Source organism: Chlorocebus sabaeus, chromosome 23 (assembly GCF_047675955.1).
Source record: "Chlorocebus sabaeus isolate Y175 chromosome 23, mChlSab1.0.hap1, whole genome shotgun sequence".
Lineage (NCBI taxonomy): Eukaryota > Metazoa > Chordata > Mammalia > Primates > Cercopithecidae > Chlorocebus > Chlorocebus sabaeus.
The window spans coordinates 4,223,224-4,294,912 of NC_132926.1; the positions used below are offsets into that span (position 1 = coordinate 4,223,224).

The 71,689-nt window shown below is 44.6% G+C and overlaps 1 protein-coding gene and 1 non-coding gene across 5 annotated transcripts; one reads left to right on the top strand and one right to left on the bottom strand.

Annotated features, from left to right (window-relative positions):
• Positions 1–3,709: 3,709 nt before the first annotated feature.
• LOC119623020 (metal transporter CNNM1) lies at positions 3,710–56,343 on the top strand. 4 transcript variants are annotated; one of them, XR_012090760.1, is made up of 8 exons: positions 3,710–5,387; positions 34,781–34,924; positions 37,899–38,039; positions 39,284–39,453; positions 41,466–41,565; positions 42,002–42,049; positions 52,835–52,957; positions 56,061–56,343. XR_012090760.1 is itself a non-coding variant. In XM_073010457.1 (7 exons), the coding sequence occupies exons 1-7, from the start codon at positions 3,815–3,817 to the stop codon at positions 52,885–52,887; spliced, it is 2,229 nt and encodes a 742-aa protein (XP_072866558.1). In that variant the 5' UTR covers positions 3,710–3,814; the 3' UTR covers positions 52,888–53,843. The 4 variants fall into 4 exon arrangements, 3 of the variants coding, with proteins under 3 accessions (XP_072866558.1, XP_072866557.1, XP_072866559.1); XM_073010457.1 differs by lacking the exon at positions 56,061–56,343 and having other exon boundaries at positions 52,835–53,843; XM_073010456.1 differs by lacking the exons at positions 52,835–52,957; positions 56,061–56,343 and having other exon boundaries at positions 42,002–52,825.
• On the bottom strand, positions 35,229–35,335 carry LOC119623021 (small nucleolar RNA SNORD67). Its single transcript, XR_005239511.1, has one exon. It is a non-coding gene; the product is annotated as a small nucleolar RNA SNORD67 (small nucleolar RNA).
• Positions 56,344–71,689: the final 15,346 nt, after the last annotated feature.

The following is a 71,689-nucleotide window of genomic DNA, read 5'->3' on the forward strand; positions in this document are numbered from 1 at the left end:
ATATGTGTATGTGTGAATGTATTTCTCAATTACTTATCTATGTAGAAAATGTAAAAAGGAGTATAAAAAGTGTTAACAGTGTTTACCTCTGGTTGGTGTATTTTTATTTATGTTTTTCTGCATTAAAACTTTTGTTAATAAGCATGTAATACTTTATAACCAGAAATTTCAGTTTTTTAATTCCTGCTCTAATAGTTTTTAAACATTTTATTTCAGTCAGCTCTACCAGGTAAAGGGAGCATCAACCGAGGGTCCAAAGAAGTTCTACCAGTCATTTAACTTGATCTGTAAAATGGGTATAATTATAGCTACTTCCCAGAGCTCTTGTGTATTGGAATAATAAATAAGAAATTCCTTCATAAGTCTAAAGCTTGTTAAAGATGTTAAGTGGTATTGTAATGATGATAATGTTCTGTGGCCTAAAAGAGGTGGGAAAACCCTTAGGATAGCAGGCATCTTTGTGCTAAGAAGTTTAGGTTGGGAAGGGAAAGAAGTCTAAGTGTCAGGAGAGAAGTAAGAGCTTTTTTGCTCTTAAGAAAATCAGCTGGGCAGGTGGCTCACGCCTGTAATCCCAGCACTTTGGGAGGCCAAGGCGGGTGGATCATCTGAGGTCAGGAGTTTAAGACCAGCCTGGCCAACATGGTAAAACCCTATCTCTACTAAAAACACAAAAATTTGCCAGGCATGTTGGCACACACCTGTAATCCCAGCTACTTGGGAGGCTGAGACAGGAGGATCGTTTGAACCCAGGAGGTGGAGGTTGCAGTGAGCCAAGATCGCACCACTGCACTCCAGCCTGGGTGACAGAGCATGACTCCGTCTCAAGGAAAAAAAAAAAAAGAAAGTAAAACAATCATATGGTTGACCCCAGTTCTCTCCTTCCCCTATACTTTCAAAAAATGCCTCAATGTTCTCTCTTAAGATTAAACCTCCCTTCTGTCTCTTAAGTAACCCATGCAAGAAGCAGCTTTTTTTTCTTTTTTTTTTTTTTTTTTTTTTTTGAGACGGAGTCTTGCTCAGTCTCCCAGGCTGGAGTGCGGTGGCGCGATTTCGGCTCACTGCAAGCTCCGCCTCCCGGGTTCTCGCCATTCTCCTGCCTCAGCCTCCCAAGTAGCTGGGACTACAGGCGCCCGCCACTACGCCCGGCTAGTTTTTCGTATTTTTAGTAGAGACGGGGTTTCACCGTGTTAGCCAGGATGGTCTCGATCTGCTGACCTCGTGATCCGCCCGTCTCGGCCTCCCAAAGTGCTGGGATTACAGGCGTGAGCCACCGCGCCCAGCAGAAGCAGCTTATAGTGAACAGGATCTAGTGTATTTTGAGACAATGGTACGTTACAAATGCCATGGAAAATGAGATTTCACACATAGGGATGATTTTTTACACTAAACAGAGGTGCCAAGGGTCGTATGTAAAATAACTCTTCCTTTTTAATTTATTAATGATTTTTAGAGACAAGTTGTCGCCCAGGCTGGAGTGCAGTGGTGCTATCATAGATCAATGCAGTTTCGAATTCCTGGGCTCAAGTGATCCTCTTGCTGCAGCCTCCCAAGTAGATGAAACTACAGGCATGTGTCACCATGCCTGGCTAAGTTTTTTAATTTTTAATATTTTAGAGACAGGGTCTCCCTTCATTGTTCCGGCTGGTCTCTAACTCCTGGCCTCAAGAGATCCTCCCACTTCAGCCTACCAAGTAGCTGGGATTACTATATTTTAAAATGTAATACAGACTTATGATAAATTTACCCAAGAGAAATAAAAATTTATGTTCTCACAAAAACCATCACACAAATGTTTATAGCCACTTTATTAATAATTGCTAAAAACTGGAAATAACTCAAATATTCCTTATTGAATGGATACACAAACTGTCATACATCCATATAATGGAATGCTACTCAGCCATACAAAAGGATGAACTACTGAAAATCACAACAACAGATGAATCATAAATGCATTATGCTAACTTAGTAAAGGAATGGAGACTCAAAAAGATTACAGACTGTATTCTCCATTTATATGATATTCCAGAAAAGAAAACTATAGGGGAGAACTGATCAGTAGTTCCCAGAAGATAAGACAGAGGGAGGGGTTGACTACAACAGGACAGTAAGAGAATTGGCAGGGTGGGGGAGTGGTGATGGGATTACTTTTCATTGTGATGGTTACATGTATATGCATTTGTCAAAATTCATAGAACAGTACACCAAAAAGTGAATTTTACTATATAAAGTTTAAAAATAAATGTATAAAAATAATATAGTCCCAGGGTAAATTCAAACAATACAAGGAATTTAATAACAAACTCTCCCTCCTAGGTCTTTGTGATAATAGATCTATATTTTGGTTGCAGTGATGGTCACATACATCCATACATGTGATAAAATGATAGTGAACTATACACATACACATTACACCAATATCAACTTCCTGCTTTTGATATTGTACTATCATTAAGATGTAACCAACCAGGCGCGGTGGCTCACACCTGTAATCCCAGCACTTTGGGAGGCCGAGGCAGGTAGATCACCTTAGGTCAGGAGTTCGAGACCCGCCTGGCCAATGTGGTGAAATCCCATCTCTACTAAAAAAAAAAAAAAATACAAAAATACAAAAATTAGCCAGGCATGGTGGCAAGCGCCTGTAATCCCAGCTACTGGAGGCTGAGGTAGGAGAATCGCTTGAACCTGGAAGGTGGAGGTTGCAGTGAGCCGAGATCCCGCCACTGCACTTCAGCCTGGGCAACAAAAGTGAAACTTCGTCTCAAAATAAATAAATAAATAAATAAATAAATAAATAAATAAATAAATAAATAAAATAAAATATGTAACCGGTGGGTCGTGGTGGCTCACGCCTGTAATCCCAACACTCTGGGAGGCCAAGGCAGATGGATCATCTGAAGTCAGGGGTTCGAGACCAGCTTGGCCAACACGGTGAGACCCCATCTCTACTAAAATTACAAAAATTAGCTGGGCATGGTGGCGCATGCCTGTAATCCCAGCTACTCAGGAGGCTGAGATAGGAGAATCGCTTGAATCTGGGAGGTGGAGGTTGCAGTGAGCCAAGATTGTGCCACTGCACTCCACCCTGGGTAACAAAGCAAGACTCCGTCTCAAAATAAATAAATAAATAAATCTCATATAAATGTGTGTGTACAAATTTATACATAAATAATTTTAACACAAATGGTAGCATATTATACTTGCTGTTCTGCACCTTACTTTGTTTCTACAATTACTTCAGAGATTTTTTTCCACATCACATATACAATGGATCCACCTCATTATTTTTTCTTGCCATATAGTATTCCATTGCACAGTGGTTTCATTTATTTCAACAGTTTCATATTGATGGACATTCGGATCTTAACTAAGAATTGAACTTAAATAATTCAGAAATTTTTACAATAATGAAAGGTCAGCAAGTGGCAGGAGAAGCAAAAAGCTGGGAAATTTCCCGGGCCAATGGGGAAGCAGTGGAGCCGGCAGGGAATTACTGCCGGGTAGGAGTTCGCAGAGGGGCACCTTACTTTTGGAGTAGGAGGCCGTGCTGCAAGCCGAGACTTTTCAGGCTGCAGCTCAGATATACTGAAGTTTGTACCGGCTACGCACAGTGTGGTGATGCCTGGCCACCTCCAGCCTCCCGCGGGGACCCCCTGCCCAGGCGGAGTCTGAATGCCCACCGCCACCAGCCCAAGCGCGCAGTGGGCGTACACGTGGTGACCTGCCTGCGGCTGGGTTCCCGGCTCCGGCTCCTCCTCCCTCCAGCTCTCGCTCGGCTTTCTGCAGTATCACGTGCAGCAGCGCTGGTTGCAGGATGGCGGCTGCCGCGGCGGCGGCAGCAGCGGTGGGTGTCAGGCTCCGGGACTGCTGCAGCCGAGGCGCTGTGCTTCTGCTCTTCTTTTCCCTGTCTCCTCGGCCCCCAGCCGCCGCCGCCTGGCTGCTGGGCCTGCGGCCAGAGGACACTGCTGGGGGCCGCGTGTCCCTGGAAGGGGGCACCCTGCGCGCCGCCGAAGGCACCAACTTCCTCCTGCGTGTCTATTTCCAGCCAGGACCGCCGGCGACCGCCGCACCGGTGCCCTCACCGACCCTCTCCTCGGGGGAGAATGGCACCGGCGACTGGGCTCCGCGGCTCGTGTTCATCGAGGAGCCCCCGGGCGGTAGCAGCGTGGCCCCTAGCGCGGTCCCCACGCGCCCCCCGGGACCGCAGCGCTGCCGGGAGCAGAGCGACTGGGCATCGGACGTGGAAGTTCTGGGGCCCTTGCGTCCCGGGGGCGTGGCAGGCTCGGCCCTGGTCCAGGTGCGAGTGCGGGAGCTGCGCAAGGGCAAGGCGGAGCGGGGCGGCGCGGGCGGTGGCGGGAAGCTCTTTTCGCTCTGCGCCTGGGATGGGCGCGCGTGGCACCACCACGGCGCCGCCGGCGGCTTCCTGCTGCGCGTCCGCCCGCGGTTGTACGGCCCAGGCGGGGACCTGCTGCCCCCTGCGTGGCTGCGGGCGCTCGGGGCGCTCCTGCTGCTAGCCTTGTCGGCCCTGTTCAGCGGCCTGCGCCTCAGCCTGCTGTCGCTGGACCCGGTGGAGTTACGGGTGCTGCGGAACAGCGGCTCGGCCGCCGAGCAGGAGCAGGCGCGCCGCGTGCAGGCCGTTCGCGGCAGGGGGACCCATCTGCTCTGCACCCTGCTCCTGGGCCAAGCCGGAGCCAACGCGGCCCTGGCTGGCTGGCTGTACGCCTCGCTGCCGCCGGGCGTCGGGGGCACCGGGGAAGACTACAGCGAAGAGGGGATCCACTTCCCTTGGCTGCCGGCGCTCGTGTGCACCGGCGCGGTATTCCTGGGCGCCGAAATCTGCCCATACTCAGTGTGTTCGCGGCATGGGCTGGCCATCGCCTCGCACAGCGTGTGCCTGACCCGGCTTCTGATGGCAGCCGCCTTTCCCGTGTGCTACCCGCTGGGCCGCCTGCTGGACTGGGCGCTGCGCCAGGAGATAAGCACCTTCTACACGCGGGAGAAGCTGCTGGAGACGTTGCGGGCCGCAGACCCCTACAGCGACCTGGTGAAGGAGGAGCTCAACATCATACAGGGTGCCCTGGAGCTGCGCACCAAAGTGCTGGAGGAGGTGCTGACCCCCCTGGGAGACTGCTTCATGCTGCGCTCAGACGCGGTGCTCGATTTCGCCACTGTCTCCGAGATCCTGAGCAGCGGCTACACTCGCATCCCAGTGTATGAGGGCGACCAGCGGCACAACATTGTGGACATTTTATTTGTCAAGGACTTGGCCTTCGTGGACCCCGACGACTGCACCCCGCTCCTCACTGTCACCCGCTTCTACAACCGGCCCCTGCATTGTGTTTTCAATGACACCCGACTGGACACGGTACTGGAGGAGTTTAAGAAGGGTGAGCAGGAGTCTATCTTCTCCCCCAACTCCTATCCCCTTCAAAGGTTTTATCCTTTCCTAACCACGTGAGGCTCTAGGTACCCAAAGCAATTTCTCTCCTATGGTACCAAAAACCCAAGGAAGACTCTACCTCTTGGCTCCCTGGCTATTTTCATCTCACTTCTACCTCACTTCTTGCTCCTGATTGAGCCCCAGGCCTCTTCCCCTCTACTTGACTCACAAGATGCAACATATTCCTTGTTTATTCCATTCCACCAGTGTTTTTCCAACGCCTACCAAGTGTCAGATACTGTGTAGGTCGGAGATAGCCCTTGAAGGTCATTGCATAGCTCCCCACCTATTACAGGAGGCACCTCTACAGGTTCCCATACAAGCAGCCTTTGCTTTAAACTCCCAGGGCTGAAAGCTCACTATTTACAGAGCAAACAAGTCCCATTGCTGGACAGCTCCAGTGGCTGACAATGTCTTCCCCATATAAAGCAGAAATTTGTGTCTCCAGATCCTCCTAACTATTCTGCCTTTTGAATCATGTAGACTAAACCCAAACACCTTAGACATTCTTCCCCATATTTAACTTCCTATCAGGTATTGGCTGCACACATATCAAGTACTCAGGTTCAGGGCCTGGTGCGGTGGCTCATGCTTGTAATCCCAGCACTTTGGGAAGCTCAGGCAGGAGGATTACTTGAGCCCAAGAGTTCAAAGCTGCAGTGAGCTGTAATCCCACCACTGTACAAAAGAACAAGACGCTGTCTTTGAGGGGGGAGGGAAGTACTCAGGTTGGGGGTTAAAAGTTGACTAAGGCAGTAGGATCCTTGTAATTCTGGGAACTGTGGTCCTGTGAAATAGGATAGATCTGAACCTGAAGAAATATTCTGGGTAGAGGAGATCCTAGAATGAGTGGGGTTTTCTTCAGTGCAGTCACCATCATCCAACCCTCCTCCCCAAACTCAGGCTTGATGTCATGCTTATAACTTGTTTACTTCATGTCTGAGTTTGTCTTCAGAAAGTGCCTTCTGGTGACTATAAATTCACTCAAGAAAAATCAGCCTGGGTACATTAGAGTCACTCTTCTTGGCCTTACACAGTTTGACTGCCCCCCTAGTTCACCAGATTTCGCCCAGAACCCTTGACTGTTTTTTAAAATCAAATCTACTTTCAAGAATCAACATTGAGAGCATTCAAAAGACTATCTCACAAACCCTGAAAGCAACTCCAGAAATCATAATTTGAAAACAGGGACACGGCCGGGCGCGGTGGCTCAAGCCTGTAATCCCAGCACTTTGGGAGGCCGAGACGGGTGGATCACGAGGTCAGAAGATCGAGACCATCCTGGCTAACACGGTGAAAACCCTGTCTCTACTAAAACTACAAAAAAACTAGCCGGGCGAGGTGGCGGGCGCCTGTAGTCCCAGCTACTCGGGAGGCTGAGGCAGGAGAATGGCATGAACTCGGGAGGCGGAGCTTGCAGTGAGCCGAGATCCGGCCACTGCACTCCAGCCTGGGCGACAGAGCCAGACTTCGTCTCAAAAAAAAAAAAAAAAAAAAAAAAGAAAACAGGGACACAATTAGAATAAGTGTAGAACTTTCCAGAATGACTCCTTTGAAGGAGGCACTCATCTGATATGAGTTGGAATGTTTATTAAAAACGAAAACCAAAAAATCAATCCCTTGACTTCAGATTCAGGCTTCAGATCTAGCTTCCTTGTGGCTAGCAGTACTCTCATTTGACTGCATTTTGTATAATTTTTTTTGTCAAAAATGTAATCCATGATAATTTGAGCCCAAGGCTGCAGTGAGCTATGATTATGCCACTGAACTGTAGCCTGGATTACAGAGCAAGACCCTGTCTCAAAAAAGAAAGAAACAAAGCAAGAAAGAGAGAGAGGATGGAAGAAAAGAAGGAAGGAAGGAAGGAGGGAAGGAAGGAAGGAAGGAAGGAAGGAAGGAAGGAAGGAAGGAAGGGAGGGAGGGAGGGAAGGCAGGGAGGGAGGGAAGGCAGGGAGGGAGGGAAGGCGGGGAAGGAAGGAAGGAAGGAAGGAAGGAAGGAAGGGAGGGAGGGAGGGAGGGAAAGGAAAAATTCAATCTCACTACTTTAACATCATAAATAGTCTTTAGAACTTTGAATACAAACAAATCTGGGGTCTTGTTCCTGCCACAATATTTTGAAATCATATTAAATCTTAAAATGTAGCCTGGGAGGGGGGAAAAGGTCTAAAAGCTACTTTCAGTCTCAGATTTGAGAGAACAGCCCTAGACTTTGTGCTGGTATGATGAAAAGGGAGAGAAATGTATATATGGCAGCTATTTTAGTCCATTTTCAGCTGCTGTCTCACCCTGTTCAGTCCATCTCACCTTAATCCTTGCATTCATAGCTCCCACTGCAACTTGAGGTTCATCTATCCACTCTTAGAATTGTGCTGATATTTTGTGTATCTTAGAGAAGTAGGGTCTTAGATCTGGGCATTGGGGGGCATAAACCACAGAAATTTATTTCGTCAAAGATCTGAAGGCTAGCAGTCTGAGATCAAGGTGTCTGGGCAGGTTTGGTTTCTTCTGAGGCATCTCTCCTTGGCTTGCAGTCACCACCTTCTAACTGTGTCCTGACATGGTATTTCCTCTGTATGCATGCATCCCTGATGTCTCCTTGTGTGACCAAATTTTCTCTTCTAGCAGGGACACCAGTCAGATTGGATTAGGCCCACCCTACTGGCCTCATTTTAACTCAGTCACCTCTTAAAAGTGATAGTTAAGATACAGAGCAGTGTGTCATTGTCATATGCTGGCAGAAGATGTTTTAAATGAAACTCCTATGAACTCATTCATTCACTTGTTTAGGTTTTTTTGTTTGTTTTTTTGTTCGTTTGTTTGAGACAGAGTTTCACTCCATCGCCCAGGCTGGAATGCAATGGCGCCATCTCGGCTCACTGCAACCTCTGTCTCCTGGGTTCAAGCAATTCTTCTGCCTCAGCCTCCCAAGTAGCTGTGAGTACAGGAGTACAGCACCAAGCCTGGCTAATTTTAGTATTTTTAGTAGAGAGCCACTGCACCCAGCCTCATTTAGTATTTTTTAAACATCTGTACAGTTTTAGGCAACAGGGGAGACAAGAAGACTGTCCTCAGGAGGTTAGCAATATACAGGGCATAATGAGCAGTGTTTTGAAGTAGGAATTGTCATATCAACTCTTCTATCCCCAGCACCTTACACAGTGCCTTGTACATAGTAAGCTGTTCCAAAAAGTTGATATTGATCTCAAATGAATCCCTGTTCAGAGTTTCTAAACGTGGTCTGAAAAAAGTTCCTTTAGTGTTCTATTAATAGCTACTTTGTTTTTAGGTAGATCACTAAAGAGAAGCAAGCCATTATAGAGAATACTATGCCAAGGAAGATATTTCCACTTCCTTTCATAGCCTTGCTACTTCCTCAAAGTAAGGTCCATGAAAGAGCAGCATGAGTCTCACCTGGGAACATATTAGAAATGCAGAATTTTATGCCTTACCCTAAATCCACTGAATGAAAATCTGCATTCTAGCAAGCCTCCAGGTGGCTCCTATGTGACATTAAAGTTTGAGAAGCATTGCCTTCAGAGACCCCTTATTAACAGTGTTTGGTAGATCTGCTTAGGATAGAATATGAGACATAATGAAGAAGGTGGATGTCCTCAGGCTGCAAGCCGTATAACATAGTGGTCATTTTCTTTAGGAGTTATACATTTGCACCATAGGTTAGGAGATGAAAGCTGGGTTGAACTGCTTTTCTTTGCCTTTAAAAACAACTTTTTTGGCTGGGCGCGGTGGCTCACGCCTGTAATCCCAGCACTTTGGGAGGCCGAGGTGGGTGGATCACCTGAGGTCAGGAGTTGGTGACCAGCCTGGCCAACATGGTGAAACCTCATCTCTACTAAAAATACAAAAATTAGCCAGGTGTGGTGGCACACACCTGTAATCGCAGTTAATTGGGAGGCTGAGACAGGAGAATTGCTGAGATAGGAGGCGGAGGTTGCAGTGAGCCGAGATTGCACCACTGTACTCCAGCCTGGGTGACAGAACAAGACTCTGTCTCAAAATAAATAAATAATTAATTAAAAAATAATTTTTAAAGCAGGTCTTTAATAGCTCTTCCATTTTTCTTACTTCCTTGCAACTCAAGTAACTTAACCACCAACAAATCCCTTAGAAGGTAGAAGAATGATATTAATAGAAGCCACAGTTACCATTAATTGAGCACTATCAGTTCTTCCAGGCACCATGCCAGGCCCTTTACATACTCAGAACAACCCTCCTGGGTAGATGTTATTAACCCCATTTTGCAGATGAAGAAACTAAAGCTCGGATCAATAACATGACTTGTACAACTTTCCATAACTAATAACTGACTGAATTGTGATGTGAACTACATCTGTAGGACCCCAAAGCCTGTTCTTTCCCTGCTTCACCCATCTTATTCCTTCCTCCATCCTGGAATGCCTGCCACCCACAGGGTTCAAAGGTAGCTTTTTCACCTCTGATTGCTGCCCATGGCTGATTCACCTCCAGTTTCTGGAGGTCAGTAATGCAGCTTTATAATTACAGTAATTGCTAACATGCATATTGCGCTTGACAGAACATTTCTATATACCTTCTCTTGTCCAATCTTAAACAACTCTGCAGTTACAGGTGATGATATGGGATTTTATCTTTTTACTTCTTACGAGTTGCAAGTCTTTAGCAGTGGGGAAGAGGAAAATGGTTTTTCACACTAGAGTGCTAGGTTTACAAAAGGGAACAATATTTCTCCCCACTGAACTGTAAGTTCATTGAGGGCAGAGAATGAATCTTATTTACTTTGTATTATCAGGGCAAGTACAGTGACCACCATGGCTAGGGGATGTGTAAACATTTATTGAATAAATGGTTTTAAATACCTAACTTCTATATTTCTATGTTTGAGTGAGGTGACCTCTAAGTACAGAATAGTTAATGTTGTTCCTTAATCCCAGCAAATCTCTCCTCTTCCTCTTCGTGGGCCTGTATCCCCAATAAGTGGCACCACTTGTGCCTTTAGTCACCCAGGCTAGAACGCTCTCCTTTGCATTCACCTCATCCTATTAATCATTGTCTTAGTCTGCATAGGCTGTCATCACAAAATAGCATAGACTGGTGACTTAAACAACAGAAATTTGTTTTCTCACAATTCGAGGCTTCAAAGCCAAGACCAAGGTTCTGGCCAACTCAGTTTCTGGTAAGGACGCTCTTCCTGGCTTGCAGATGGGTGCCTTCTCTCCGTGGCCTTTCCTCAGTGCATGCCCACAGAGAGCAAGAGGTTCTGGTCCTCCCTTCTTAGAAAGACAGCAGTCCTGTTGGATTAGGGCCCACCCTTATGCCCTCATTTAATCTTAACCACTGTACTTCCTTAGAGACCTCTCTGGGGGTTGTTAGGGCTTCAACATACGAATTTTGTGGGAAGACAAGCATTCAGTCCATAACAATCACCAAAGCTGGTCAAATAATTGGATGCCAATATTGCATCCAACTGCAGTCATATGTCATTTTGGTCAATGATGGGCTGCACGTACAATGGTGGTCCCATAAGATTACACTAGAGCTGAAAAATTCCTATCACCTAGTCATATCCTAGCAGTCATAACACCTAACATCGTCGTAAGGCAACACATTACCTTTACTGTGTTTAGATATGCAAATACTTACCATTGTGTTACAATTACCTACAGTATTCAGTACAGAAACATGCTCTACAGGTTTGTAGCCTAGGAGCAATAGGTTATAACAGATAGCCTATATGTGTAGTGCACTATATCCTCTAGGTTCTGTGTGAGTACATTTTATGATGTTCACACAATCATGAAATTGCCTAGCAATGAATTTCTCAGAGAGTGTCTCCATAGTTAAGCAGTACATGACGATTTCTTAAACGTGTACATAATGTAATCCACTATTTCTTCCACTTAGTTATTCACTGATTTTATTCAACAAATAGTTGTGTTGGCACAGTGGAGAACACCACAAACATAGTCCTTGTCTGCATAGAGCTTCATTCTAATACAGGAGACAGAAATTAAGCAAACAGGATAGTGATTAAGAACATAAGATTTGGCCGGGCGTAGTTGCTCACACCTGTGATTCTAGCACTTTGGGAGGCCAAGGCAGGTGGATCATTTGAGGTCAGGAGTTAGAGACCAGCCTGCCAACATGGTGAAACCCCGTCTCTACTAAAAATACAAAAATTAGCTGGGCAGCAGTGGTGCACACCTGTAATCCCAGCTACTCAGGAGGCTGAGGCAGGAGACTTGCTTGAGTCTGGGAGGTAGAGGTTGCAGTAAGTCAGGATCATGCCACTGAACTCCAGTGTGGGCAACAGAATGAGACCCTGTCTCAAGAAAGGAACATAAGACTTACTAGAATGCCTGAGTTGATACTGGCCCTGGGCAAATTACTTAACTGTTTATGTCTGTTTCATTATTTCAAATGAAAATAATACTAATATTTACTCATAAGATGGTGTGAAATATTAAGACTATTGCATTATGCTAACTTACTACCTGTCATGTAAGCACTAAGTAGATGTTAGCTATGATTATTAAATATAAACACAAGTCTATTACTCATTTATGCAAATGCCTCCTAAGAAGTTACACTTTTTCACATTTTTGTCTCCCTCAAATTCATTCTCTCCAGTGCCACTAAAATAATCTCCAGTAACGTCACTGCTTAAAACCCTTCTGCAGCTCCCCACTGCCTACGGGAGAGGAGCTAAGCTGGTAAGGCAGCCAGCAATGCACTCATGACCTGCTTCCTGCCCTCCCCTTCGGCCTCATCGCTCACCACTCCCTGCCACAGCTTTACCCTCCAGCAACGCTGAACTCTGTGGTGCACTGTGCTATTCTTGTCTTTGTCCCTTTATTCACACTGCACTTCTGTCAGGAATATGCTTTGCCTGACTAATTCATTGCCAGCTCTTTAATACTCAGCTCAGAGGCCACCTCCTCTGGGAAACTTCTCCTGTAAACCCCAAAATACAAAAATAGATGTTTTGGCCAGCTTCATTGTTTTATGTGCATATCTCAATCATTGAACTAACAAGCTGTACTATCAGTGTGTGTTTATAAGTGCCTCTCACCCATATAATGAGCATCTCCAGGGCAAGACTGTCTTATCTATCTTTGTAGCTCCAGCAGCTAACGATGGATATGACACATAGTACATTTTCAATAAATGTTTGTTTAAAGACTGAATGGATGACTAAAGGAGTTAAACTTTAATATAGTGGAAGAGATCTGCAGAGCACTAGTAAATGAATTAAATCATTTTGGACTATGCAGCAGAATAAATCAAACTTAGAAGTTTGTTAGTGTTAGAAGAAAAGTGTTGCATATATTGTTTCTCAGTTTCTTTAGGTACATCTATTAATATTTATTTCAACAATTTCTTTTCACATGTAAAGCACTGTGCTAAGAGTTAGGGGTATGAGATAAAAATCTCTGTTCCCAAGGAGCCTAGAGCATAGTGGATGAGTAGCAATTCCCTTTGCAAAGCTAGAAGGCAAGCTGGACACTCACCTTTCCCATGACTTCCAGTGACCTTGAACTTACAAGTTATGTCTCAATATATAAGTACAGGATATGGGTAAGATGGACCTTGGTACATAAAGCATTAAAATGAAAGTGCTATGCTAGAAATGCAAAAATGCAATGGGAACATGGAGGATACAATAACTATGACTAGGTGGCTTTTTTTTTTTTTTTTTTTTTGAGATGGAGTCTCACTTTGTCGCCCAGGCTGGAGTGCAGCGGCATGATCTCGCCTCCCAGGTTCAAGTGATTCTCCTGCCTCAACCTCCCGAGTAGCTGGGACTCCAGGCATGTGCCACCATGCTCGGCTAAATTTTTGTATTTTAGTAGAGACTGGTTTTCACCGTGTTGCCCAGGGTGGTCTTGAACTCCTGAGCTCGGGCAATCTACCAGCCTCGGCCTCCCAAAGTGCTAGGATTACAGGTGTGAGCTACTGCACCCAGTCGTATTTTGCTTTTATAAATTTTTTACTGAAGTTTATCTTTCTATAATTTATACAGAAAAAAATTTAAATATAGAATAGTAGAAAAAAGAAGTATGAAAATCATGTGAGGATAATCATCCCACTGTCCTGAAATAGGAACTCAATATTTTGTCATACTAAAAATATACTGCACATAGTCACAATCTTAATGAAATTCTTAAAAAGAAAGCAAAGGAAAAACCTATTGTCCTGCCATCAAGCACAAATCAAATGTCCCATTCTAATCCTAACAGTGATTTTCTTATAGGATGGTGTTTTTGCTATAGTTTCCTCAGGGTTGAGTTCTATAATTTGGGAAGACTAATTTTAAAAATGGAGCTGTAGAGATTTATCATACTTCTTAAATTTACTACTCTATTATTGGATTGCTTTTAGGAGACACCGAGTCCTGTATAGACAACAGGGGAAAGAAATAAAGCTTTGTTCTGAAGTCAAAGACTTCTGAGTAATACAGCACTGACTGACATTTAACTCAATTAAACATTTTAGCTTTGCTGGACTAGTAACACCATCTTTGCAAACAACAGAGCACAACTCATGTATGCTAGGTTGTTCCACCTATGCACTAGCATGGCTATAACACAGTCTACTGCACAATCCATACTCAGTCTTTGCTTATTCATTGATTCATTCAGTAAACATTTTTTGAACTCCTGCTTTGGGCCAGGCATTGTACTAGACTCTGGAAATACAGTGGTGAGGTAGGCAGACATTATGGAGCTAAAAATATCCTCTTCCATCTTTGGTCTTCCTGCAAGTGGTCTGTTGCCTAAAGTAGGGATCCCCAACCCCCAGACTGCAGACCAGTACCAGTTTGTGGCCTGGTAGGAACTGGGCCGCACAGTGGAAGGTGAGCAGTGGGCAAGCATTACTGTCTGAGCCCCACCTCCTGTCAGATCAACTGGGGCTTTAGGAGCGAGAACCCTATTGTGAATTGTACATGCAAGGAATCTAGGTTGCATGCTCCTTATGAGAATCTAATGCCTGATGATCTGAGGTGGAACAGTTCCATCCCCAAACCATCCCCCCTCCCACCCTAGTTCGTGGAAAAATCATCTTCCACAGAACCAGTCCCTGGTGCTGAAAAGGTTGGGGACCTCTGGCCTAAAGCGTGTCCAACCAGCCAGTAAGTGCTCCTGGCCCAGACACACAATGTGACCTTTTCACTGCAGAATAATCTAGTCCAAAAAGCCAGTGTTTTACTTTACACTCCAAATGCTGACCTTAGCTATTTTTTCAGGAAGAATAACCGTTCCATTGCTTAATTCTATGAAAACCTGCCAAAACATTAGTGCTATATTCTTTGTCTTACATAAAAGAAAATAAAATTTTTCATTCACAATTACATTTCACTGGTGTAAATAGACATATTACATTTTAAAATGTGTTAAATGTTGCTAAATAATAATTAGTAAAATGTATAATGAGATGCTTACTTTCTAAACAATGGAGCAAACAGTAAACAAAGTGTAGTCCATTGTACATATAGAGAAAGAATGAAAGGAAACGAAAAAGGGAAAATAATTAATATTCAAGATGATAAACTTGTGGGGTTTTTTCCTTTAAACATTTTCATTGTGATTGTTATAATGTTGTTATATTCTTTTTTTTCCAGCCTGGCAAAATAAATGCCAGGTAACAATAGAATCTGAACTGGAAGGGGCACTAATAAAACCTGTGAGAGAATCTCATTCACACTTTTTTCCAATTTAGTTATCTTTTCCAGGCCATACCAGCCTTCATTGTCAAACTTTATTTATCTATCTAAATCCCACAGGCTGCCGTTAAATTCCATTTTTTCTATTTATCATCCTTTGTGAGTATTCTTTTATTTGAAGAATATCATAGCTCATCTCAACTCCATTTTTTAGCTGCCAGATACATTTGATTGTGTTTCTCGCTGCCTTAAAGCATCTGGGTGTCTCCGAGGAAGGTCTGTGGGTTTTCCTAGTAGTACTCTCTTAAACTGAGTTCCTTCTAGGCCCATGTCTGGGGATTCTGAGACCTTCAATAACAACTCTAAATTCTCTTTTTATTTGCTGCTGTTATGCTGCTTTTCAAAATGAGATTCTCCTCAATTCTATTCTTTTCTTTTCTTTCTTTTTCTTTTTCTTTCTTTCTTTCCTTCCTTCCTTCTTTCCTTCCTTCTTTCTTTCTCTCCCTCCGTCCCTCCATCTCCCTCTCTCTCTCTCTTTCTTTCTTCCTTTCTCTCTCTGTCTTCCTTCCTTCCTTCCTTCCTTCCTTCCTTCCTTCCTTCCTTCCTTCCTTCCTTCCTTCCTTCCTTCCTTCCTTCCTGTATTGAATGGCCATTCTTCTCTGTCAGGCCTGTGTTAGGCACTGGGGATGCAGTGTGGACAAGACCGACACCATTCCTGCCCTCCTAGGGCTTGCAGTCGAGTAGGAGAGAGACACCAAGCCATAAATAATTACAAATTGTCCTAAGTGAGTTGAAGAAAAAGTATAGGGAGCTCTGAATATATAATAGATAGACTTGGTCTTATAGGTAAAGATAGACTGTCCCTCACCAAGTGGTATTTGAGCTGAATCCTAAAGGACGGTGAGAAGGCATTCATCAGAGGAGGAGCTTCCCAGGAGACAGGAACAGACATACAAAGGCCCTGAGGAAGAAGAGCCAGCATGGGTGCCATGCCAGGCTCTTGGGCTGTGTAACATCCAGGAGGGAAAGTACCACCTCTGCCAGCCACCCTCCCATTTTCCCCCATTGACTCTCAACATCATCTGGGCAGATCAGTTCAGTAGCATGTACTGAGTACCAGGCTCAGCAGATAGACATCGATATAAATGCAGTGCTGATCCTGCCCTCCAGGAACAAGAAAGAAGGAAGGGTCATGATGGAAATGATAATACAAAGCAGCCTGGGGTCCAGGCAATGGAATCGAGAAAACATCTGTGGGTGAAAAGGAAAGGGAGAAATAGTCCTTGGATGATCTGAGAAAACTTTTCTGAGAAAGTGGAATTTCAGCTCAGCCTTAAAAGAAGGAGAAGGACCCTGCTAAGCAATTATGAAGGGAAAGAACGTTCCAGCTGAGGCAGGAGTTTGAGGTGAAAAAGAAAGGCAGAGAGGAGCTGACACTGTGTCTGAACACTGGGAAAGCCATTATCATAATGCTGCTTTTATTCCAGCAAAATGGGGAGCTAGGCAGCAGGAGATATTTGTCAAACATAATTTTGTTTCCTTCAAATGCTAAAACTATGTTTTAACCATTTTTGATGGTGATATTTCTGAAATGTTTTATACCCATTCCTGCCTTCCTTAACAAAGGATTCTAAATATAACTTAATTTTTTCTTGATGACGCAGGATCATGATCATGAGAGTGTAGTTATTTTATGCTGTATTCCCTATTTTTTACATTTTTTTCTGTCCTCTGGCTAACAGCTCTTAGTTCTCTTTGAACCTGCCTCCAGCAAATCCCTGCTCCACCATTCTCCACAAACCCACTCTTCCTGTGTTCATCTCACTTATAGTTTCTGTTGCACTGATAAACTAAGTGAATACCATGTTGAGAATCATGTGCCTGATATACAGTATGCTTCAATCAGTACTTGTTGGTTAAATGATTAGTCAGGTTTTGACTATAAGCCTAGGGTATGGAGTCAACGGAGAGACCTGGGACAGTTCTTTCTGGGACCATATTCAAAACAGTGGGAAGTCAGACCTCCAGATAATGGGTTGTTACTCTGCTATTTTTACAGTGTTGCTTAGCAAGCCAAACCACCAACTGGCTTAGATTCTAGTGACGAACAACTATTTTTTCATGCCCTAGTGATGTTGGTTACCATGGTGCTTTGGATGACACGGTTGGCTTTTTTATAATTGCCTTTAGTGGCTCAAGAAGTTATTTTGTGATAAAGGTGTTGATTATTTCTGATAAAGTAGAGCAGGATAATTACTATAAAGCACAGCCTTTTTTTTAAGCTACAGAAAGGGACAGTTTTGTTTTTCCAAATCAAGGTGGTTGCTGCACGATTGGTAGAATAACATTTTTGTGTTTCTCTTCCTGATTTAGTAGAGAGTGATTTCACTTGATTGTATAGGTTTAAAAAAAAAAATCTAACATGTGTCAGGGTAGCTATTTCTCATCGCATTCCAAAGGAGGCTTTCAAATATTAAGATACAAAGATTAGGAGCTCGGAGCCCTTCAGAAACACAGGAGGCTCTAACTGTTAGCACTGTTAAAATTCTGGTATATATCATTGCAAAGAAGTACCCTGTGAAACCAAACTGTTTTGTAGCCCAGAGCTGTTTAGACTTATAAAAGCATAGAATTTTAGAACCAGAAATGGAACCTGGTCCCACCTTTTTTTTTTTCTTTTTTTTTTTTTCCTTTTTTTGAGATGGATTCTCACTTTTGTCACCCAGGCTGGAGTGCAGTGGCACAATTTTGGCTCACTGCAACCTCCACCTCCCAGTTTCAAGCAATTCTCCTGCCTCCGCCTCTTAAGTAGCTGGGATTATTGGCGCCCGCCACCACTCCTGGCTGATTTTTGTATTTTTAGTAGAGACAGGGTTTTACCATGTTGGTCAGGCTGGTCTCAAACTCCTGACCTCAGGTGATCTGCCCACCTCGGCCTCCCAAAGTGCTGGGATTACAGGCATGAGCCACCGTGACCGGCTGGTACATCTTTTATGACTGACAAGCTGAGGCACAGAAAGGACAAATACTAAAAAGAGCAATGATAATCCCTCATAGTTGCAAAGGCGTTACGTTTATTTATTGGCAAATGTTTTTAATGGCCATATAAACAAATATCACAGCCATATAAACAAAATGTCCAATTTAGTAATTCATTTTGTGCTCACCATAAATGTGAGGTCAGCATTTTTTACCCCTGTTTTGTATATGCAGCACCAGAGATCTAAAGACAGAAGTGTCCTGCTCAGTGTTAGTGACAGAGGTGGAACCAGAACTCGCATGTCTGACTTGCCACCTCAGACCTTGGAGTCATGGACACAGACAGAGGGGCCCAGAGGCCTGAACTCAGATCCCAGCACCTTCGTTGACTAGCTATGACTGGGGCAGTTCACTATATCACTCTGAGACTTGTCTTCCTTCTTTTTTGTTTTGTTTTGTTTTTTTGTTTTGAGATGGAGTCTCCCTCTGTTGCCCAGGCTGGAGTGCCGTGACATGGTCTCGGCTCACTGTAAACTCTGCCTCCTGGGTTCAAGCGATTCTCCTGCCTCAGCCTCTTGAGTAGCTGAAACAAAATGAAAATTAGCTGGGCACCCGCCACCACGCCCAGCTAATTTTTGTTTTGTTTTTTTTTTTTAGTAGAGATAGGGTTTCACTATATTGGCCAGGCTGGTCTCAAACTCCTTACCTCAGGTGATCAGCCCGCCTCGGCCTCCCAAAGTGCTGGGATTACAGGCATGAGTCACTGCGCCCAGCCTATTCCCCTTTTAAGAAGAAAGAAGATAGGCCAGGTGTAGTGGCTCACCCCTGTAATCCCAGCACTTTGGGAGGCTGAGGTGGGCGGATCACCTGAGGTCAGGAGTTCAAGACCAGCCTGGTCAACATGGTGAAACCCCATCTCTACAAAAATATAAAAATTAGCCAAGCATGATGGCGGGTGCCTGTAATCCCAGCTACTCAGGAGGCTGAGGCGGGAGAATCACTTGAACTGGGGAGGTGGAGGTTGCAGTGAGCTGAGATCATGCCATTGCACTCCAGCCTAGGCAACAGAGCAAGACTCCATCTCCAAAAAAACAAGGAAGAGTGGGGGGAATAGTGATACTACATTGTGAGTTTACTGTGAAGGCTGAAGACAATTCCTGTATAGCCCTAAAGAGACTCCACCATTTGCCTCTTACCTCCCTGATCTAGTTAAATGAATTGTATACAGTTAGTCATCTTGTATAACAAGTTCTTTCTCTCTCTGATCCAGCCCATGTAAAACTGTGTATAATAAGAAAACAAAATTGAAAGCTGTTTACTTGGGTAGGGCCCAGGGGATGAAAATTGGGCCGTGGGAGGTTCCTTCTATTTCTTTTATCCTGTCGTCAGTTAGAATTCAGTTTCCTCCCCCATCACTCTGCCCTTCCTCAGACATCTCAGGCAAATAAAAAAACCTGACCATATAAACAAATATCACAGCCATATAAACAAAACTCCTCAAAGCTCCAAACAGTCTACTAAAATAAAATATCAGGCTAAACATAGGAAGGCTTGGACTTGAAGGCAGAAGTGTAGCGAGGAGGTGGAATTGTGACTCCTTTCCCCTTCCCAGGTCAAAGCCTTTCTCCTCCCTTGCTAATCACTAGGGAGGTGCCAGGCATTAGCTCAGCATGCCTTCCTGCAGCCTCTAGGCATTTACAGAATATGTGCCCATTGCCATTAACACATCAGAGACAGTAAACCTGAGATTTGGCCTGGAATGTGGAGTCTGCATTGTGTTGGAAAGAGCACAAGATCAGGAGGCAGACAGACCTGGGGTTGTTCCTGGCTCCATCACATACTAATATTTGTCCTCGGATAAGTCACTTTATTTTTCCAAATCTCCGTTTACTCATCTATATTTTAGTAATAACAATCCCCCTTTTGCAGAGATATGATGAAGACCAGAGGTAACATATGCACCTAATGTACAGTAGGTATTGCAGAAACTGCTATGGCAAAAACTGGGAAATGGAGTCTCAGGATTCAGCTTGGTTTAGATCAAAAATGATGTGGAGAACACTGAAGAATCTGTAGGCTGTCTGCAGCTGCAATGAGAACCTTCAAAAGTGTGGATTTAAAGATCATCTCCGGTGTCTAGCTTACTTCGAATAGTGCCCCTGAGAGTCCACATGCCTCTCTTCTCCCAGGGACTAGCCTCGACTGACCACACTCCCTGGCTGGCCCAGAACTAAGTGATGACTGAAGTTGGCCCTATTTGCCTTTCAATGTATCATCCTCATCTCTGAGGTTGGTTTGTGTCCTGAGAATGACACCATCTGCCAAAGCTTAGCCAAATCACTCTGGGTCACCATGGGATTTTTAAGCAGGGGATCCTGGGTATGGTTAGTCTGAACCTGGAGAGAGAGAGTCAAACTGGCCCCCAGGCAGTCTCCAAGACCAGTTCTGTATCTGAGAGGCCTGAGCTTAATGTATCCAGCCTTTTCTAGTTGGGTCTTGAAGCTTTCCGCAAATCCTAGCCAGGGCCCAGTTTTGGCTTCACCATTTATTGGCTGAGTATTCTTGGACCAGTTATTTTATTTTTGTTTTCTTTTATATTTTTTAATTTAAAGAAAAAATTTTTAAGAGATGGTGGGGTCTTACCATCTTGCCCAGGGTGGTCTCAAACTCATGGCCTCAAGTGATCCTCCTGCTTCAGCTTCCCAAAGTGCTGGGATTATGAGCCACCACACTTGGCTCTGGATTGCCTCTGGACCAGCTATTTTATGAATGGGGAATAAGCATGATATGTTTTGACATAGTAGTGGGAAAGAAGGCAAAAAATATACCAAAAAATCATGGGAGCCTTTAATGCAAGGGAGAAGAGTTCAGAAATGATCCTGTTTAGTCTTATGTGATCCTCCTACATGTGATTGAGGTGGGGAGTAACCTCACAAATGCAGTATTTGGGGGATCGTTAATCTGGTTTTGGTGTACAAGATGTTTTAGAGCTAGAAAAACCAAAAGGATGAATGGTTAGGATATTGGTGCAATTGTCCAAGATGGGATGAGGGCATAGAAATTAAGGTCACTTTGAATTAGAAGAGGAAAAAAATCTCTTAGACTTCATTACATATGAACACTCCTCCTCAGTCTCCTTTACTGGTTCTGCCTACATCATATCCACTGATGTATCTTCAGCACCTGGCACAGTGCCTGCCCATAGCAGATGCTCAAATATTTGTTCCATGAATTGCATTTCTGTGACCTCTAAATGTTACAGTGCCTCAGGGCTCAGAAATTGAACTCTTCTCTGTCTACTCTTGTTCCCTCGGTTATTTCATTCATTCTCCCCAAACTTGTCAACATGAACTCCAGACTTACATTTCCAATTGCCAGTGAACATCTCCACTTAGAGGTCTAAAAGACGTCTCAAACTTAAACCTGCCCAAAACTGAGCTCCTACTCTTTTTGCCAAACACACCCCTTAAGTGATCCTCCCACCTCAGTCTCCTTAGTAGCTGGGATTACAGGTGTGAGCCACCATGCCCAGCTAATATTTTTAATTTTTTATAGAGATGGGCTTTCACTATGTTGTCCAGGCTGATCTTGGAACTCCTGGGCTCAAACAACCCTCCTGCCTCAGCCTCCGAAAGTGCTGGGATTCCAGGCGTGAACCACTGCACTCGGCCTTATGTCTATTCTTAACACAGCAGTTTAGCAAACTAATGCAGAAGCAGAAAACCAAATACCGCATGTTCTCACTTATCAGTGGGAGCTAAATAATGAGAACACGTGGACACAAAGAGGGGAACGGCAGACACTGGAGGAGGGAGAGGGTTAGAAAAAAAATACCTATGAGGTACTATGCTTAGTACCTGGGTGATGAAATAATCTGTATATCAAACCTCTGTGACACGAATTTACCTATATAACAAACCACATATACCCTTGGACCTAAAATAAAAGTTAAAAGGAAAAAAACACACACACAGCAGCTAGAGTTCCTTTTAAAACATAAGTCGGCCAGGCACGGTGGCTCAGGCCTGTAATACCAGCACTTCGGGAGGTGGAGGCGGGTGGATCACGAGGTCAGGAGCTCAAGACTAACCTGGCCAAGATGGTGAAACCCCATCTCTACTAAAAATACAAAAAAAATTAGCCTGGCATGGTGGCAGGCACCAGTAATCTCAGCTACTTGGGAGGCTGAGGGAGAGAATCACTTGAACCCGGGAGGCGGAGGTTGCAGTGAGCCAGGATCACGCCACTGCACTCCAGCCTGGGGGAAAGAGCGAGAGTCTGTATCAAAAAAACACACACACACACACACATAAGTCAGATCATATCACATTTTTGCAAAACACACACACACACAAAAAATGTTACAATGGTTTTTTTTATGTCACTAAAAGGAAGACCCAAAGTCCTTACAAAGGCCTTCCTGGCTCTGTCCCATCAGCACCTCCCTCACCCCTCAACTCCCTGACCTTGGCTCCCACTACTTTCCTCTCCCACATTCTACAGCCACCGCATTGGCCTCCTTGCCATTCCTTAAGCACATCAGTTACACTCCCAGTGCATGGCCTTTACACGTTGTTCTACTGCAGAGATCTCCACAGGGCTCCCTACCTCACCGCCTTCAGAGCTTTATTGAAACATCACCTCAGGGAGTTCATCCCGGGTCTCCACTCCCTAAAATTGTAACACCTGTTCTCTCACTCCCACACACTCCCTCATCACTCTTCCCTGCTTTGCTTTCCCCTTAGCACTGTGCTATATATATATTTTTATATATATGATGTGTGTGTGTGTGTGTGTGTGTGTATATATATATATATATTTTTTTTTTTTTTTTTTTTTTTTTTGAGGCAACATCTCACTGTCACCCAGGCTGGAGTGCAGTGATGCAATCATGGCTAGCTGCAGACTCAAATTCCTAGGCTCAAACAATCCTCCTGCCTCAGCCTCCCAAGCAGCTGGGACTACAGGCATGCGCCACCCCACCTGGCTAATTTTTTTTTTTTAACTTTTTGTAAAGATGTAGTTTTGATTCATTGCCCAAGCTGGTCACAAACCCCTGGGCCCAAGCAATCCTCCTGCCTCAGCCTCCCAAAGTGTCGGGATAACGGGCTTAAGCCACGGCACCCAGCCTTACACTATATATTTTACATATGTATTTGCTTTATTATTTCTTACCTCTGCTTACAAGAGTATAAGCCGCAGGAGGAAAATGATTTCGTGCATTGTGCTCATTGCTGCATTTCAAGTGCCTAGAAGAGTGCTCGGCACGTGGTAGTCATTCAGTAAGTACTTGTTGAAAGAATGAAGGAAGAAGAATTGAAAGAATGTGGGGATTTGTTTCTAAACCGACATAAAGGAAAGATAAAAGATGACTCTTGGGTTATGACTTAGGGTAACTAGAGTTAATGGTACCATTTACTGTAGTGAAGACGGAGGGAGAGCAGGGGGAGTGTGTCAAAGACGGAGGGAGAGCAGGGGCAGTGTGTCTTGAAGATTAGGAGTTCCTATTTGGTTAAGTGATTTTGACAAGAGGACCCCTCAGGCAAACTATCTAAAACAGGATGGGTGTTCAGAATAGACATCGAGGCCAAGTGCAGTGGCTCACACCTATAATCCCAGCAATTTGGGAGGCCAAAGTGGGCAGATCACTTGAGCTCAGGAGTTCAAGACCAGCCTGAGCAACATCGCAAAGCCCCATCTCTACAAAAAAAAAAAAAAAAAAACACACACAAAAAAAAAACAGCCAGGCCTGCTGGCTTGAGTCTGTTGTCCTAGCTACTCAGGAGGCTGAGGTGGGAGGATCCCTTGAGCCTGGGAGGCAGAGGTTGCAGTGAGCTGAGATTGCACCACTGTACTCCAACCTGGACAACAGAGTGAGGCCCTGTCTCAAAACAAAAAAAAATAGACACTTATGTTCAGATATAAATCCAGTTCTAAGGAAAGAGGTGATGGTGATACTGAAATTAATAGGCTTTGCTGGGATCTTTAATCAATAGGAGAGATGAGCAGAAGATCAAGAACCGGAGCAGAAGTTCTTAACTGCAAGTGCCCATTAGAATCACCCGAAGAAGTTTTAAACATTCCAGGGTCCCAGCCTCATCCAAGATCAATTAGATCAGAATTTCTGTGGGTAGGACACAGGCATCAGTAGGTGACTCCAATGTGTAGCCAGGGTTGAGAATCACTGAGTCGGAGTCTTTAAGATATATTTATCTATAGGTGAGGACTGTAAAAAGAAATCCACAATGGAAACAGAAAAGTTCCAGTCATAAGGGTGGGAAGAGAAGTAGAGTAGTCTTGACCAGGTTTTCTGATACCCAAGTGTGCCTAAAAATCACCTGGAGACCTTGAGGAAATGCAAATTCTGATTCAGAAAGCTAGGATGAGGGCCTGAATTTCTGCTTCCCTCACAAGCTCCCAAGTGATACCATGTTTCCAATCCAAGGACTACACTTTGAGTAGCACATGTCAAGAGTAGTGTTTTGGCTGGGCGCGGTGGCTCACGCCTGTAATCCCAGCACTTTGGGAGACCGAGGCAGGCGGATTACCCGAGGTCAGGAGTTCAAGACCATCCTGGTTAACACGGTGAAACCCTGTCTCTACTAAAAATACAAAAATTAACCGGGAGTGGTGGCATGCACTTGTAGTCCTAGCTACTCAGCAGGCTGAGGCAGGAGAATCGCCTGAACCCAGGAGGCAGAGGTTGCAGTGAGCCGCAACTGCGCCATTGCACTCCAGCCTGGGTGACAGAACGAGACTCAGTCTCAAAACAAAACAAAACAAAAAAACAGCTATCTGGACCCGCAAGATCCTGATTCTGTAGAGCAGGGATGGGACCTCAGATCTTGCATTTTGAACAAAGGCCCAGGTAGTGTTCATGCTGCTACTCCAAGGAATACATTTCCATTGGTACTGAGTCACCAAGACCAAGGTAAGAAAGAGGAGACACTCAATGCTATCTACCAAGTGAATAAAAGATGCTGCAAGCACACCAGGAAGAAGAACGTAGCAAAAGCCACTATATTTGATAAGGTGAAGGTCACAAGTGAGGCAGAAACCATAAAACCATAAAATGATTTTGCTTAGTTCTCTATTTCCAAGCAATATGCTTACCTCCTAGCTTTTATATTTTATCTTGGGAACAGTTACCAAAGTGCTGTAGCTATTTTTGAAGAAGAGAGGAAGCAAATCAATTATTTGCCTTTTTGTTCCCCCAGGGCATCGGAGGTATGCTAATGGGGTCCTTGAGAGCTCTTCTCTATGGATGTGCCTAAGCCATGTAGAAGAGATCAGGCTATATTTATTAAAGACTTTGGAAGCTATTTTAGCTTCTTCAAATATCAAAATATAGTTGTGATGTTGCTGTCACTGCCTTTCTGTATATTTTCACACTTTTATTTATTTCAGGCTCCGGGTTATATGTGCAGGATGTGTAGGTTTGTTACATAGGTAAACGTGTGCCATGGTAGTTTGCTGTACCTATCAACCCATCACCTAGGTATTAAGCCCAGCATGCATTAGCTATTTTTCCTAATGTTCTCCCTCCTCCCACCCCACCCCACCTCCAACAGGCCAGGGCTTTCAACCTCAATAGTATTGATGTTTGGGGCCAGGTAATTCTTTGTGGTGGGGGACTGTGCTGTGCATTGAAGGATGTTTAGCTTCATCCCTGGCCTCTACCCACCAAATGCCAGTAGCATTCCCTGCCCCAAGTTGTGACAACCCAAATTGTCTCCATACATGGCCAAATGCCCCTGGGGGGCAAAATCACCTCCATTTGAGAACCACTGCTTTAAAAGCAGTGCCTGAAAACCTCATCTTCTAAGAAATCTGACTTGTAGTTTGAGTATGTCGATATGAGGTAGTGATGATAAAACCTTAGGTAGAACACTGCCAGTAACCAGTACTACGACTGCCCTTTGGATTCTTGCAGTAATGGAAAACACTAATTTGACCTTCTGTAATGGGTAATTTTACTGACCTCAAATGTGCCAAGAGCCTAATAGGTAATGTGGTATCTCAAGCGTGTCTCAGAGGAGATTGGTACAGAAGCCACAAAGAGACCCTTTCCCAAACCCAGCATTGAAGAGTCAATGACTACTTTTTGCCCATGTCAACAAAATACTACAGCCACTCACAGGATATAAGATACAGCATTAATGACCTTGCCACTGCAGCTATCCTTTGTTTTGGGAGGTTCTTTTCATGAGTACTTAGCATCTTGTGACCTTTAAGCTAGGTACACCAAAGGGACCGGGATTTACTAGACGTCTCGGTACTGATTTCTCTTCCTCATAACCATTGGACAAATCTTACCCAAAAACCAGTGGTTTTCAAACTTTAGCCTGCATCAAAACCACCTGTAAAGCTTATTAAACCACAGATCACTGGACTATGCCCCCAGGGATTCTGATTCACTAGGTCTAGGGTTGGGCCTGAGAATTTGCATTTTTATTTTTTTATTTTTTGAGACAGGGTCTTGCTCTGTTGCCCATGCTGGAGTGCAGTGGTACAATCACAGTTTGCTGCAGCCTCAACTTCCCCAGGCTCAGGTAATCGTCTCACGTCAGCCTCTCTAGTAACTGGGACTACAGGCACATGCCACCATGCCCAGCTAATTTTTGTATTTTTTTTATAGAGACAGGGTTTCCCCATATTGCCCAGGCTGGCCTCAAACTCCTGGGCTCAAGCAGTCCCCCCGCATCAACCTCCCAAAGTGCTGGGATTACAGTCATGAACCACTACACCCAGCCAGAAATTGCATATTTAATTAGTTCGAGTGATGTTGATGCTGGTGGTCCAGGGATCACACTTTGAGGACCAATGTCATAAGCCAAGATAGTAGTTCTCAACTTTGGCTGAACGTTAGACTCACCTGGAGGTCACTTTAAACTATTGACACCACCCCCTCACCAATGAAATCAGAATTTCCAGGTGTGAGAGCCAGTTATATTAATAGACTATACTTAAAACTTCTCAGGTAATTCTAATTCACAGCCAGCATTGAAAACCATTGAACTAGGTTGATGCATTCCAAAGCATTGAGAGTGGAGGGTCTTACCAGGTGGCCCTGTTTCATAGAGAAAAGATAAATCACCAGTAAATATCAGTTAATCCTAGAGAAGTATGACTCCAACCCCTCAGGCTTCATTGAGGATTATTTCTCCTGTTCCACCCAAATGCATCTCAACACTGCAGTCCAAACAAGGTTCAAATCTCAGTTGCAGATCATCTTTGTTGTGTCTCATCAAGATGTGGGCAGGATTGGAGCCAGAGATTGTAAATCAGAGGCTGAGCTGGGAAGAAGTAGTTAAGGCTTGAGGGAAGCAAACCAAGGCTTGAGGAGCTCACAGCTGGTAGAAATCAGGAAAGGCCATCAGGACAGTGCTGGGCTTCTGTTGAGGCTGAGCACCAGGAACATGGCGGAAAATCAAGCCAGAGGCCAAAGAGTTTGTAGTCACCAGATCCGAAGTGAGACACCAGTGAGCCCAGAGTTAAATGTTCTTTAGACCTCAGAGACAGATGTAGCCTTCATTTTTAGAAAGTGCATTTTCATAAAACCCACTGTTCCTTTACTTTTCAACTCAGCCCAGAGATTTCTCATCTATTGATGTTCAGTGGCACAGTAGTATGCTCAAGAAACATATAAAAATGCCTCATAAACTAGTATCATTCAAGAATTTTCCACCCAAAGAAGTATCTTCTGCCTCTGCTGAATCTTTATGAGATACATTATGCCCTTGGACTTAGCAGGATTAAAGTTTGTCACTTTCACTATTTTTAGCAATTGGAAGGGTGACTTTGCCAGGGCCCCAATTGTTTTGGACCTGACTCAAGACTGAGAGTGTGTGGAGCAAACTTAGCTTAGTCTGCTCTTCAACATCTGTAGCTTAATATGACTTTACCATGTGGTCTTGTTTGCAGTAATGATCCTAAGGGAATACAGTCTCTGCTTCCACTCTGCCGCTACCAGCACCTCCTCGCCAAGGAAAATGCCCACCAAATGAGACAGAACCCTTTAATGGAAGTTGGAAACAAGATTAACTTGTTTAAAAATATGCACAAGACACATGTCTCAATAGATTCTGGAGAAAGCTGAGAGCCTGTCCAATCATTGATTCACACCATGAGGGGTACAGGAGGTCCTGAAGAACATCCAACTTCAGTGCTCTTCTGTGCTCTGTATAAAGCCTCCTCACAAACTATGAAGTTCTGCATAAATTATATTCTTCTTCATTATTAGCCTATATTATTTCACAGGCATCTCACTTTTCTAGAAAGTTGGAAGGAAACTGAGATTGGACTAATAGTTGTGAGAAGGCATTTGAGAAGTTTTGCTTCTAGTCTGTAGAGGGATGGCTCAACAGAAAAGGCCACAGTTCTCATTCACATAATCTCATAGGAAGGCAGAAGAGAAAAACCAAAACTTAAGCCACTCTACGACATATGCCATTAGGAAGTAAAGGTAGAAATGGTGAACAGGTAGAGAGGAGAAATAATATGTGTTAGATACGAGCATTTGCCCGGAGAAAGATGGAAACACTTGGGATATTTGAGCCCCCACTGCCCCAGTTGGACCCAGTTTAGGAGTTGTAAATATTCACAAGTCATCCCCGAGAGTTGATGAGGTTTCTGAAAGATGTGAACCCACTATGTCCCAGGCCAACAGCTCTTTGTTCTCATATTTTCCCTCTCCTGTCTGTGATTAAGCCCTCATCCCTTTTCACCATTTCCACCTGCACAGAACTCATAATATGGTGCCTTCTCCCCTATTTCTGGTCTCCCAGCGGCCTCACCTCTGGGAGACCATTTTTACTCTCCACACATCCTAGAGCACAAAATGATAATGTGTGCTGTAAATTATTACCCAAGTCCAAACCAGCATTCCTCTCATTTCAACTCATTCTCTTTATGAAGCAGTCCCTACTTTTACTCAACTTGTGTTGTAGGTTGTAACTTTCAGCCACACCAACTTCCTGCTCATTCAGGCATGGATTTTTAATTTTTCCAATTGGCTTTCTTTTTAAAAAAATAACAGCTTCATTGAGATAAGAGTCACATACCGTAAAACTCATCATTTTAAAGTGCACACTTAATGCATTTTAGTATATTCAGAGTTGTGCAAGCATCCCAACAAATCTAATTCCAGAACATTTCATCACCCCAAAAGAAACTCTGTACTCACTTAGCCATGCCCCACACTCTCCCCAGCTTCTGGCAACCATGATCTACTTTCTTCCTCTATAGATTAGTCTGTTCTGGAAATTTTACATAAATGGAATCATACAACATATGGCCTTTTGTGTCTGGCTCTTTCACTTTGCAGAATGCATTCAAGGGTCATCCATGTTGTAGAGTGTACTTCATTCCTTTTTATGGCAGGTTAATATCCAATTGTATTGATATAACACATTTTGTTTGGAATCATTTGGATTGTTTTCACTTTTAGGCTATTAGGTATAATACTGCTCTGAATATTTGTGTACAAGTTTTTGTGTGGACATATATTTTCATTTCTCTAAAAGTAGAATTGCCAGGACATTTGATAATTTTGTGTTTAACACCTTGAGGAACCACCAGACTATTTTTCAATCCCACCAGCGATGTCTGAGGGTTCAATTTTTTCTGCATCCTAACCAACATTTGTTATTATCTGTCTTTTTTATTATCGCCATCTTGTGGGTATAAAGTATCTCATTAGCATCTTGATTTGAATTTCCTTCGTGATGACAATGTTAAGCATCTTTTCATTTGCTTATTGACCAATTGTATATCTTCTTTGGAGAAATATCTGTTCAAATCCTTTGCTCACCTTTTAATTGAGTTGGTTTTTTATGTGTTGTAATATTTCATTATATATTCTGGATATAAGTCCTTTAATGATTTGCAAATATTTTCTCCCATTCTGTGAATTGTCTTTTACCTTTCTTGGTGGTGTACTTTGCAGAGATGTTTCTAATTTTGGTGAAGTCCATTTGATCTATTTTTTTTTTTATTTAATTATGTTTTGGGTGTCCTAAGAAATCACTGCCTATGGTAAGGTTTTCTCCTATTTTTTTGTCTAAGAGTTTTATAGCTTTTACTCTTATATGTAGGTGCTTGGATCCATTTTTAGTTCATTTTTATGTATAGTATGAGGTAGGCATCCAACTTCACTTTTTTGCATGTGGATATCCAGTTATCAGCTACTAGTTGTTGACTTCTCAATGTTAAGCATCTTTTCATGTGCATTGACCAATTGTTTATCTTCCTTGGAGAAATATCTACTTAAATCTTTTGCCCACTTTTGGAGTTGCGTTTTTAAGAGTTGTAAGATTTTGATTTGTATTTCCTTACTGATAATATGCCAGGTGCTATTCTAGATTCTGAGGAAATAGAAGTAAATGGGTCGTAGCATACCTGTTGCCTCTCAGGGAGCTTACCCTCACGGGTGGGAGTGGAGATCACATATAAATAGAAAACAACCAGGGTGAAATAATGTGTGTGCGATGCCTGACACTGTGCCTGGCCCCCGGAGTGTGCATAGCAAAAGGTAGCTTCAATAATAATAATAACAGCTATCATTGTTATTATAAATGCCAATACAGAGATGTGTGCAAAGTGCTGTGGCAGGCGGAGTGACTTGCGTTTGTCTCAAGATTGGCTTCACATAGGGCCACCCCCGGCACCTCTAGGGCCCAGGAAGGGAGTAGGGGAGGTGCAGGCATAGGGCTCTAAAAGACCAACCTTTCATGAGTGTGTGTGGTATGTGTGTCATGGAAACAGCTGGTTTTCTTGTCTCTGTGAGTGTCAACTCGGAATAAGGATTGTGATTGGCAATTCCCATCCTGGTCTGTACATAAGAAGAAATGGCTTCCTTCATTTGTTTGTAGAAGATCTTGACAGGCTTTGGAGGGAAGCTCAGAGGCCGAGAGTAAATAATAAAATGTTTCTAAATAGCTTACCTGGGCACATTATCTTAAATATGATATAATTAGAGCTGAAAGTCTCTGTTCCTTGGGGATAACATAGTGTGTCCTCAAACTGAACTTTCAGAGTATACAGCAATGGCGGTTTTTCATGTGGAAATTATAGTCCTCTGCAAAATATCGAAAACTGTTCATTTAATTTCATCATATGAACAAATTATCTTAGTGGTAGGGAGTATGGCTGTATTATATGTATTCCAGGGTTCACATTACAAAAAAAAAATCCAATTATAGGAAACAATTTTAAGAAATCACTTTTCCAAGGCTTTTCATTATACTAGTCATTTGTTTTGTCATCTGCTAGCACATGTTAGCAGAAAAGTGAGAATCAGTGCCATAAGTTAAGAAAAATGTGTTAGAAATGAAAAACTTTAAATTGAGCACATCCTAACAATTAATATAATCTATTTTAAGCTACAAAGTACTTTGACCCAACTGGGTAGGATGTAGTTGTTTCCAGGAAGGATAATTTTAGAACCAGTGATTCAGGATTTAAATTTTAATTTAAACATACTATTATATTTTATCAAAAAATAAAGGCTTTCTTTAGTATCCCGTTTTAATATCACCTATTGTATAAATTATGAGTTTTTATTCAGTCTTTGTTTCATCAGGCACTGATTGGCTGTCCGATATATGGAGGGAACCTTATTTAAGTATACGATCCTTTGTTCTAAAGTAGTTCATGATGTGAGGAGGAAATGCTGTCTAGTGTAGGACACATACATTGCTAGTTACAGGAAGTAGCAATTTGTGATAAATGCTGAAATAGAGAGGTTGGTTCAGATTCAGAGTGGGGTAGATCTGGGGGAGCTTTCTTGGAGAGCTGGTACCTGGGCTAGAGCTCAAAGTTGGTGGTAGGAGAGATGGCGGCAATGGGGAAGAGAAATCGAGGAAGTGGTAGTAACCTGGTACGCATGGAGTAGAATGATTAGGGGATGTAGCAGCGCACACAGTTAAGACAGGGAAGAGCCACATTGCGGAATCTTGATGATATTATACCAAACTAATGAGCCTGGACTTGATTCTGTAAGCAGTTGGGAGCTATAGACGGTTTTTGAGGAGAGCTGTAACATAATCAGATCAGTACAGAAGTAGGCTGAAGGTTAGGTTGAAGGCAGGGAAGAAATTAGAGACCATTCTTGGGTGATACGAATGCCATCTTTCCAATTTCGTTTTAGTTTAAAAACTCCAAGGGGTAGCTGTCTTATGATTTCAGATATTTGATACAGAAGTTTATTTACGTTTTAATGGTTAATTATGCCTCCTGCGAACTGATGACTCCTCTTGACTGATTTTTTTTTTTTTTTTTTTTTTTTTTTTTTTTTTTGAGACGGAGTCTGGCTCTGTCGCCCGGGCTGGAGTGCAGTGGCCGGATCTCAGCTCACTGCAAGCTCCGCCTCCCGGATTTACGCCTTTCTCCTGCCTCAGCCTCCCGAGTAGCTGGGACTACAGGCGACCGCCACCTCGCCCGGCTAGTTTTTTGTATTTTTTAGCAATGGCCAAGGAAGAGTTTATAAAGGGTACTAATAAAGCATGAACTTGCTTTTTATTGTTTTCCATAATAACATCTGAGTCAGTACCCCAGATTTTCTCCTTAAATGTCTCTGAGCCAAGGAAAAGAACCAACCAGATTTTCATTTTAGAAAAAGGACCAGGAGGCCGGGCACGGTTGCTCACGCCTGTAATCCCAGCACTTTGAGAGGCCAAGGTGGGCGGATAACGAGGTCAGGAGATCAAGACCATCCTAGCTAACACAGTGAAACCCCATCTCTACTAAAAATACAAAAAATTAGCCGGGCGTGGTGGCAGGCACCTGTAGTCCCAGCTACTCAGGAGGCTGAGGCAGGAGAATGGCATGAACCTGGGAGGTGGAGCTTGCAGTGAGCGGAGATCGCACCACTACACTCCAGCCTGGGCGACTGAGATTTCACCTCAAAAAAAAAAAAAAAAAAAAGAGAGAGAGAGAAAGGACCAGGAAATGTGTCTATACAGCAGAAGAAAACAAACTGATATGAAGCAGGACTGTTAGACAAAACTTCAGTCCCCAGGTTAGTACTGTACCTAGTTACCTGGGTTTGCAATCCAGCTCTGCTCTTACAGGCTGTGTAACTTCAGACATGCTACTTAACCAATATGTGCCTCTGTTCTGTTATCTGTAAAATGTGGAGAATAGCACTTACCTCAGTGGTTGTTATGAGAATTAAATAGATAAATTTAGAGTTCTCTGGCACATAGTAAGACCTCAGTAAATGGAAACTATTATTATTCAGTCATCGGTCAATAAAAATGAAGTCTGTGAAGTCTCTGCCAGTGACACCTTGTAGTTTATAGTCTTTTCACATATTCACTAGGTCATTGGAGCTCCACAATCACCTTACAGGTACTGATTGTTCAAGCTACCATTGCTACTGACAAACTACCCCAAAACTTAGAGCCATAAAACAACAACTATTTTATTATGCTCACAGATTCTGTGAGTCAGGAATTCCAAAGAAGTACAGCGGGAATGGCTTATCTCTGCTTCAGTGTCTGGGGCCACAGCTGGAAGCTGCTTAAAAGGCTGGGGAGAGGCTAGGCGAGGTGGCTCCCGCCTATAATCCCAGCACTTTGGGAGGCCAAGGTGGGAGGATCATGAGGTCAAGAGATCAAGACCATCCTGGCTAACACGGTGAAACCCCATCTCTACTAAAAATACAAAAATTAGCTTGGCGTGGTGGCAGGCACCTGTAGTCCCAGCTACTTGGGAGGCTGAGGAAGGAAGTGGGGAGAGAGAGAGAGAGAGAGAGAAGAAAGAAAGAGAGAGAGAAAGAAAGAAAAGAAAGAGAAAGAAAGAAAAGAAAGAGGAAGGAAGGAAGGAAGGAAGGAAGGAAGGAAGGAAGGAAGGAAGGAAGGAAGGCAGGCAGGCTGCTTGGCTGGGGAGTGAGTGAGACAAGGGGCTGGATCAGCTGAGACTGGCAGATCCACTTCCAAAACGGCTTCTTCGCCAAACTGCTGGCACTTAGGTGGGAAGGCTGGAAGGGTGGGCTCAGCTGGGACTGGCACCTAAGCACCTACATGTGGCCTCTCCACTATGGTGGCCTCAGGGTAATAGACTTCTTACAATGTTCTTGCAGCAAAAGCTACATGCCTTTATGACCTAGCCTCAGAAATCTTATAATGGACATTCATTTCCCATTCTCTTTTGGTTGAAGTAGTCACAAGCCCACCCAGATTCAAGGGAAGGGGCTGTAGACCACACCTCTCCGTGGGAGGCATACCATGAAGGCCATGTTTTAAAATCACCACACTGGCGTTATTTCCTGATTCTAGATGAGAGATGGTAATTCGGTGGAGATTAAATGATTTGCCAAGGGATAGTAACTGGGATAGTTAGTGGGGAAGGGGGCTTAGGGGAGGAGAATGACTTTTACCATAATTCTGACTCTAAATTCTTGCTCTTTCAATTCGTATATATTATATCAGCTAACACATACTTGCTAATATGTAAAAGTTCAAAGAAAAAATATCAACTGGTTTTGAGTATATTCAGTAACTTCCCTAAATAGAAACACAAATTTAAAAGACTAAGGTTTGCACTTATAAGCCCTTGCATAAAAACTTCATGTTTTAAGGAGGTCTAGGGATGAGTGCAGTCCTGAGATTGGTCAGATGCAACTTTGTATCATTTTTCTTACAAAGAAAGATCTATGAAGATGTCCCCGATACTTAACTGTGATTTCATTTGTTCTCTAGGAAAATCTCATCTGGCCATTGTCCAGCGGGTGAATAATGAGGGAGAAGGAGATCCTTTCTATGAGGTGATGGGCATTGTCACACTGGAGGATATCATAGAGGAGATCATCAAGTCAGAGATCCTGGATGAAATGGATCTCTACAGTAAGTGCACAGCCTTGGCTGTTCCCAGGGTCATCTTATTTCCCTCCAAGACTCTCAGGTAAGGCCTTGTTTGATTTATAGAAAGGGTATCATGGCAAACTGTGTGCCCTGATGTGTGTCAGCCACTTATGCCAGGTGCTGCTGTGGCAAGATACCCTAGCTGGAATCACTTCTGAGTCACTGGGAACATGCTAGCTAAGTGTTTATCAGGAGGGAGCCTTCAGGAACTGAGCCAAGACTATGAAAAGGAGACCTCCCAGCCTTTGGGTAGAAAAGAGACTACAGGAAACACAGTGTTCCCAGGATGGTGCCCAGAGGCCTCTCTGCCCTTATTTCTGTCCCCTTTGTTCTTGTTTGGTTGCTTCATCCACCTGGATGCAAACCCCAACAGGGGTTCCACTCACACCAGAACAGCAGTGAGCAGTGGGGACGGTCATGAGATTGCCTACTCACAACCTAAGCCAAAAACGGAATATTCCTTCTTACCCACTTCCCTGTCCTCTTATGCCTTTCAGCCCACCACCCTGGGTTTCTGTTCTTTCCCTGCCACTAGAATCCCTGCTCTTGTCTCTGTTTCCTTCTTTCTGGTCTGCTCCCCGTCCTAACTCCCTCACTCAGGAACAATATAGGCTTTTCTATGCAGATGTGAATACTTTGGGTTACTGAACCTTATCAAAACTTTGCTTGCAAACACTACAAAGGCATGCTTTGTCTCTAGGATTGGAATGTTATCTAAGTCCATGGGAGTCCCTAGGCCAGGAATTGTTTCCTCCTCAGAATTTAATCTCATGGAATAGCCATCCTTTCCTTCCTTGCAGATAACTCATTTCAGACTTCGGTCCTTAGTTTGTGAGATGCGGCCTTTCAGAAACTGGCTCCTGGTAGAAAGAGCTTTGATGCCATAAGTCTTCCTCACGTGGAGATCGAGCTTGGAAATGTCCTCTCCCTCCCCGACCTCTGCCTGCCACTCTTGATTTAGAATTCTCAGATGTAGCCTGGGCAACATGGTGAAACCCCATCTCTACAAAAAATGTAACAGTTAGCTAGGTGTGGTGGTGTATGCCTGTAGTCCCAGCTACTTGGAAGACCAAGGTGGGAGGATCCCTTGAGCCTGGGAGGCCCTGGCTGCAGAGAGCTGAGATTGTACCACTGCATTCCAGCATGGGAGCCTGGGAGGACTGTCTCAAAAAAAAAAAAAAAAAAAAAAAATCCCGGATGTCTCAGATAAACTAGTGAAGCCATTCACGCTAAGGTGTTAGGTGCTGATAATAGTCTAAATGAGTAAACTCCCAGGGCACTTGTTTGAACAACATTAAGGCTTCAAGCACACACTATTAAAATCTAAGGCATGAAGGGGCGAGCAGAGGAATGATTCCCTAATGATGCCATTTTAAGTAGCAATCTGATGGGGGAGAAGAGGACTATTTAGGCAAACTTATACAAATCAGACAGTTGCTCACTAGTGAGAGTGAGGCTGATAACCTGTGTTTGCTACTCTTTTGCTGAGTGATCCTCTTTCTACAGGAGCAGATTAGGGTAAATCAGCTGCTGGCATGATTCCTTAAGAGCTGTGAAAAGGCCCAGAAGCCAGGGATACTGTCTTTCTTCTTGCATGACCCTGACCTCAGGTGATCTGGACACCTGGGTCTAGGTCTGCCCACTGTGACTTGAGCGAAAGGAGTGTCAAAGCAGGGGCCAGATGACTGCGAAGTCCCAGAGTCAGAGCGGGCCACGGAAGAGCTGCGCCGGCAGGAGGGCACTTTATCCCTTCTAGAAGGAAACCCAAAAGCAAGCCCGAAAAGGAGAGAGGGCACACCAAGGAGCCAGATTCAGGGGCCTTATTTTCCTGCCACAAGGGTTCATTCCCTTTCATTCTCACTGCAGCCACTCAGCTTGCACCGATGTTCCCCCACGGCCTTGTTTCCCTTTAGGCCAAGTTTGGAGAAAACCCAAATCCCTTTCCCTGTTCCCCTTAATGCAGATAAGATGGGCTAGCAGTTTCAAAATTTTACTCAAAACTCAGGGAAAACGAAAGAGAAAGAACCAAAGGAAACATTTCCTGTACCAAAAAGAGAAAGCAAAAAAAAGGGGGGGGGGAAGTAGATATATTTAGATAAGCTTTAAAAAGAATGAGAACAAATTAAATTGGAAAAAGCAAATTTTTTCAACCAATAATTACATGCCTGATATATAGGCTCTTGGGAGGTACCAGACCCTGCCTGAGGCCCCCCACCCAGAAAACCCACCTTTAGAGATTATAGGTCCAATCTTATTTCTTCTCCTCTCTTCTTCCCTATATTTCCCCTGATTCCCTCCCAGTGGAGGGACTGGAGTTGAAGCAGGGAAATTGTGAGATAAGAGGTAGTGGCTGCCCTCTTCCCTTGTGTGGCATGCTTCAGGTACCACTCAGAGCATGGTTCAGATAAGCAGCAGGAGACTAGTTGAGGCCAGTTCAGGGGAAAGGAGGGGGACAGAGTCAGAAATTCCCTGGGCCCCTGCAACCCTCTCAATACTAAGAATGCAGGTCCCTTGTGTGTGTATGACTTTGTGTAAAAGCATTCTCACACGTAGCTTCCAGTTGGAGTCTCATAATTAATTGCACAAGATGAGTATGAGAGCTATATTAAATATTACTAGCCTCCTTGTACAGATTAAAATAAAAACTCTGATGCTTAGAGAGGTTGCATGGTGAGTAAGTAGTGGAACCAGCCCCAGAACCCCAGACTTGGGTACCCCAAGCCAGCTTTCCCCTTTTTCTACTATACACCCGCTAAGTGTGGAAAACACTGAAATGATGGCAGTCTCCCATTGTCTATCCCTCACCAACATCCTTCTACTTCCTGGGTGATACTGTGATGTCACCCATAGTTGACACTGCAGAAATGTTCTATCTTTCCCCTGTGATTCTGGGAAAACCTCCAAAGACCAACAGTGATTCTGAGATAGCTGCAATCTGTCCTCTGTGACCCTGCAGCTGATAATCGGAAAAAGCAGAGGGTCCCACACCGGGAGCGGAAGCGGCATGACTTCTCCTTGTTTAAGCTTTCGGACACAGAGATGCGGGTGAAGATCTCACCACAGCTTCTGCTGGCCACACACCACTTCATGGCCACAGGTAGGACAAGTCTCCACTCCGGAGAAGCTAAAACACAATCTCGAGGGTGGGACCCAGGCACCAATCCTTGTTAAAATCTTCCAGCCTGATTCCAGTACGCTGTCAGGACTGAGAAGCACTGTCCTAGGAAGGAGGTTGCCTTAGATAGGGTAATGGATGCCACCTACTGTCGTATTGAGCCCCAGGCCTGATCTTATAGAGGAAGAAATGAGTATAATTCAACTCTTCTACCAGAGAAAAGAGCTAAAGAAACCGTTGCCGCACTTTTCCCTTTTCTACTCACTTCCTGGCTGAAGCCTGAGGCCATCTCCCTGTCTGTTAGACTTACGGTGCCCTAGAGCAATGCCATAGAAGCTATGAATTGTTTAAATACAGAAGTGGATTGTGAATCTTGGGATCTTTAGAAAGAAAAAAAAAGTGAGAAAATCCAAAGATAAACTCCTTCTTGTGAAGAAGGTCAAGTTTGTCTTTGAACCCTCTGACCATCCATGCCTAATTATTGTACTGACCTAGAATGATCATACCTATCATGAAGTTCAATATTTAATTAATCCAGCACGTATTTATTGAGTGTATAATGAGCGCTAGCACTGTTTTAGGTGCTAAAGAGTAGAAAATTTTCAGTTGGAGCTGCTTTAAGATAGAATTTCTAGTTCTGAATACAGATTTCTTTTAACTACTTCCCAGAGCATATGTAATATAAGTAATATAAGTTTAACATATGTAATATAAGTAATAGCTGTAATATATAAATATGATGCAAGGATGCCTCATATTATTGACAACTTATTATTTAAATAATTGCCTGTCTCTAGTAACGTGGGATTTCTTTTCATTCAGCAGATATATGTCATACAAATAAGCCGGATTAAATTATCTGCATTTCATTCAATTATAGCATTAAAGTATTTGCTGTTTATGTGGCTTAGCTATCCATGTCCAATTTTAAATAAAATCAAAGAAAATTAGTAATGAAACAGACATTTCCAGATGGAGACCTGTTTCTCCTGAGGTGCCAGTGCAGGGACACACATCTGCAGAGGACATGGGTAAGGCCCTGAGATGCACACTTGGGATTAGGATTCTCCACTCCAAAGGAACTGCAGAAGCCCTGCCAGCCTGGTGCCCTGGTACATGCATAGGGGGCCCTCATTGTGCCCACTCTGACTCCTCCCAGCTGCCACTGCTGGAATGGGTGGGACACAGCTGATGCTGATTCCTCCCTACCCCCTACTCGCCTCTAGAAGTGGAGCCCTTTAAGTCTCTGTACCTTTCGGAGAAGATCCTGCTCCGGCTCCTGAAACATCCCAACGTGATCCAGGAGCTGAAGTTTGATGAGAAGAACAAGAAGGCCCCGGAACACTACCTCTACCAGCGCAACCGCCCTGTGGACTACTTTGTGCTGCTTCTACAGGTGAGTAGGAAAGTCAGGGAACCTCTAAGGGCCAGATGAGGGCATCTCCAGGGTGAAGAAATGGCCATGCCTCCTTCAGCACCAAGTTCCGGGACTTAGCTGGCTGCCTCAGGAACAAGGCCAGCTGGGTGGACATTTCTTCATGGCCCACAGGAGGGGGCTGGACACAGAAGACTGGTGTCCTGGGAGTGCTGGGATCTTTCACATTTAGTCTGACAACTCAGCAATGTTTGGGGTGGGGTGAATACCTCTCCAATAGGGGTTTTGCTTCTAAACTTCCAGAACTGCTGCTCTGCAGAAAGTATAATACCTCCTCATCTCTGCTTGAACATCCCCTGAAATGAAACTGCCCACTGCCTGCTGAATTTTAGACAACTCTTCTTTAAACCCTTCTCTCTGTTGAGTGGAAATCTCACCATCTCTGACTTCCTTACTGGTCCCTGCTCTGCTCTCTGGAGGTGCACGGGACACATTCATTCTCTCAGCTGCATTTCAGCCTTTGTAGTTCCTGGAATCTTCTCCCCCTTAAGAGGACCAGGAAGGGGAAAAATGACCTGTTCAAAGAAGTGCAACATCTCCCCAGTGCTCACATAAGTATGATCACCTTCTGCTCTGGATACCTGAATAGGCCTGTCTTAAATAAGTGTCTGACATGATTACAGCTTGTAACACTGCTGGTGCCCTGTCTGGCTTCACCATTAGCTCTGTCACTGATTCCCTGTCCCTTCCCAACATAACCTTGTGAATCCTAAATATGCTGATTGTGTTTTAGAATCTTAATTAAGCTCACATGAACTTAGAAATGGTCTCCTTGTTACAGTCCACTTCCAACCTCTCTGCTCTGTCACTGTAATTTGCCTCACATATATCCTTCCAAATGATCTGAACAAAATGACCTCTCTTCTCCAAAAAATGGAGTCATGTGCTTCACTGTTGGAAATCAACAAGAATCCTGTTACATTGTTTGTATAATGTAATGAGCACATAGTTTCATGTCTTATACTGAATATAAACTTAACAGTTTTCAAATAAAACATGGAATAAAATGTAGTAGCATGAGTGTAGGCTCAGAAATTTGAAAACTATGGCTTTAAAATTCCATTGTTGCCATCTCCCAACTAACCTTGACCAAGTTATTCAATCTCTGAGCCTCAAAATTGAGTCCCCAGTAAATCGGGGATAAAAATGGCATAGGCTTCATGGGGTTGTGGGGCTAATTGCATGAGAATCTATGCAGTGCACATAACACAGTGTCATGTTCATGCATGCTATGCATTACACGTCAGCTATCACTATTATTGGCAATGAATTAAACAAGCTTCACACAGAATTAGGTTTTATCTTTTTTTTTTTTTTTTTTTTTGAGATGGAGTCTTGCTCTGTCTCCCAGGCTGGAGTTCAGTGGCCCGATCTCAGCTCACTGCAAGCTCTGCTGGTTCAAGCAGTTCTCCTGCCTCAGCCTCCCGAGCAGCTAGGACTACAGGCGTGCACCACCACACCCAGCTAATTTTTATATATTTAGTAGAGATGGGGTTTCACCATATTGGCCAGGCTGGTCTCGAACTCCTGACCTTGTGATCCACCCGCCTTGGCCTCCCAAAGTGCTGAGATTAAGGCGTGAGCCACCACACCCGGCCTAGATTTTATCTTGACCTGACTTAGAAATGGTCCAGTCTTGGACTAAACCAGTGGGGCAGTTTATGAGGCCCTGGGTTAGCTGGTACTTAGGCCTGCATCACGGAAGGGCCATTACAGTACGCAACGACAGCTTGGTTATTCATGACTGGCTGCTGTTTTATGAACAACGAAGCACTGAATTTACTGCAAAGAGCTACTTAGGTTGGAAGTGCTTTCTCAAATTTAAATCTGGAGAGAATTAACATTCCTCTGTGATAAGAACACGGGTCTTGTCCACTTGTTATCCAAGCAGAAATGCTTAGGGTTCTAGTCAATAGTAGAACTGGAAGTGCTCATATACATTCATAGTACACTTCCTTTTTTTTTTCCCCCAGGGTAAAGTGGAGGTGGAGGTTGGTAAGGAAGGCCTTCGCTTTGAGAATGGAGCCTTTACTTACTATGGCGTCCCAGCCATCATGACCACTGCTTGCTCAGGTATTCTAGTTTCCGTTTGTTTATTGGGAAAGTAATGGGATATGGTAGAAAAAGCAGAGGGGTTCAAGTCTTGACTCCTCCTTTGACTCCTGTTAATCACCCTGGACAAGCCATTTAACTTCCTTGGCTTTAGTTCCTTCCTCTGCAAAATGTGTGTATGAATCACTTTTCATTCAGTTAGTGCTTAAAGAAAGGTGACAAAAATTGAATTGTAAAAAGCAGTAATATTGTCAAGTGTTAGGGATCTAGGGTGGTAGATTTCACTGTGAAAAGACGAGTTTATTTTGCTTTTTATACTGGTTCCCTACCCTTCCATTTAATTGCCTGGTTTTTACAGGGTTAATTGGTGCTGGGGGTGGATAGAAGAGGGAAGATTCCCATAAGAAGTGTGTTTTCTGAGTTGCCTCTGAAACCCACTGCATCCTTCTGTCCTTAGATAATGACGTGCGGAAGGTTGGAAGTCTGGCTGGATCTTCTGTCTTTCGTATGTATCTCTCAAACCCCTTCCTCGTCCTCCCCATCGTAGTCCTGCCTCAGCCCGCTCTGGGGACCTGGACCTGGGCTGGGGCTAAGACAAATGCTGGCAGCCTCTTTGTAATGTTCTGCCAGGAGCACTGCTTCCTGCCAGGTACCCACAGACCATGGGAGCTTAGGTTCTTGTGTTTGGAATGTATTCTGCGGCTTCTCTGCTCACATGGTTGGGGGGAAGCAGGGGTTGGGAGGGGAGGCACTGCTTATTGCCACCTTCCAGGAAATGCAGGCAGGTGATTTGTGTGCTTGGGCAGAGGTTCAGCCCTTCTTTCTGTGCAGTAACAATTCACTCATGGCCTTTACTCAGAAACTCTCATATGCTATTATTGTGTCTGTGGGGTTTGTCCGCAGTAAGAAGTGACTGCAAGATTTGGGGATGTAAGTTCCACCCTTGTGCAATACGCTGCTTATCTGCTTCTCTTTCCTGCTTCTCCACCTCTCAGCTAGTGGAGAGGTATCTGCCAGCTGGCCATGCATGCTGTTGGTAGGGGGCAGGCACAGGGCTGATGGCTGGTTTGCTCTGCCCCTTCTGTGCTGTGCCTTCTTGCTGTTTCCTGTGTAGTTATTGCACTTGTGTTTAAAGGGCATGGCATTTCTTCTGATTAAAAGTGTGATCCAGAAAGAATTATTTCTCTACCTTTCTTTCTGTTTCACGAATCTGAATTTTGCTTTCAGCTGTTAGTGTTTACAGTGGCCACTTCAATGCCAAATAGGGTCTTTCCTCGCATCACAAAAAAGATTTTACGTATTCCCTTGTGGTGGGAATTGTCAGAGAGTCCCAGAGCTTGATATCATAGTCCCTGGAACATGACAAGGTAGATACCATTTTAACATGAGTGAAACTAAGGAAATGACTTGCTTCAAATCACCCAGTAAGTTGGTGACCGGCCAAGATGCTTCCTGGTGTCCTGGCTAGTTCACACAGCACAGGAAAATACAGGTTTCAGATCCATCATATTCTGGAATGCAATTTCTAAGTGAAAATAGTGGAACAATTTACAGTGTAATTGTTACAGTGTAATAGCCCAGCCAGTGGCTGAAATGAAGTACCTGTCCAGTCTGAAGAGTGGCAGAACTTTAGTTGGAGGAGATCTGTAAAATTGAAAAGACCCTGGTACATTATTATACTTAAGACAACGAATCTCAATCAAGGTTGATGAAGGAAGCATCGGTGCTCAGTAGAACTCTCAATGGGCGAGGGACGGGTTACAGGACGTTGGCAAACCTTAGTTCTCTAAAGGAAATTTTCATCCTCCATCACATTAGGGACTACTCCTGGGATTCTAATATGTTACCTAGAAATGTCTGTGATCTCTTCCAGAAGACTGAAAGAGGTGGAAATTCTGAGAAAAAAAGGCCTACATATGGCTTCCTAGCCCAATGCTGTGGCCAGGCATGGTGGCTCTCACCTGTAATCCCAGCACTTTGGGAGGCCAAGGCGGGTGGATCACGAGGTCAGGAGTTCGAGACCATCCTGGCCAACACGGTGAAACCCCATCTCTACTAAAAATACAAAAATTAGCCAGGCATGGTGGTGCATGCCTTTGATCCCAGGTACTTGGGAGGCTGAGGCAGGTGAATCGCTTGAACTGGGGAGGTGGAGATTGCAGTGAGCCAAGATCATGCCACCTTACTCCAGCCTGGCTACAGAGCAAGATTCCATCTCAAAAAAAAAAAAATTGTTTTAAGTGGAAGGAATATGTTATCCGATTTCTTCCTTTCCTTCCTTCCTGTCTCTAGTTCTTTCTTTCAAAAGCTTTCAATGGCATCAGCGAGATAGAAATAAAGTTGCAACATTGATTTCTCCTTTAAAACTAGTTAACTGAAAAGAAGCATAACGCTCTTTCTCTTTCTCTCCCCATGTTACTGAGCATCTCTGTAAATCTTCAGAAGGAAAAAGAAATATTATTAGCCAATAGGGGTAAAAAGACATTTTCCATCCTCCCGGAATCCATATTTAGTGTAGCGAAGTGTGAAGTAACTGCAAAGGCCAGCCATACCCCAGTTATCCCAGGTGAAGGCTCAGCCCATGGTCCAGCCACCCAGCATCTTTCACTGGCCAAGGACCTCAACCCTATAGGTTGAGGGAGAGCTTAAGTCTAAGCCAAAAGGCGATAAAATCTTACAGGGTCTTGGCCCAGCCCCCTCCCCCATGCTTGAAGCTAGCTTGATCAGCCTTTGAGGATGAGGAGTGAGATTATGAGTTTGCTGGAATACTGGCACGATGACCTATGCTTCAAAGTTGAACTTGAGGCTACAAAGAAGTCTCTGGCTTTCCTGTATGAGGCGAAGGGAACATAATCTACACTGTCTCCTTCTTGGTTCTGATTGCCAGGAACCCAGGGTAGCTGGAATAGGTGCACACACAGGTGTGCAGATGTGGAAAGAACAGGTCTCCTTTCTGTTTGGTGTATACATTTATACATCATATAATACATTGTATACAGTGTTTACAGCTTGGTGTATACAATGTATACAATTTGGTGTATACATTTCTACATTTAGAACTATGATTCTTCTTGAGAATAGAGGGTTTCTTAACTCCATTGTGTCTCATAATATTGGAGGCCCATTCTAATATTCGTTAACATCTCATGTCAGAGTAAAGGATTATCAGGTAGGTCATTTCAAATAAAATCATTTGGTTTAGCAAATAAAACTGCAGAAGCTGTCTATTTCCGTATGCTATCATCTGCAGACTGGTTTCATTTAGCTCCTTAAAAAGGACTCTGGGAATGATCAGATAAGAGAGATGAAGACAGGTTCCCATGGGTCCCGTGCCCAGACACCACTTGAAGGGGAGGGACTGGACTGTTACTACACACTCAACTCTACCCAGGCCCCCAAGTGATAGCCAGCACCATTTCCAACTCTGTGGGGAAAGAGAAGGAAAAGGGAACAGAGAGATGCTTTGGAACACTGGTACTTACCACAAAGTGGCTATGATTTAATTCAAGTTGATTCACATTAACACTGCTAGAGATATTGTTCTTCCTTTATCCCTATCCTCTAGCAATGCACAGTTCTTCACCAACACTGTAACCAGAGGGAGCTCCTAGGAGTCAGAGGCAGGATCTAGCTTCCTCAAGGATGCCCCTAGCAGGAGCACACACTTTCCATTCAGGCCTCTGAGTACCCATGCAGGTGCCCTTGGCAGTTGAGCTCCGTGGGAGCTGGGAGAGCTTGGTGGGAATGCAGCGCTGGGCTCCCAGCATGTTTGCTGGCTCAAAATGGGAGCCTCAGAGAATGCTGCCTACATGCTTCCCACAGGGCTCGGCTTGTGCTTCTGCCTCTGATTCCAAGATGTGTTGCACATCTTTTCAGATGACTTTCAGCAAAATCCATTTTATTTTCTTGTCTTTCTGGAGAGTGACTTTGTAAGAGGATGTGATTTCTGTGTTTTCAGAGTCAAGATTCCTTTTTGCAGAGAAGTGTGATGTTGTGAAGATCCAGGAACAGACTGTCTCACCCACTTTGTTCTTTGTCTCTTTCCTTTTGTGTTTATATCTTCCCTTTTGCAACTCAAATCCTTGGCCCCTGACTCTTTAGTGCCCGTCTCTGTGTCTCGTACCTTCGCTGTCAGCAGAGGGGACTCTCTGGCAGGCTCCCCAGGTAAACATGCATGGGTGTCTTGGGTCTCCGTAGATCCAGAGGGGTTTGCAAGAAGCCTTTGGCCTCTGTCACTTTCCTGCCTGAGAACTAATCTCTCCAACAGGCACTCTTGTGACTAAGGCATAGCACTTTGCACAAACAGCACTCATTTGCACATACCACCCAGGCATTGCTGGTTCAGTGCTGTCATTTGTGAGCTTACCTCCCAGGAATGTATCTATGTACGCACATGGAAAAATGGTGGGGGTGAGGGATAGTGTGAGTTTTTCCTCATTTGTTTGACTACAGAATGGAGGGATGAGGAGGACAGCATGAATGAAATGGGAATAGTGGAATACTATGCTTTATTTCTACCTATTTTCTTTCTACCTTTCTTTCCTTCCATGTCCTAATCTTCCTAATAATGTTACTGTGTGATCATCATATTCTCACTAGCTCTGCTCATACAAAGGATGCTATATGTAAAACTTTCAAAACAACTTTTCATTAGGTTTAACCTCTTTTGTTAATAAGTGAAATAGTCACTGGGTTTCTTTTTAATCGGCTAACAATTCCTCATAGAGCTAGATAATAATTGAATGACTGAGTAGAATGCAACAAATCTGAATGATCAACTGTTTGTTTTCATCTCTAGAGGTTGTTCTCTTGGGCTCATAGAGCAAGTAATGACTAAACCAGGAATGTATTTGTTAAATTGCCCTGCAGTTAGCACACAGTTCCATTTCCTCTACCCTCTAAATCTGTATCCCTTATCCCATTGCTGGGGTAATGCTACTAAGACCCCACCACATCCTCAGTCATCGAGAAATTGCTTATGTTTCTCTGTCTGTATAGTAGATCCTCGACATTTAAAAAAGGCTATGTTCTCCAATTTGCAACCTCAGTAGTATTTGTGTTGACTTCTGTTTTTTCCCAAAATCAAATTTTTTCATCAAAAACCATCTGGTCCTCATGTTGATCTATACAAGATAAGTTAACCACCTTCTCAAATTTCACTGACATTTTCTCTCTCTCTCTTTCGATGGTGATTTTCCATTAAGAAATAGTTTTTCTTGCCTTGTGAGAGCTCATGCCTTAATGATGACTACAGGATTGGACAGTCAATGTGAGATACCAATCTGGTGCCCTCGCCAGCTAAATGGTCTACTCCTACATGCCAGCAAAATTAGAAATGACCACATGATGGACCTTCAAGTTCCTTCACATGCAGTGAATCTTGGTGATGCCAACAGTGTGCTGTGAAGGTTCAGAGGAAAGGGGAGATGCACATTTTAAAAGACTTTCAGCCCAAAAGATCAAAGCGAGGATGCGTTTTCCTTTTTAATTAACCTTCAGATAACCAGATGACCTAGTTAATTGTAACTTCCCAGTTAAAGGAAGGTTAATTCTAGTTCATCTGTATTGATTATGATAAAGTTCATGATAACCCAATGTCAGAGATGAAAGTGATACCTTCCTGCTGTGCAGAACCTCCAGGAAGTGCTGAGACTTCTGATCCAACTCTGGGTGCTGTCACGTGCCCCTGAGAATATTTTCAACTTTCCCCCCTTTTCCATGACTGTGGGTATTCAACACAACAAGAGATTAGTGTCAACACAATGCAAACCCTACTCATAAAGAGGTAAGCTTATTCCCATCCCTGGTTTAACTGTGCAGGGTGGAGCAGTGGTCGGTACAGTGGGAGAAAACCAGAGGTAGGGAGTGCCTAACTTCTCCTTTGGCTTATTCCTCTCCACCTTATGTCTGGTCTCTATCTAGAGCTAATCACTGTGCCTTCCCAGTGATCAGGTGACATCCACAGGACCTATTCTGTGATATTTCCTCTGTCATTCTTGCTTTTGTTCCATATCATTAAAAGAAGTAGCCTCAGAGGTCTGGGATTTTATAAAAAGAAGTTCCAGGTAACTTCTGGCCCTGTAAGCACAGAGACTTTGGAACCAGGGGTTCTTATTCAGTGCTCGACTGTCCATTCATAATGTGCATAGAGATCAACAATGATGCCATTTTCTCCTAGAATATGCCAAAGTACCTAAAAAAATCTTTTTACTTTGCAAAATGTGCTGAGTGGAAATATTGATTTCTGATCCAGATACATTAGTTTACATATATGCTAAATCTCAACCCTATCTTATATGGGGGAAAAATAAATCCTAGAAACCAGTAGGGTCTTTAGGTCTAAAAAAGAACTGTCATTGTCTTATTTGACTCCCCACAATCACTTTGGGAGATAGGCAGGAATTGTCATTGAAAAACAACAGACAAAAAAACAGGCTCTGAGAAAGTCAGTGAGTGTTGTATGTGTAGTAGGTATGTAGAGGGACAAGGACTGGAATCTAAGTCTTAGATCGTGCTCTCCACCTACTGCCTGAGACCTTGCTTTACCTCTGAATATAGACATTTTGTGCCCTCTAGAGGGCTGTGATTTATTTGCATTTTGAAAGCAGTGCTAATAACAAATCTGGTGCTCACACTAGATTGAGGCCAGAGGTCTCTGCACCAAATATTGCCATCATTATCCATGGGGAGTCTCTTTCTATTTGAGCCTTAGTTTGAAGTAAGAGCACAGTGGTTTGCAGATTACCTCCAGGGTGTGGTGTGGTTAACCAACTTGGCAGGTGCTTTCATTTAAAAATGAAACTTCTGATCAGGGGTTTCCCCTGAAAGTACACAGCCTCACTGCAGTTATCATTCCCTTTCCCCAGATTCGCTCCTTCTTTCTTCTTCTGGTGGTGGAGATAATTTTGAATTCCCCATGACAGTCCTTTCAAATCCACAAAAGCACAGAGACAGAGACTTTGGAACCAAGGGTTCGTTTTCAGGGCTCAGTTATCCATTCATAATGTGCACTGAGATCAATAATGACAGTTTCTCCTCAAATATACAGGGAATCTCTAAAAATAATATTTCTACTTTGCAAAATGTGATAAGTGGAAATAATCCTTCGGGTTGGCTCTTGTGTGATGAGCATTTGGGAACTGTTAAAGCTCCGTGTAAAGTAAGTGAGTTCATCTGGGATCCTAACTTGGGCTCAGAGTTCATACTGTAGTTTTGACAGACAGCTGGCTTTGGTGTTTGGTTGTCTGATGCTAAATGTTGCTCCAGTATAACGAATTTTAATAATTCTAGTTTGTACTCTTACAGGTCTATGTAATTAAGCTTCCTTATCCATTTTGGAGAACAGAGATGGCCCATGGCACAATCACAGTCAGACCAAAGTAGGCCATTCCCCCTCATCCCTCACTGATGCTACAAAAGATGTAGGCAGGCAACCCCTGAACCCTCCTTTTTCCTCAAATCCCCATAAGGAAAATGGGCCCCTGCACTCCCCTGCCAACCAAAGCGGCAGAGCTGGAGGAGGAATGAGGAAGGTAGAGGTCAAAAAGGAAACTAGGAATCGCCACACTGTCTTCCACAATGGTTGAACTAATTTACACTCCTACCAACAGTGTAAGAGCGTTCCTATTTCTCCACATCAAGGATCTAGAACTAGAAAATCCCATTACTGGGTATATACCCAAAAGATTATCAGTCATTCTACTATAAAGACACATGCACACGTATGTTTATTGCCGCAATGTTCACAATAGTGAAGACTTGGCACCAACCCAAATCCCCATCAATGATAGACTGGATAAAGAAAATGTGGCACATATACACCATAGAATGCAACCATAAAAAAGGATGAGTTCGTGTCCTTTGGAGGGACATGGATGAAGCTGGAAAACATTCTCAGCAAACAGGAACAGAAAACCAAACACCACGTGTTCTCATAAGTGGGAGCTGAACAATGAGAATACGTGGACACAGGGAGGGGAACATCACACACTGAGCCCTGTTGGGGCCGGGGGGAGGGATCGCATTAGAAATACCTAATGTTGATGACGGGTTGATGGGTGCAGCAAACCACCATGGCACATGTATACCTATTAAGGGACCTGCACATTCTGCACATGTACCCCAGAACTTAAAGCATAAAGAAATACAATTTTAAAAAAAACCAGGACTGTGCCACCTCCTGCAAAAACAGACCCCGGTGCCTGTCGCGGCTTCCTGGGCTCCCTCCCTGCCCCTTCGCCCACACCTGCCCTGAAAGAGCTGTCCTGGTTCCTTCAGGATACCGGCTTTGGCGCTTGGGACAACCACACTGGGAACTCCAAGAGCGCTAGGTTCTGAGCACTGGCCCCGCTGCCGACGGGCGCCTGCTCCTGCCAGAGACCTGCCCGCTGCCCGCCACCAGTGCGATCCCGGCCAAGGCCAGGTGGCCGGTCACATGCAGCCCCCTGCCCAGCGCAAGCAGAAAAGTGGTGCTCAAAGCCTTGGCTCCGCCACTTGGCACTCCGGGCCACCTTTGCGCTGGCCGGTGCGGGCGCCTGTAACCAGCAAGACTGACTTGCCGAGCAGCCGCGGCAGCACCGGATGTCGTCTTTGCTATCCCCAGTGCGCTCTGGGGCCGCGGCTGTAGAGACGGTGGCTCTGGTCGGTGGGGTGCGGCGCTAAGTCCCGCAGCCCCATGCCAGCCCGGGTGTGGCCGACGCGGGCGTGGCACCTCTGGGCAGGGACTCCAGAGCATTCAGCGGCTGCGCGCCCTACTCTGATCACTGTTGGGCCAGGCGGGTGCCGGCTGCTCCGAAGGAGCCAGAAGGGGCAGCGCGAGGCGGCGAGTAGGAGCGGGCGCCGGTCTGCCTTAGGTAGGAGCGGGGCGCGCAGGTGCAGAATGGGGTCAGGACGCGGACGGGAGCCAGGCGCCACTGGGCACGGGCAGGAGCATGGCGCGGTAGCAGCCAGACAGGTGGAAGTCGGGCGGGTGCTGGAAAGGCCACCAGTAGCTGGGTCCGTGCACAGCCGCTCCTTTCACCACGTGCGCCCTTTCTACTGCACAGCGGGCAGGGAAGCCAGGTGGAGATGCAACATCTGGTACTCCTGGGGTTTGCCACACAGAGGACTCTGAGAACAACGCCCTCTCCCCAAAACCCCTTCCCCTACCCATGCTCCAGGCTCCCCTGCAGCGCACCCCCAGCTATTTCTCAGAGGCAGAAGCACCGTGGAGCTCGGCCTCTGCATGGTCAAAGGCAGGAGGAGGGGAGGAGCTGGGCAGGGAGCGGGCAGGAGAGCCTTTGTGAGCATCCAGAGCAGTGCAGAGGGTGGGGGTCCCGGAGGCCTGGCCGGGAAGAAAGGTAACCAGTTGTGGGAAAACAAGAGTTAGGGAGGAGGGAGGCAGAGGCGTTGGTCAACAGACACCAGGTGGCTGAGGCGCTCCAGAGGGGTGCGGGAGGGGTGAGGGGCAGGCTCTCACTGTCAGGCCCCGAGCTGGTAAGTTTCAGCTCCCTACCGTTCTCTGGGAGATTTCCCAAGAAAACAACTCCACTGAGACAAATGTAACTTTCTTTAGGCTGGGATGATCAATTTCTATGTTTATTCAAGGAAGCAGGAAACTTCTATGGGAGAATTTGGCCACTTTCAGCTTCATGGGGGAAGTGTGAAGGGAGTGCCTGGGGTGCCCTTCCCCCCGTACACAGGAGAATGTGGGATGTGGTACTGACAGCCTAGGAGAGCCAGCAACATAGAGGAATTGGAGCCCCAAAGAATCCAGTTTTCCCCCAAAGAAATGGTGCCCAGGATCACATTCACCTCTAATAACAAGAAGCCACTAGACCTGTGCTAGGGGGTCCTGGGGTGAACATAGGACCAAGTCTTATACCCAGTGCCTAGGACCCGGTGCTTATACCCAGAGCGTAGGACCCAGGGCTTATACACTATTTACTTTTAGAAGAGATGGAGTTTTTGACCAGGCTGGTCTTGAACTCCTGACCTCACATGATCCACCCACCTCAGTCTCCCAAAGTGCTGGGATTACAGGCATGAGCCATTGCACCTAGCCATACAGAAGCAAGTTTAAAAATTAAATATTTATTGAATAACAAGCCGAGCTTACGTTTGAGCTGCAACACTGGCAATGCAGATTGTGAACACAGATCACAAAAAGCATGTATAAAATACTACTGGCCCAGAGATCAAAACACTGCTAAGAATTAGGCTAAATAGCTGCTGTTTTTAAGAAAATAAAAAGCCTGAAATCAGTATACAAAATTTTTAAAAATGTATTGGCCGGGTGCAGTCGCTCACGCCTGTAATTCCAGCACTTTGGGAGGCTAAGATAAAAGGATCACCTGAGGTCAGGAGTTTGAGAGCAGCCTGGCCAACATGGTAAAACTCCGGGCATCTCTACTAAAAATAAAAAATTAGCTAGGTGTGGTGACACGCGCCTGTAATCCCAGCTACCCGGGAGGCTGAGGCAGAAGAACTACTTGAACCCGGGAGGAAGAGGTTGCAGTGAGCCGAAATCACGCTCTTGCACTCCAGCCTGGACAACGGGTGAGACTCCATCTTGGGGAAAAAAAGGTTTTAAACACTACCATACACAGAACAATCTTTGTTATTGACTATATTTAAAAATTATTTGCATAATTATATATTACAAATGAGTATAATACATGAACTTCCCTTTAAAAGGCAATTCCTTGTTACAATAAGAAACATCACATTTCGGCTGGGCGCTGTGGCTCATGCCTATAATTCCAGCATTTTGGGAAGCCAAGATGGGCAGATCACCTGAGGTCAGGAGTTGGAGACCAGCCTGCCGAATATGACGAAAACCTGTCTTTACTAAAAATACAAAAGTTAGGCATGGTGGCGGAGCCTGTAGTCCCGGCTCTTTAGGGAGGCTGAGGCAGGAGAATCGCTTGAACCTGGGAGGCAGAGGTGGCAGTGAGCTGAGATTCTGCCACTGCACACTGGCCTGGGCAACAAGAGCAAAACTCGGTTTAAAAAAAAAACCAAAAAACTAATTACATCACATCATCACATTGCAAATATGTCATTTTTGTTGTCAATAAACAGTTAATAGTATTACTGTAAATATCAGGAAGGCTACAAAAAATGAAATTTCTTTTTGTCTTCAAAGTGTTTTTTGTGCAATGAAGCACTTACTGTGTTGAACAGAATGCAGTACTGGAAACTGTCCTGGGTGTGAGATGCTCTTGAGTGACAAAACTAGGCTTTTCTTTCTTCTTTTCTTTTCTTTTTTCTTTTCTATCTTTTTTTTTTTTTTTTTTTTTTTTGGAAACAGGGTCTCACTCTCTCACCAGGCTGGAGTGCAGTGGCACAATCTCGGCTCACTGAAACCTCTGTCCCCCAGGTTCAAGTGATTCTCCTGCCTCAGCCTCCCAAGTCGCTGGGACTACAGGTGCCCGTAAGTATGCCCGGCTAATTTTTTTGTATTTTTAGTAGAGACAGGGTTTATCTGCCTCCCGGGTTCACGCCATTCTCCTGCCTCAGCCTCCTGAGTAGCTGGGACTACAGGTACCCGCCACCACACCCGGCTAATTTTTTGTACTTTTAGTAGAGATGGGGTTTCACCATTCACAGGATGGTCTTGATTTCTTGACCTCATGATCCGCCCGCCTCAGCCTCCCAACGTTCTGGGATTACAGGTGTGAGCCACCGTGACCGGCCAAGACGGGGTTTCACCGTGTCGGCCAGGATGGTCTCAATCTCTTGACCTCATGATCCACCTGCCTTGGCCTCCCAAAGTGCTGGGATTACAGGCGTGAGCCACCATGCCCGGTCCAAGAGTAGGCTTTTCAAAGACAAAGGATTCAAGCAACGCTCTTACACTAGGATACCATCCTGTGCCACTTAAATGCTGTCTTTCCAGAAAACCATTCAAAACACTAAAAAAAACAGACTTATATGATAAACATACATAAAATGAAAAGACACCAACTGCTATTTGACACTATTGGTAATGTCTGTCATATGTGAAAACACTTTTTATTTTATATTATTTAGAGACAGTTTTGCTCTTGTTGCCCAGGCTGGAGTGCAATGGCGTGATCTCGGCTCACCGCAACCTCCACCTCCCAGGTTCAAGTGATTCTCCTACCTCAGCCTCCCAAGTAGCTGGGATTACAGACATGTGCCACCATGCCTGGTTAATTTTCTGTATTTTTAGTAGAGATGGAGTTTCTCCATGTTGGTCAGGCTGGTCTCGAACTCACAGTCTCCGGTGATCTGCCTACCTCGGCCTCCCATAGTGCTGGGATTACAGGCATGAGCCACCGTGCCTGCCTATGAAAGCACCTTTAAAAAGAGAGCCCCTTTGCTGCTTGGTCACATTCTGTACCTGTGACCCCGAAGCCAGTGATGTCAGTGGCTGCGTGGGCATTGAACGTGTGCACGATTCCTGCAGCTTTCCTGTTGAGCCGGACCATGTTCATCAATGCTTTTCAGTACATTAATTCTACATCATCTTGGATGACTACTAGTTTAATTTTTTTTCATTTTTCAGAAATATCCAGCCACTGGTGCACAGCCATTGCCACTTGTGCCCCCAGAGGATCTTGTCAACTCCAGTAGGTCCCCCCAGCACTGTGTTAGTTGAGCTGTAGTTGTAGTGACTCCTCCCAAAACAACCCAGGAGTTTAATACTGTTTGGCCATCGGTTACAGATATTCCTGCTGCTTCTGCTGTGGCTTTAAAAGCCTGTCTAATCAGCTGGGCGTGGCGGCTCAGACCTATAATCCCAGCACTTTGGGAGGCCGAGGTGGGTGGGTCACCTGAGGTCAGGAGTTTGAGACCAGCCTGGCCAACATGGTGAAACCCCATGTCTACTAAAAATACAGAAAATTAGCTGGGCATGGTGGTTCTTGACTGTAATCCCAGCTACTCGGGAGGCTAAGGTAGAATTACTTGGGTGGCAGAGTAAGACTCCCTCTCAAAAAAAAAAAAAAAAAAAACATTCAGGGACATCACTTTTCTCTGCCAGTCATTTTCTTACCAATGAAAGAAAACATATTCAAATCAATTTTTAGTTCAGAAAGTGTTTCTTTTATTGTATCTTTGAACTTTTTTATTGTTCTGCATTTTTTTACTTCAAAAACACCTACTATATGTATTTTTTCTCCTTTGTTTCCTTTTTTTCCCAAGATATGTTTTTGTTACTTTCCTTTTTGATTTTTTCACTATTACCATTATTTATATACCATATACCTGGAGAGTTTCCAACGTTTCTCTTGTTATTGGCTTTTAATTTTATGCCATTTTACTCTGAGAAGATACTTGCTATGATTTTCACTTTTTAAATGCTTTTTTGAGATTTGTTCTGTGGCCTAAAATGTGGCCTATCCTGGAGAATGTTTTGTGAGCTGATGAGAGGAACGCAGGTTCTGCAGTTGCTGGGTGAAATGTGCTGTAATTACCTGTCAGGTCCCTTCGACTTCTATTGGAGTGTAAGTCTGGTCTTTGTTGCTTTTCTGCTGAGAGGGTGTGTCTGTTGCTGAAAGTGTGTGTTGGAGTCCCCAGCTATTATTGTCTGTCTCTGTCTGTTGCTCGAATAACTCTTACTGTAATAACTGGGGCTCCTGCATCAGGTGTGTTCACATTGACAACTCTTCTACCTTCTTGCTGAATTGATCTCTATCATTTTATAAGGACCTTTATTTTCTATTTTTGTGCTTTTTTCACTTAAAGCCTACTTTGTGTGACAAGCATAGCTACACACACCCACTTTTGGTAACACCTTTCATTTCTTACCATCTTCATTGAATCTTACTTCTTCACATTTACCAAAATGTCTACTTTTGAGCCATGGCACCTCTTTGAATCTTCGGATTCACCACATGCTGATCAAGCCTTCCTTTTTATCTGTACTCTGAGGAATCCGAAACAGGCATTTTTGGAAGGAAGTCTAGGAGGGAAACATAAATCTGTGTGTCAAAAGAATGAACAGAGAAAATAATGTGTCCTGGTTAACAACAGTTCTCATTGTAAAGTGTTATGCACAAGATTATGGAATTTTATGTGCCATAAATGAAATTATCTTGATTTCCCTAAAACTACGTTTTGTTTAAAACTACTTTTAAAAATTACATGTTACTCTAATGAATGTATTCTTGAGAATTTGGTGACTTATTATTTCCTAGACCTCTTTAATTTCAAATTAAATTCCAGCATATTTTGTTTGCATGAGGCAGAAATTTAAAAATAAAGATGCGTTCATTCACTCCAAGAAAAGTAACAGGCAAGGCATGGGTTAAAAAGAAAAGAACAAGTTTTCCTCTGCTTAGCAGCTCACTTCAAGGACAGTTGTAAGATAAGCTGTTTGAGAAGCCAAAGCCAAAGGAATGGGCTCCAGACACCACCCCCTTCCAGAGCAAGGTTGAAGGGAAAAAAAAAAGAAAGACAAATTATTTTACTGTTACTGTTTCCCCAGGCTTCTTAAGCGTGTAAAATGTAAATACAGACATTTTACAAATGTCTGTATTTAGCCAGTTCTTGTTTTTCTTTCAATGCAGCTACAGGACCACCAGCTATGCAAGGCCACAAGTTATGCTATGCTACAGATTATGTGACCTGTCATATGATTAGCTGCTTTGGTTTTATTTATTGTAAGTCCACTTACAAAAACCCCGCTCTGTCTTTGTTTAATGCTTAGCTTTTTGGATGCGAATCCACTGAGCTGCTGTGTACCTAAAATAAACAATCCTCCTGTACTCTCATATCAGTCTCTCCAGTCCTCAGTTTCCCACAACGTGTGTGTGTGACTTTCACGTCATAAATCTTAGTTTATCAATAAACATTTTGAATGGATCTAATGGATTGTGTGGTTGTCTAAATGTTAGGAGTATGAAGACCTCAAGCAGGCAGGAGCTGGGCAAGGGTAGGATCATGGTGCAGGCAGGATCAGGGTGCCGTGTGGATGGGCTCCAGTAGGAGTGGGGTGCTGGTGGGGTGGGGCACAGGTAGGAGCAGCATAGGGGTAGGATCCTTGTGTGGGTAGTACTGGGGTGCTGGCAGGACAGGGTGTGGGTAGGAGCAGGGTTTGGATTTGGGCTGGTGCTGGAGTGGTGGGGCGGGTAGGAGCGGGGTGTGAGTACGAGTGGGGTTCAGGTAAGAGTAGGGTGATTGCTGGGCCAGGCATGTGTAGGGTGGGGTGCTGGCAGGGCAGGGTGTGGGTAGGAGCAGGGTTTGGATTTGGGCTGGTGCTGGTGGGGTGGGTAGGAGCGGGGTGTGAGTAGGAGTGGGGTTCAGGTAGGAGTAGGGTGATTGCTTGGGCCAGGCATGTGTAGGGTGGGGTGCTGGCAGGACAGGGCAGGGCACTGGAAGGAGCAGAGTGCAGGTAGAAGCAGGGTGCTGGCCGGGCAGAGAATGGGTAGGAGTGGAGTGCGGGTAAGATTGGGGTTCTGGTGGGGCTAAGGTGGGTAGGACGGAGTGCTGTAGGACGGGTACAGTTGGGTGCTGGCGGGGTGGGGCGCGGGTAGGATGTGGTCCTGCCGAGAGGTGACAACATGCTATCAGCCCTCGCTCTCAACGCTTCCTCGGTCTCGGCGCTCACTCTGGCTGTGCTCGGGGAGCCCTTTAGCCTGCCACGGCACTGTGGGAGCCCCGCTCTAGGCTGGCAGAGGTCGCAGTCAGCTTCCTCCGCTTTTTGGGAGGTGTGGAGGGAAGAGGCTTGGGAAGGAACTGGGGTTGCTGGCGTCAACCGCGGGCCAGCGTGAGTTCCGGCGGGGGCGGGGCGCGGGGCGCTGGGCGCACTCGGAGCGGCCGGCCGCGGTAGCGGGCCCAGGGCAGTGAGGGGCTTAGCACCCGGGCCAGCAGCTGTGGAGATTGCGGAGTTGCGCCGGGTCCCCCAGCACTGTTGGTGCTGGGCTCAAATTCTTGCCAGGCCTCAGCTACCTCCCCGCAGGGCAGGGCTCAGGACCTGCAGCCCTCCGTGCCCAAGCCCCCTGCTCCGCCCTGGGCTCCCACGCGGCCCAAGCCTCCCCAACGTGCGCCGCCCCCTGCTCCCCGGCGTCCGGTCCCATCAACCACCCAGGGGCTGAGGAGTGCTGGTGCACGGCGTGGGACTGGCAGGCAGCTCCGCCCGCTGCCCCGGTGCAGGATCCACTACGTGAAGCCACCTGGGCTCCTGAGTCTGGTGGAGACTTGGAGAACTTTTCTATCTAGTTAAGGGATTGTAAATGCACCAATTGGCACACTGTGTCTAGGGCAGGGATCATAAATGCACCAATGAGCACCCTGTCAAAAGGGACCAATCAGCTCTCTGCAAAACGGACCAATCAGCTCTCTGCAAAATGGACCAATTCAGCAGGATGTGGGAGGGGTCAGATAAGGGAATAAAAGCAGGCTGCCCGAGCCAACAGCTCACTTGGGTGATACTGGCAGTGTGGTTGCTTTGTTCTTTTTTTCTCTGCGATGAGTCTTGCTGCTGCTCACTTTCTGGGTCCGTATTCCCTTTACGAGCTGTAACGTTCACTGTGAAGGTCTGCCGCTTCACTCCTGAAGCTAGCATGGACCACGAACCCACCGGGAAGAACGAACAACTGCAGACGCACTGCCTTTAAGAGCGGTAACACTCACCGCAAAGGTCTGTAGCTTCATTCCTGTCAGCAAGACCACAAACCCAGGAGAAGGAAGAAGCTCCAGACACATCTGAACATCTGCAGGAACAAACTCCGGACATACCGCCTTTAAGAACTATAACACTCGCTGCGAGGGTCTGTGGCTTCATTCTTAAAGTCAGCGAGACCAAGAACTTACCAATTCTGGACACACTGCCGGGCAGGGCAGCAGGTAGGAGCTAGATGCTGCTGGCCGGTGCCGGGTAGGAGCAGGGTGACAGCTGGGCCAGGCGCAGGTGGAAGCGGGGTATGGGTGGAGCAGGATTCTGACGGGGCAGAGTGGGGTACTGGTGCGGAGAAGCATGGGCAGGATCGGGGTGCTGGAGGGTGTGGGAGAGTGGGACGGAGTGCGATAGGGGCAGGGTGATTGCAGGACACGGGGAGGATGTGGTACTGGCACGACCGAGTGTGGGTACGAGCAGGGTGCTGGCGAGGCGGGGTGCGGTTAGGACCGGGCCGTGGGTAGGTGGAGGGTGATGGCAGGGCACAGCATTGATAGGAGCGGGATGCCAGCAGGACGCGGGAAAGATCGAAACCTGATGTTGGAAAGGCCACCAGTAGCCTGGGTCCTAGCACAGCTGCAGGCACAGCTGCTCTTTCACCTGGTGCGCCAGTTTGCAGTTCGTGCATTTGCTCGTTTTGGCTGCACAGAGGGCAGGGAAGCCACGCACCGCGCGGGAATGCAAGGTCGGGAATGGCTGGGGGTGCGACCAAAGGGACTTGGAAAACCGCCCGCCTCCCCAGGTTCACTTGGCAGAGAGCGCCACCCACAACCCCCGCGGTTTTCCGGAGGCACAGGCCCTGTGGAGCGGGGCCTCTGCGGAAGGGGTAGTGGACAGGGCAGAAGCAGGAGGACAGGAAGAGCTGGGCAGGGAAGGGGGTCCGAGAGAGCCTTTCTCAACATCCAGGTTAGTGGATAGACTTGGGGGTCCTGCAGGGCTAGCCCGTAAGAAATGTAACTGGAAAAATGAACTGGAAAAGGGTGTGGAAAAGGAGTTGGTCACCAGGCAGCAGCAGGTGCCATAGGGGCTGAGGAGGGGCTGGCTTCTCATTGTCAGGCCTTGGGCAAGTAAGTTTCATGGAACTCAGATGAAACAAATGTAACTTTAAGACTAGCAGGATCAATTTCTCCGTTTATTCCAGGAAGCTGTGTAGTATATTGGGTCTATGGGAGAATTGGGAACCTTTCAGCCTCGTGGGGGGAGCTGCAAGGGTGGGCGCCCTTCCCCACCTACTCTATGCAGGGGCACTCTTAGGATGTGGGACTGGCAGCAGAGGAGAGCAGGCAGCAGCAGAGAAGAACTGGAGTTCCAAAGACTTAATTTCTTCTGAAGAAGTGGCCATGAACATACTCAGCTCACAAGGAGAAGCCAGTGGGCCTGCGCTGGGGGGGTGGACTGAGGTTGGATGTGTGCTCTGGGCCTCTGTGGGGGCCTGCATCTAGGCACAGAGGGATGGAGGAAAGGAGGCCCATGGGGCCTTGGGGTGGGAGGGCCTAGGAACCTGAGCCTAGGGTGCCCCCAGGCCAGCTGCTCCTATCCCTGCTGTGTCCTGGTGGGGCTCAGGGCTGAATTTGCGATCTGCACATCACTCTGCAGATTTGAAGTCAAAGTGAAGTCGCCCTTGCAGGCAGGAGAGGGAGCTGCCAAGTCAGGGTCTGGCTCAGACTCGGCCAACAGTTGTGTCCAGAGCTGGCCTGCTGAGGGGGAGGTGGTGCGGGGCATTGGGGAGCGGGGGCAGCCAGCCCAGGAGAGCTAACCTGGACCAAGGGACCGGGTGCTGCCTGCCACCCACCCTCGCCAGGGCTGACAAAGCTAGAGTTGGCCATGGAGCTCCCCACGGTGCAGACAGGTCCCAACTGTGGGGCTAGCAGCTACCCAGGCTGCACACTCAGGCCTATGCCCAGGGAAGGGGCCTGATAAGGAGGGAGAGGCTGGGGGGGAGGGGTGTGTGGAACTTTTGGTGGCAAGTAGGCTCCTGTGACTGTCTTCCAGGAGAATGAAGAGGTAAGCGGGTGGGTCTGAATAGCCCCCTCCCCACACTTCCCAGGAATCACTGTGGCCAGACCTTGGCCGACGTGCACGGCCTCAGGACCCATCTGAGATGGCAGTTCTGCCCAGAATCCCAACCACTTCTCCCCTGTCTCCCCACCCCACCCTTGGGGGGCTTGAGTGGACACCTGACACCATGGGGGGGGATATAGCCTTCTCCTGGAAAAAAGATCTGTAGGGTTCTTACATGGGTGCACCCTGCACACTTGCGCACATGCGCACACCTGTCTTCACATATGTGGACACGTGCACATGGGTGCATATCTTTTTCCACGGGCACGTCCAGGGACCTGACCAGAGGGTCGTCCAGTGGAGGACAGAGTTGAAGCCTGGGGCCTGCTGGCCTCGGAGGCTGCAGGGAGAGGAGACTCAGCCCTGCCTGGGCCTGGGTGTGGGCTCAGGATCCAGAACATCAGGCAGCAGAGTGGAAACGGGGCCCCTCCTGAGGTCCCACAAGGGGAATGTGGGGCCAGGTGGGGTGCAAGGCAGACATGCCAGCCTGCAACGGCCCAGGAGGCCTGGCCCTGGCTTCTCTTTGTCCCCAGGGAAAGGAAGGCCTGCACGGGGCTCTGCCTCCCTTTCTTGATTCCCCTTAGTCATCTCTCTCTCTGTTTATGCTATTAATTTTTCAGCACACAATCTTAAATACCTACACGAAGAAAGTGCTACTGTCATAATGCCATGTGAAAATTCTACCAGCAAAAAATTACATAAAAATACTATGCTAGCTGGCCGGGCACGGTGGCACATGCCTACAATCTCAGCACTTTGGGAGGCTGTTTATACACGTCTTAATTTCTTCAAACTTTTTTATTTTAATTTTCATTTTAAGTTCAGGGGTGCATGTGCAGGTTTGTTACATAGAGAAATGTCACAGGGCTTGTACACATTATTTTGTTACCCAGATATTAAGCCTAGTACCCAGTAGTTATTTTTCCTGCTCCTTTCCCTCCTCCCACCCTCCACTCTGATAGGCCTCAGTGTGTGTTTTCTCCTCTATGTGTCCATGTATTCTCATCATTTAGCTTCCACTTGCAAATGAGAATATGCAGTATTTAGTTTTTTGTTCCTATGTTAGTTTGCTAAGGATAATGACTTCCAGCTCCATCCACGTTCCTGCATAGAACATGATCTAGTCCTTTTTTATGGCTGCATAGTATTTATTTCATGGTGTATATGTACCACATTTTCTTTATCCAGTCTACCATTGATGGGCATTTAAATTGATTCCATGCCTTTGCAACTGTTACATATTTTCGTAGTTAAAATGCTTTCAGTAACTATTGATGTTTTCAAATTAAAATGTGATATTCTCTATTGTAAGGAGTGTTCAAGTTTCATAAAATAAATATGCACACAAATTTAATACAATCTAAGTGTGCCCATTTAAATTACTGCAATTTAATATCAATTGTAAATAGGCTAATGTGTAAGGGAAATTACACTTGGCAGTTTGTAAATATGAAACACATGCATTTTGTCACAGGGAAAAGGACTGGAGAACAGTTTGTTGATTGAGGAGCTGAAGTATTAAGTACAGAGCCACATATATACTTAAACACCCTGTGAAAAAAGTTAATGAACAAAAAAGAATTGGAAGAATGTGAGAGATTACCTGAAACTTTCAAAGGATAAAATGACTACTGGGCATTTGGCTAAGTAGGTAAAATTAAGTGGAGACAGGAAGAACTATACAGAGCATATAACTTATATAATTAAAAAGTTTAGGGCCGGGCGTGGTGGCTCAAATCTGTAATCCCAGCACTTTGGGAGGCTGAGGCAGGTGGATCACGAGGTCAACAGATTGAGACTATCCTGGCCAACATGGTGAAACCCCATCTCTTACTAAAAATACAAAAATTAGCTGGGCATGGTTGCATGTGCCTGTAATCCCAGCTACTTAGGAAGCTGAGGCAGGAGAATTGCTTGAGCCTGGGAAGCCAAGGTTGCAGTGAGCTGAGATTGCACCACTGCACTATACCCTGGCAACGGCGAGATTCCGTCTCAAAAAAAAAGTTTATTGAACTCTGTCTTTGCCCTCTGAGTATTTAGCATACCTAATATGATAGTCTGATTAGAGTTAAAATACAGAGTAGACAGGCACTGCCGTGGTGATGCTAACAGGCCTTTTTTTATGTGGGAAGAAATGCAGCTCTTTCAGTTAAGACACAATATTCTACCATGAAAAACACTGAAGTTTTAGGAATATTGTTTTAGCTTTGATGAGCTGTGTAACCACTTTTAGAAAAAGTTGCTAAATAGACAGCACATTTGAGAGTGAATAACTCACTAGAAATGTTTTGAAAGTGTAGTAATGGACTAAATACCTAAAATGAATCATTGTAAAGAAGCCTAAAACTTAGAACATTTCCTTTGTTGGAACAGGAATTAAAAGAAAGAGTGTAAGCAGAAACTCAGTTGTAAGAAAACCCAACTCCCCCTGAGAAAGACGGGGAGTCCTTTAAAAACTAACTGCCTATTTTTCTGTGGCTAGTGAGCCTTACCTCTCCTCCCTTCCCAGGCATGGTGAAGACCCTGATTCCCTAGCTGTGCAGTTGCAAGGTCACTAGACAGATACACTCAAGTTGCAAAACATTTTTTTCCTTAAAAAGTAAAAAATGATGTAATGCATATCTCAACTGAATAATTGCCTTTGTTTCTCGCTTCTGTAGTATGCTTGCCACTGCACAGATCTCCCCCCACCCCACAAAATGCTTAAAAGCTAACTTAACTCTTTATTCAGGGCTTAGTCCTTTGAATATTAATCGGACTGGGCTGGTGCACCTAAATAATAAATACCCTCCTGAACCCCATCGCTCTTTCTGATTGCTTTAAAATCCTGCTACAAGTAACTACTTGTGTTAGGCACACAAGTCCTAAACAACTCTTGAACACAAAAGTTTTAAACCAGATAAGTTTTATCCTTTATAAAATGGGAATAATTTATCAGAGGGTGGAGGGTGAGAGGAGGAAAAGGATCAGGAAAAATAACTAATGGGTACTAGGTTTAAAACCTGGGTGATGAAGTCATCTGTACAGCAGACCCCCATAACACAATTTACCTGTATAACAAACCTGCACGTCATGTGCCCCTGAACTTAAAAGTTGAATTTTTTAAAAGTATTTAAAAATGTATATTCTGTCCAGTACCATGGAGTCTGTTCACTGAAATGGATATTTTAACACTAAAGGTCCAATTAAAGCATTTCCAGAACTTAGAAAACATTTTTTTCTTGCAGTTAAGTTCTATAGCAGAAAAGACAAATAGTTAAATTTTAATGTATACAATGAAATAATATAGTATTATTTCAAACATACCAGTGTCTAATAAAATAATAGCTGTAAGAGATTTTAGCTATTCTTGTACCTAGTCTGATTTTTAAATAAGCCCTTTTTAGATTTAATAAATAACATTGAAAGAATGTCTATAAGAACTTACTCTCAGAATTAATATAAATGTTTTCTGTCACTTCCATGCTCATAAAATTAAACTCTCAAATGTCAAATCTGATTAAATATCAAAAATTACTCATAAAAATGGCATAGCTTGGAAATTGGGAAGTTACTGGATTTTATAGCACAAAAAGTATAAGCTCCTCTTTAAAAATCAAAATGAAATATACTGTGCTTATTCCAGGGTATATTTAAAAAGCAATAAAATCAAGGAATATGAAAGCAAATAGGAAGTCAAAACAAGACTATCTGGACATGATATAGAGTTATGTATCTATTTTATCTCATTCAGAATATAGTGGTATAGGCATTTTCTAGAAGATACATATAATCCAACAATATGTTTGTTACTTTCTTGGACTAGATGAGATTTGCTATTAGATGAACAATAATGTCTATATAATGGCTCAAATATAATTTTATATGATACTATATCTGAACACTGTACAAAATCTACATAGGTAAAAATGATGCAGCTTAATTTTAAGTAGTGAAGCAAAACTAACTATTTTGCTCAGAACAAAGTTATTTTTCTTTAAATGCACTAAACATAAAGGGAATAGTAGGACTTGATGAACAACAGTTAATAGTGATAATTGAAACCATCCAATCACCTATCCATATACTATGACTTTTACTATATAGGAAATTTCATCAAAATGCTACCTTGTGTAAAATAAAAGCGTGGGATTTGATTTCTTTCGGGTCTTTAATCTTTATGGAAGAATTTCAACCTAAGCTAAAATTTAGAAAATGAATTCTGATGAAACTGGAAAGATTATGAAATATTTTAATCTCTCTGCATCAGGAACTCCAGATCGACACTGTACTAACTGGCTTCCTATGGGCCAGGGCTGAGAGGAAAGGCAAAGCAAACATTTGGTGCCCTATCTATATAATGCAGTTTTGTTTTGTTTTGTTTTGTTTTGTTTTGTTTTACAACTCAGATTGTTACCCATCCTATCTTTCAGTAGGCTGGGAAGAAAAACAAGGAAATATTCCTTTCTTTTTAATGCTAAAAAAGATTAAAATTGTATGTATTTGCCATGTAGAACATGATGTTTTGAAGTATATATACATTGTGGAATGACTAAATCTAGCTAATTAACATACGTATTATGGCACATTTTGATCATTTTTGTAGTTGACACAACACCTACTCTCTTAGCATTTCTCAAGAGTACAATAAGTTAGTAAGTGTAATTCACTGTGTAGTAGGTTAGATCTACTGAATGTATTCCTTCTATCCGACTGAAAGTGTATATCCTTTGATTAACATATATGCAGCCCTCTCCGATCTCAACCACTGCAGCCTCTGGTCATCATGATTCTACTCTGTTTAAGTTCCATCATTTTAGCTTCCACATATGAGTGAGAATATGTGGTATTTGTCTTCGTGCGTCTGGCTTATTTCACTTAGCATAACGTCCTGCAGGTTCATCCGTGTTGTCACAAATGAGAGGATCTCCCTCATTTTGTGGCTGAACAGTACTCAGTTGTGTCTATTTACCACATTTTTAATCCATTCATCCGTTGATGGGCACTTAGGTTGATTGCATGTCTTGGTTATTGTGAATAATGCCGAAATGAACATGGGAGTGCAAAAGTACCGATTTCACTTCTTTTGGATATATACCCAGAATTAAATTGCTAGATCACATGGTAGTTCTATTTTTAATTATCTGAGGAACCTCCATACTGTATTCCATAATGGCTGTACTAACCACATTCCCAAAAATGTACAAGGTGCCCTTCTCTCCACGGCATCACCAACATTTATCTCTTGTTTTTAATAACAGCCATTCTGAAAGGTGTGAGGAAATACCTTGTGGTTTTGATTTGCGTTTCCGATTAGTGATTTGAGCATTTTTTCAGACACTAGTTGGTCATTTGTATGTCTTCCTTTGAGAAATGACTATTCAAGTCCTTTGCCCATTTTCAAATTTCTCTCTTTTTTTTTTTTTTTTTTTTTTTTGAGAAGGAATCTCGCTCTGTTGCCAGGCTGGAGTGCAGTGGTGGGATCTTGGCTCACTGCAACCTCTGCCTCCTGGATTCAAGCAATTCTTCTGCTTCAGCCTCCTTAGTAGCTGGGACTACAGGTGTGCACCACCACACCCAGCTAATTTTTTGTGTTTTTAGTGGAGAAGGGATTTCACCATGTTGGCCAGGATGGTCTTGATCTGTTGACCTCATGATCCACCTGCCTCGGCCTCCCTAAGTGCTGGGATGACAGGCGTGAGGCACCACGCCCAGCCTCAGACTTTTTTGTTTCTTGCTATTGAGTTGTTTGAATTCTTTATATTTTTGGGATAGTAGCCCCTTGTCAGATGTGTGGTTTGCAAATATTTTCTCCCATTCTGTAAGTTTTCTCTCCACTCTGTTCACTGTATCTTTTGCTATGCAGAAGCTTTTCAGTTTGCTGTAATCTCATTTGTCTATTTTTGCTTTTGTTGTCTGTGCTTTTAGGGTAAAATCCAAAATGTCACTGCCCAGATCAATGTCATGGAGCTTGAGTTCAGGAGTTTGAGACCAACCTGGGCAACATAGACCATGTCTCTACAAAAAAAAATTTTTAACCATGTGTGGTGGCATATGCCTGTAGTTCCAGCTACTGGGGAGGTTGAGGCGGGAGGATCACTTGAGGCAGGGAGGTGGAGGCTGAAGTAAGCCATGATCATGCCACTGCACTCCAGTCTAGGTGACAGAAACTGTCTCAAGAAAAAAAAAATCATGTCATCTGCAAATGGACAACTCAACGTTTTTCTTTCCAATTTGGATGCTTTTTGTTTCTGTTGCCTAAGCTGAATAGAAGTGGTGACAGGGCATCCTTGTCTTGTTCTGGATCCTGTTGATTATGATGCTAGCTGTGGCTCTGTCATATGTGGCTTTTATTGTGTAGTTGCACATTCTTTATATACCTAATTTGCTGAGAGTTTTCATCACTAGTAGATGTTGAATATGTCAAATGCTTTTTTCTGCATATATTTAATGCTCAGAGTCATATGGTTTGGATCTCTGTCCCTACCCAAATCTCACGTTCAACTGTAATCCCCAATGTTGAAGATGGTGCCTCGTGGGAGGTGACTGGGTCATGGGGGCAGTTTCTCGTGGCTTAACACCATCCCCCTTGGTGTTTTCTTGACAATAGCAAGTTATCATAAGATCATGTTTAAAAGTGTGTAGTGCCTGCCCCCCACCCCTCCTGCTCCAGCCATGTGAAGTGCCAGTTTCCCCTTCACCTTCCACCATAATTGAAGCTGAGCAGATGCTGCCTTGCTTCCTGTACAACCTATGGAACCATGAGCCAATTAAACTTTTCTTTGGAAATTAACCAATCTCAGGCATTTCTTTGTAACAATGCAAGAATGAACTAGTACAAAAAAATGGTACTGGGAGTGAGACACTGTTTTAAAGATACCTTAAAATACGGAAGCAGCTTTGGAATTGGCGATAATCTGAGGCTGTAAGGGTTTGGAAGGCTCAGGAGACAGGAAGATTAGGAAAAAAATTGAACGTCCTAGAGGCTTGTTAAATAGTTGTGACCAAAATGCAGGTAGATAGTGATATGGACAATGAAGTCCAGGCTGAGTAGGTTTCATATGGAGATAAAATCTTTATTGGGAACTGGAATGAAGGTCACTCTCGTCTGCTTCAGCAAAGAGACTGGTGGCATTGTGCTCCTGCTCAAAGAATCGGTGGAACATTGAACTTGAGAGAGGTGATTTAGGGTATCTTGTAGAAGAAATTTCTAAGCAGCAAAGCATTCAAGATTTGACCTAGATGCTTCTAAAAGCCTGTGATCATATACCTGAGTTAAAGAAATGACCTGAAACTGGAACTTATGTTAAAAAGAGAAGCTGAGCTTAAACATTTGGAAAATTTGCAGTCTGGCCATGCAGTAGATAAGAAAAATCCATTTTCATGGGGAGGTATTAAAGCAGGTTGCAGAAATTTGCCGAAGGGAAAGAGGAGTCAATTGCTAATTGACAAGACAATGAAAAAGCAGCCTCAGAAGCATTTCAGAGACCTCTGTGACAGTCCCTCTGATCATAGGCCTGGAGGCCTAGGAAGACTGAATGGTTTTATGGGCCAGGCTCAGGGCCCTGCTGCTCTGTACAGCCTCAAGACATGATGGCCTGCACTTTGGCCACTCCAGCTCCAGCCACAGCTAACAGTGATCAAGGTGAAACTTGGGCTGCTGCTTCCGAGGGTGCAAACTGTAAGCCTTGGCAACTTCCATGTGGTGTTAAGCCTGCAGGTGCACAGTGAGGCTTAGGCACCTCTGCCCAGATTTCAGAAAATTGATACAAAATCCAGAGAACCTCTAACTAGGACGGTGTGGTGGGGAGATGTGGGGTTAAAGTCTCCATATAAAGTCCCCACTGGGGCACTGCCTAGTGGAGCTGTGAGAAGAGGGCTACCATCCTCCAGACCCTGGAATGGTAGATCCACCTATTACCAGAAAGGGGTCTGAATCCAGACACCAAGAGAGGGTTCTTGGAAGTCATGCAAGGAAGAATTTGGAGCAAGTCCACAGTGCAAAACAGAAGCAACTTTATTAAAGGAGTGAACGAATAGTGACTCCATAGACAGGGTAGGCCATTTCCAAAAGTATGAAAGCATCCATCCTAGGTACAATGCGTATTTAAAACTGGAAGTGCTTTTGTTCTCAAAGTATCAAGACATTCCTGGGTCTGTTAAGTCCTGAGTGTGTTTAGGAGACATTATTAATCTGTCCCCTCAATTGTAAATATCTTGAGGCTAGGAATGCTCAATCACCTGGGAAATGCAGCCCAACAGACCCAGCTTCATTTTTTTTAGCCCTTGTTCAAAATGGAGTCGCTCTGGTTTGAATGTTTCTTACATATTCGCCCCCTCCCTTTTACAAGAGGACCCTTAATCCTAGGGGTTGCAGAAGGATGAAGGTACATCTTCTGTAACTTCAGGCTGAACAGGAGCAATGACATTTCCACATAACTATTAGGGTCTCTTGTATTCAGGGTAGAGAGGAGCTCAGTCAGAAAGCATTGGTACGTTAAGCATCGTTTGCAGCTCTGAGTTCCAGCATAAAGTGAAACCTGGAGGATTAATAAGGGTCCAATTTAAGAAAGTATCGAGTAAGCTTATCTTGTGTTCCTACACAAAGAGTACAACCATAATATACTCAACAACATCAAAGAAAAATAAGTAAAATTATCCCAGGTAAACTAAAGGCTTTCCAAAGACTGGGCAGTTGTTGGGACCAAGCCAATACGGAGTTGGCTGACAGTGCATCAGTGGCAGAGATACGAGTGTCTAAAGCTTTCTTAGCCTGGGTAATATTATGTGAATAGTCTGGAACGTGCTGCAACATTTCATTCTGATCGAAGCACCAGTTCCCCCTTAAGTTGCTGTTAAAATGGCTTTGCCATTCAGTTTGGTAAGGCCACCTGCCTAATCTGAGCGATGTCCTCAGGAGGGTAAGGGCATGGTGCGTATTACTCAAAGCTGCAGCCGTGTGCTTGGCCCAGGCCTCAACTTGCAGCTCAACATTGATTGTGGCTGCCTGTGAAGAAGGCATAGCCATCTGGTGGAAGCAGATGGCTTCTATAATGAGTCTACAGTTTTCCAGTTAGATGGAAGACGGTTCAATTTGGTGAGGATACACCCCAGAGGATAAAGACGACCCCACATACACCTTCCAGTCCACTTATAAGGCAAGTATGACCAGCTGAGTTCCACAAGCCCATCACCACCTCAAAAAAGAAGAGGCACCAGTTTTTTGTGAATTATGTTGCCATCTCACCCACATTTTGTCTGTTAAAAGGGTCTTACTCAAACTGGGGGAAAATCAGCAGCTAATAAATTATTTAAGCTGTGGTCTGTGCCTCTCTGCCTTGTATTACAAGAGAAAGCTGAGGCCTTTGGAGATGAATCTGTGGAATATGAGGAGTCTCAAAAACCCAATTTTATAGTAAATACTAAATCCCATTTTTTAGGCTCTGCTCCTTTTGAGGTGCTCCATTTGGTATGGGCAGGAACTGTGACATCCAGAAACCACGGGGTGGGTGACTGAGGAATTTAGCTCACTGAGATGCCTGGATGGACTGCATGTTCTCTCCACAGCTCTCTGTAACCCTCTCTCTCGGCTGGCTTTTGAAAATACCAGGTGACCGTGAGTTTGAGGTGGTAATCCTCCCTCTTCAGCAGCTCCTGTGTTGTGGTCACATGTCAGCTACTCTTTGCAGCTGGTGAAGGCAGGATCAGGATTGGAATATATGTTAAACAAAGGCTGAATCTAGACACATGCACATCTAAAGGCTTTTCCAGTTCTGTACAACTGAGCCTCAACAGTGCCTGTTACAACAAAATTGTCCTCCAAACATTAATTTGGGATCTTCTCCTATACATGTACAAACAGGGGATTGACTATTTGTCCATCTTTGACCCTTACTGTGTTCCACCAAGAGGGACACCTTCCAAGGCAAGAAACTGTTGGACAAACTTCAATCGAATGTCTGAGCATGATCCGCCTGGCAGAGGTTTACTTCCTGAAGAATGGACTTCACCTTTTAACACCGCTTCACACTGAGGTCCAAATGGCTGCACAGACAGTGTTTAGATCCTAACACAGAAATCTGAGTTGAAGATTCTGAATTCAATTATTTTGTCAACTGTTTTCTGTATTTCCTTTGTCCAAAAGACCTAGTTAGGTGCTGAGGACACAATGATATTCCCACTCTTAGAGCTTGTGCTCCAGATAAGAATATAGGCAAGGAGAGAGACGATCCAATGCCATCTGCACAGGGGGTGTGAGCGGCCATGGTGCTACAAGCATGCTGTTCATGGGAAACCTGGGAAGAGTGGAGGAAAGCTTGCCAGAGGGAGCCAGCCCAGGGAAGCCGTGGGCAAGCATTCCAGGCACAGGCGTTCACACTGGTGCAGGCAGGACTCTTCTCTTCTTCCCTAAGATCCTAAGAGCAGACTGAACACATGAAAGAGTTCTGTAGCCCAGGCAGGGGCAGAAGCCATGTGTGTCTCCGAGGAGAGGGCCCTTGAAGCAAGGGTCACACAAGCAAGCTTGGTACCCTAGACAGGGGAGCTCTGGCTGGAGGCTGATACTCACTCATGATTTGGAAGCTCAGAATTCATGGGCCCATAGAAGAAATGGAGAAATACAGCTCAACAGCTGACAAAATCAAGTTTCTGGGAGAATAAGAAAAGTGAAGGAGAAAAATCAAACTTTTTGTTTGTTATTTACTTCCGCCAGTATATACTTAAAAATAATGATTTCTTAATATCTAACTGGAGTTGGGGAAAAAATAAATCAGGAAGACATTTTAAGTACAAGTGGCCCATGTGAGGAAGCTGCAGTGAGAAGACGGAAGTGAGCCTATCTTCACCACAGCAGCAGAGGCTGCCTCCCATTCTGGTGAGTGGTCCAGCCGGCAGTTCAAACCCAGCGGCAGTTGGGGTGGAGACAGGATACGCATCATCACATGACCTCAGGGACAGGTCATCAGAGAATGTTCAAATGAACACAGGAACACGTGCCACACTCTGGGGTCCAACTGCCGCTCTCCAGACCAGCGCACTTTCACAGGACAAGGGGCCACTCAGAGTCCATGCTTCATTTCAAAATCGGAATCCCGCACTCACAGTACTATTCCCTGTGTATGAGATAAACGTTAAATGAGGAAAAAAGACCCGCCTTCCAAATATACTTGATAGTGAAAATTTCAGGGTGAAGAGGGTCAAAACACATCCAGAATAAAATGAGGTTCTTTCCTGGATTTGAAAGACTATCCCCACCCATTTTACTATTCCTGAGTCATCAGCAATTTCTGTATTCGGCAGTTTTAAATTTGTTCTAGATGAAAGTATAAAATGCCTTTGTATAAAGTCAATTTTTTTTTTTTTTTTTTTTTTTTTGAGACAAGAGTCTCGTTCTGTCGCCCAGTGGTGCTGGAGTCCAGTGGTGCGATCTTGGCTCACTACAATCTCTGCCTCCCGGATTCAAGCGATTCTCCTGCCTCAGCC

Bases quoted from the DNA above. Each gene is read 5' to 3' on its own strand.
- LOC119623020 (XM_073010456.1), top strand. From the start codon at position 3,815: ATGGCGGCTGCCGCGGCGGCGGCAGCAGCGGTGGGTGTCAGGCTCCGG. The intron at 5,388-34,780 runs GTGAGCAGGAGT...TTTGTTCTCTAG, and splicing joins ACTGGAGGAGTTTAAGAAGG to GAAAATCTCATCTGGCCATT. The intron at 41,566-42,001 runs GTATTCTAGTTT...TTCTGTCCTTAG, and splicing joins CATGACCACTGCTTGCTCAG to ATAATGACGTGCGGAAGGTT.